The 72,089-nt window shown below is 34.0% G+C and overlaps 2 protein-coding genes across 3 annotated transcripts; both read right to left on the bottom strand.

The window, feature by feature from the left end:
• Nucleotides 1-25,999: 25,999 nt before the first annotated feature.
• LOC130823299 (protein FAR1-RELATED SEQUENCE 9-like) lies at nt 26,000-26,982 on the bottom strand. The gene is made up of 2 exons (XM_057687919.1): nt 26,724-26,982; nt 26,000-26,526 (listed from the first exon to the last, which is right to left on the bottom strand). Exons 1-2 carry the CDS (start codon nt 26,980-26,982, stop codon nt 26,000-26,002), a joined length of 786 nt encoding a protein of 261 aa, XP_057543902.1.
• A 9,434-nt stretch (nt 26,983-36,416) lies between these two features.
• On the bottom strand, nt 36,417-40,947 carry LOC130823605 (uncharacterized). 2 transcript variants are annotated; one of them, XM_057688283.1, is made up of 4 exons: nt 40,735-40,947; nt 40,573-40,661; nt 40,378-40,468; nt 36,417-36,736 (listed from the first exon to the last, which is right to left on the bottom strand). In XM_057688283.1, exons 1-4 carry the CDS (start codon nt 40,761-40,763, stop codon nt 36,706-36,708), a joined length of 240 nt encoding a protein of 79 aa, XP_057544266.1. In that variant the 5' UTR covers nt 40,764-40,947; the 3' UTR covers nt 36,417-36,705. The 2 variants fall into 2 exon arrangements, with proteins under 2 accessions (XP_057544266.1, XP_057544265.1); XM_057688282.1 differs by lacking the exon at nt 40,378-40,468.
• Nucleotides 40,948-72,089: the final 31,142 nt, after the last annotated feature.

The raw sequence follows: 72,089 nt of genomic DNA, 5'->3' as shown, positions 1-72,089 counted from the left end.
TGCGGGAGGATGAATAAAACATTGTTGGAGAGGGTTCGGTGTATGCTAAACCAAGCAAAATTGGGGAAGCAATTTTGGGCCGAAGCGATGGTACTGTATGTATTCCTTAAAATTATTCTAGTCTAACAATACCTTAAAATTATTGTTAGAGTCTTACTGCCTTAAAATTCAAATCACCTCAAGAAGTGTGGTACAACACTTCGGTAAATTATTCTAGTCTTAGAGTCTTTGGTTGTCTAGCTTATATTCATGTAAATGATGGTAAGTTAGAACCTAGGGCTAGAATATGTATTTTTGTGGGATATAGAGTTAGTGTAAAGGGGTATAGGGTGTGATGTAATGAGTCAAAAAGAATAATTACTTCTAGAGATGTTGTATTTGATGAAGATAGCATGTTATTAGTCTCTAGTGTAGAAAAGCTCATTGATAATGTTGTATGTATTCCTATGATGCACAAGCGGAGGTTCAACCTCCTGATATTGATTATGAAAGAATTGATGATAATGATGTTCAACAAAGGTCTCCTTCTTTGTCCACAACAAGGCAAAGAAGGAAGATCGTGGCTCCAAGGAGGTATATTGAAGAGTGTGATTATGTTGCATATGCTCTTAACATTGCTAGCGAAGTCGAAGGGTTGCATGAACTAAGTACGTACAAAGAGGCTATGGCCTCAAACGACTCAAGCAAATGGTTGATAGCCATGAAGCAAGAGATGGAATCTCTTGCAAGAATGAAACTTGGGATATTGTTGAAGCACCAAAGAAAAAGAAAATTGTAGGGTGCAAGTGGATATTCAAGAGGAAGGAGGGTCCTTCTAGTGGTGTTCCCCCCAACTACAAAGCAAGAGTAGTTGCAAAGGGATACTCTCAAATTGAGGGTGTTGATTTTCATGAAGTATTCTCACCGATGGTGAAACACTCTTTTATAAGGGCACTACTTGCTTTAGTGGCGATGGAGGATTTGGAGTTGCATCAATTGGATGTGAAAATGACGTTTCTTCGCGGTGAGCTTGAAGAGGAGATTTTTATGAAGCAACCGAAAGGTTTTCAGGTAGCCGGTAAGGAAAATCATGTGTGTAGATTGAAGAGGTCATTGTATGGGTTAAAGCAATCACCAAGGCAATGGTACAAAAGTTTTGATTCCTTTATGATTTCACATGATTTTATTAGAAGTTCTTATGATAGTTGTGTTTATCTTAAGAAATTTGAAGATGGTTCTTTATTGTATTTGCTCTTATATGTTGATGATATGCTAGTAGCTTGTAGTTCTTTGTTTGAGGTGGAGAACTTGAAAGAGTTGCTTTCAAGTGAATTTGATATGAAGATCTTGGTGAAGCCAAGTAGATTCTTGGAATGGAAATTGTGAGAGATCGAGCTAAGGGTGTCTTATACCTTAGCCGAAGGAAGTACATTGAAAAAGTTGTGCAACGTTTTTCTATGGATGATGCTAAAGGTGTGTCTACTCCTCTTCCTTCTCATTTAAAATTATCCAAGAGGTTGTGTCCACAAGCAAAGGTGGATGAAGAGAAAATGGTAAGAATCCCTTACACTAGTGCCGTTGGTAGTGTAACGTATGCCACGGTATGTTCTAGATCCGACATAGCTCATGTGGTGAGTTTAGTAAGTAAATATATGTCAAATTCGGGGAAGGGACATTGGGAAGCACTTAAGTGGTTATTGAGGTATTTGAAAAGTACTTCTAATGTTTGTCTTATGTATGGGAAGGATTCAAGCGAGCTAACCGGGTTTTGTTACTCGGACTATGGTGGTAATTTAGATAATAGAAAGTCCACAAGTGGGTTCGTGTTCACTTTGGGTGGTTCGCCGGTAAGTTGGCAATCATCATTACAAGATGTGGTTGCTCTTTCAACAACCGAAGCGGAGTACATAGCTGTTGCCGAGTTATTCAAGGAGGCAAAATGGCTTAAAGGTCTTGTTGGTGAAATGTGCAATAAGGTGTGTGAGGTAAGTGAGCAGTGTGATAGTCAAAGTGCAATTCACTTGGCTAGGAATCAAAATACATTTCATAAAAGGTCTAAAAACATTGATATTAAGTATAATTTCATTCGGGATGAAGTTAAGCACAAAAGGGTGATTTTCAAGAAGACTAATACTCAAGAAAATCCGGCCGACATGATGACAAAGTCATTGCCTACAACCAAGTTTGACTTGTGTGTTGACTTGGTTGGTTTAGCTCCTTGCTTGAAGTAATGCCTTTTGGGGCATTTGAGGTGTGTATGTTACTTTTGTTTATATTTTTGTAAGATGAAGTGGATTGATGAATGCTTTGACTTGGGCGAACTCAAGTCAAGGTGGAGATTGTTATGAATTATGTGACTTGAGTGCACATTTGATGAGTACATTCATGTATGACTCTTGGGTTTGGAATCCAATGGGTATGATAATGTGGGAGATTAAGTTGTTAACTTAATGATTGTAGTGTTTAAGTGTGATTTATTGTGGAAGAGTATTCATGGGAATTATTGGTGTTAATGATGATTAATGAAGAAGTGCAAAGGGCTTTGTTAGATGCTTGCTCGAACAGAATTCTGACAGAGGAAGCCCGATGGTCGCTCGACTGAGCGAGGTTTCTTGGTTGGTCGAGAGGTCAGACAGAATACATCCAGAAGGTGTCTATAGCTCGCTCGACCGAGCGAGCTCTCTGTTCCAGTAGAGCGGATCCTCTGATGTGCCTAGGATACTGTTTTTTCGACCTTTCAAGTTCTTGGAGCTGTTTCATATCATTCATTATTCAATAATTAATCATGTTTTCAGTGAGCAATTGACATTAATGTACTTAGTACTATATATTAAGCTCTCACACTCACTCAAAAAATATATAAAACACAACCCCTAAGCAAAACACATAGCCTTTTGTTTTTTATCTCTTAACAATTGTAATACTTCATTTGTAAGAGTATTTTATACACCATTGATATAATATAAACGGAAACTACACACGACGGAGGACGTAGCCATCATTGGGTGAACCTCCTTAAATCTTTGTGTCTCTTTGCTCAATTTTATATCATCAAACGTTGTCTTGTTCATTGTTGTTTGTATCGTTCATCTAAGTTCTTAGCGTCGTAACAATCTTGGCAAATATTTCAATCAATGATACGCCAAATACAGTTCATTCAATTTAAATCCCTTCAATCATTGACCGGAGAAAGAGGATTTGTATACACACTAATCAGAGTAAGAAATCAATCATACGTTACACAGGATCTCTTAGTTTTCAATCACAAACTAACACAGTTTCACATATGCCGAATCACGTGTCACAATTTGTAGTACCAAACTCATCTGCGAATTAATAGCACCCTAGTAAACACGGACACGCTCTTGGACCTGCGTGTCGCGTGTCGGACACGTGTCGGACATGGATATGCGAAAATCCGTGTCCGACACGCCAAATGAAGTGTCCAATATTTTAATATTTTTCCGAACACGTGGACACGGCAAGGACACACGACGGACACGTGCCCCACGGTTTTCGCCTTGGATTTTTCACGCTTCTGCAAAAACATCAAAAAAATACAAAAACAATAAGAAAACCGAATCGATCGCAAAAATCAAGTAGAAAATCGGAAAAAACGAGCATCAAGCGACGAAATCTAAGATGCGAGATGTACCTGGAGGCTAGGGTTAGGGTTAGAAGGAAGAGAGAGATACGCGGTTACTGAAGATATGCGATATTGAGAAAGAAAGAAAAATAGAGAGAGAAAATGAGAAGGGTTGGGTGGGAGCGGAGGGGGATAAAAAGGAAGAAAGGAGGGTTTTGTGGGAATTTAAATTGAAATTCTACTAAATATCTCATACATTTACATACCCAAGTGCGATTTTGAGCGGGATTTTAATTTTCCGTTTGCCACGTCATCGATCCGTGCTCTTCTTTCATTTTAATATTTATTATATTACTCTTTTCGTTTCCAATATTTTAATATTTATTATATTACCATTTTCGTGTCTAATATTTCAATATTTATTATATTACTATTTTGTGTCCCCGTGTCCGCCATTTTTAAGTTGGCATTTTCCCATACCCGTGTCGTGTCCGTGTCCGTGTCCGTTTTAGTGCAACTTAGATAGCACCTAAACTAAAGAGTTCTTTTACTCATTTGCATAATCCAACATGAAACTAGATAGGAGCACAAAGTCAAAGCCGAAAGATGCAAACCTAGAAAACCTAAATAGTAAAAGCATCCAATACCCCAAGCCACATCTAACCTAAATAGTAAAACATGTAATTGCAAAAAGAAGCAGCTGCTTCAAAATTCAATAGGTCGGTCATAGGTGCAAGACTGGATTCCTACTTGTGATTTCAGAGTCCAAGAAAAATTCTTCAAGGAAAACTATAGTTTTCAGCAACCACTAAATACCAACTTAATTTACATCCTTTTAAACCCAAATAAACAGACACTAAATTTCTTTCAATTAAGTGTAACATGCAAAATCAAACAAAATATGTAATTACACTGGCGACAAAGTGATGCGTAACCGGGGCTGATTAGGGCCTTGGTTATGCAAGGATGAATATTGCGCGGAAGCTTTAATGATTAATACAAACAATACTACGAAATGATCATGAAAAGAACACGAAACAACCACAAACAGCACCAAGAACTCCGTTCTTGATTTTCTGATGTTGATCACCTGTGACCCTCCTCTATGATCGACTCTAAACTGATATGTACAAAGCCTTCCAGACCTTGCACTCGAGGTTTCCTTAAAGTATCAAGGCTGCTCCGCAACTCTTAACGCTCTAAGGATCAAAGGACACTCCGTATACCTTTGATGAAGTTGCCTCCAACTTCGAAGAAGAAAACAGAAATCAATTTTCTGAAATACCTCTCTACTTTGATTAATCAAATGAAAACATACATGAATGTTGAACTTCCATTATTACATGAGAGCCTACGTATATATAGGCTTTGAATCTAAAACTAGCCGTTACAAATGACTTGCTTAATACACGTGGAATTAGCTAACAAAACAGAATGTAAAACAGCAGCCAACACTTAGCCAAAATTCTGATCTTCAAAACTATCGAGCAGCCTTCCTTTAGCTCATCTTTTAGGACTCCACGTGGATCTTTAGCATGGTCCTAGGCCGTTGATGGCTAGATCCAAGTACCGAGATTCCATTTCCACTTTAGTCCAGGTCATGGATGCATAGGTTTGGTCCCCACGTGTCGTGCAAGGTGGCCTGGTCGCTAGTTTGCTCTGCAGTTTGGGTTCTGCTGACTGTTCCCATTAGCTTGGGTTCTGCTGTCTGTTCCCATCTTCCTGTGCGTGATGCTGTTCCCTGTTGCTGCCTTGGCTTCCTTGTTCCCAAAACATGATCTTGGGTTTATACTTCAATCCTTGGAACACATCCTTGGCCAGCAACTTAACACTTGATGCATTTGCATCAATTCCTCCCTCTTGGAAAAAGAATTGTCCTCAATTCTTGACTTCCCATATATGCTTGCTTCAAGAAGAACATCCTCTGCTGCACCTGATGCACTTGCTACTGCTGTCTTAAAGAACTCGTTGCACATCCTTCAACCTGTTGTTTTATTGCTGTTCTATTACATGATTCTATTGCATAAAAGAACCTACTACACAACTACACTACTTTACACAACTACACTACTGCTGCTACTACATAAGTATTACAAATATTCATTTGTACAGAGCAAATGCCCACTGATCAACACGTATGCTGATGGACCTGCTGGACTGTACACATGCACACTGTCCTGTTCCCATTTGTTGTACTGTTCCTTGTACATACACATGTAAGCATGAATGCCCTTGTTCTCACTTGCATGATTAACCATACCCATATGTTAAACAAGCTTACCAAGAAGATTAGCTTGCTTGTATTGCCCATAACACCATGAACTTGTATCATTCTCCCCTTCTTAGAGAAAATTCGACCTCGAATTTTTGTAGGGTTGAATTCCACAAACGTACTAACATGAACATATTCAACAAAATCATCAACCCTTACATACTCATGCTTCTTTGCTTGCTTTATTTGTGAATCATCTTCAAAATTTGTATGAACATTGGACACATGAAATACCTCTTGTCTAGTACAACGCAAATCATCACAAGATGTCTCCACAACTTCTTCAAGATCATCGACCATCTCTACACAAGAAGTTTCAACAACCTCTTCAAGATCTCCAATGCTTTCAACAGTAGGTGTCTCAACCATGCTTTTAAGATCATGAACAACCTCTACACAAGGCGTTTCAACTACTTCTTCAAGTGCTTCAACAAGCTCTTCACAATCTGATTCTGAGTATTCATCATAAATGGGAACCACATTTGCATACAAGTCAAGTTCCTCTTGTTTAGGAGCAATATCACCCTTTGGTTCTTGAATATCATCATGAGAAAGAGTCAATGATGTTTGTTCTTCCACATGCTTGGGAATGATCTCAACTCTAACCCAAGGCGGCTTAACATAAGGATCATACTCATGAACAATCACCAATTTTGAGTCACCATACTCCTTTTGCAAGTTTTGTTGAAATGTTCTCTTTCCATAAGAACACCACATTTCCCTTTTTAATTCATATATTTTTCCCCAAACATTCCTCAATTGTTTCTGCAACTTGTCAATTTCCTCCCAATACCCAAGTTGTACAAAAATCGCCTTTAAATGTTCAAGATAGGCTTCCTCATCCTCCAATGATTGTAGCTTGATTTTATCCTCTAATGCATGATCTAGTTTATCGAATGGTATAAGCTCGTCCATGTTTAACTTTGATGATTCCATCTTTTAGACTTAATAAAGGGTGAAAAGAAAAAGAAAGAAAAGACACGAGGTTTGGAATTTTGGTGTGCACCAAAACAGAATGCAACAGAAACAAACAACCCAAATTCAGAATTTCTGTGCTCCACTTTCACTATTGTGAACCCAACCAAAACACATTTACTTTTAATGAAACTTGGTGAAAACACACCCCAAGATATCTACAAACACTCCAAATTGAAATTACTCAAAAATATTGTGTGGTTTGATCACAAATCAAATTTCACTACACACATACAAATCTGAATTGTTTCTGTGACCTTTGGTCAAAAACACTTACGCATCTTTTTTTTCACAACCCCCCTGACTACAAAGTAAGGCTTACCAAAAACTAGACTCAAAATGAATCAATTTGAAAAAAAAGAAAAAATGAAAAAGACTCAAAAATGAAAGAGAAATGAAGAAAATACAGAAGACACAAAAAAATGAACCCCCCCCTGTACTTTCTCAAAACAACACTGAAATGGGTCAATCAAGAAGCCTATGAAACGTAAGAAAAAATGCACACACGATGTGGTTTGATGAATATAGGATGTTAATTGATAATGTGATGGAAAATTAAGGCCAAAGGAAAGAATCTTGGTAGGTTTTCGAAGACAACTTACCACAATGCACAGAACTGATCAATTGTGCGCAGTCTGTGAAGAATAATGCATATCTCCTTCGTTACTCCACCAAATCCATTAATTCCAACGCCCAAAGTTCACCAAATCAATGAAGAATATGGTTCAAAAACAGTTTTGAAAAATAACATCAAACGGTCCTCCAAATCAATCACGTTTCAAACCCCAAAAACTGACAGAATCTGAAAAACGGTTCTTCTGTGCGTACCTTGTCCCCTTCGTGAACCGTGCTCTGATACCAATTTGATGCGTAACCGGGGCTGATTAGGGCCTTGGTTATGCAAGGATGAATGTTGCGCGGAAGCTTTAATGATTACTACAAACAATACTACGAAATGATCATGAAAAGAACACGAAACAACCACAAACAGCACCAAGAACTCCGTTCTTGATTTTCTGATGTTGATCACCTGTGACCCTCCTCTATGATCGACTCTAAACTGATATGTACAAAGCCTTCCAGACCTTGCACTCGAGGTTTCCTTAAAGTATCAAGGCTGCTCCGCAACTCTTAACGCTCTAAGGATCAAAGGACACTCCGTATACCTTTGATGAAGTTGCCTCCAACTTCGAAGAAGAAAACAGAAATCAATTTTCTGAAATACCTCTCTACTTTGATTAATCAAATGAAAACATACATGAATGTTGAACTTCCATTATTACATGAGAGCCTACGTATATATAGGCTTTGAATCTAAAACTAGCCGTTACAAATGACTTGCTTAATACACGTGGAATTAGCTAACAAAACAGAATGTAAAACAGCAGCCAACACTTAGCCAAAATTCTGATCTTCAAAACTATCGAGCAGCCTTCCTTTAGCTCATCTTTTAGGACTCCACGTGGATCTTTAGCATGGTCCTAGGCCGTTGATGGCTAGATCCAAGTACCGAGATTCCATTTCCACTTTAGTCCAGGTCATGGATGCATAGGTTTGGTCCCCACGTGTCGTGCAAGGTGGCCTGGTCGCTAGTTTGCTCTGCAGTTTGGGTTCTGCTGACTGTTCCCATTAGCTTGGGTTCTGCTGTCTGTTCCCATCTTCCTGTGCGTGATGCTGTTTCCTGTTGCTGCCTTGGCTTCCTTGTTCCCAAAACATGATCTTGGGTTTATACTTCAATCCTTGGAACACATCTTTGGCCAGCAACCTAACACTTGATGCATTTGCATCACAAAGTTAAGCAATTCATGAAAGAAAAGACTAACTAGATGATGGTCTAAGGGCCACAGTTTACATTTCAGAATGGGAGCTTTTCTTTTCGGTCTAATTAGCAACACTTTTCGGCCCCAAAATTCACACAGATACTTCATGGCAATCAATGGTTAGACCAATAAAATTTAAAAATGAAAAGTACAGGCAACATAGACAACAAGCAAATTTCAACAGCTACTCTGAATTTGCGAGAACTTAACGAGGAAGAGAAAAAAAAAAGCGTAATTTTCGCCTCTGTTTAGGTGTTGGACTTGTTCTGTTGGTTGGTTTGGCGGAATTTTGAAAAATGAAAGCTTTACGAAAAGAATGCCACACCCTTAATTTAAACAGCTCCTCTTTTTGTGGGGCATCGTTTCTCAAACAGTCTTTTTTTTAATTTATACTACCTCCTATTCAGCTGAATTGTCCCATTTTTTTTTGGCACTATTCACTTATCACTCTTAATTTGTATTTTACTCTTAATCTATAAGTTAAAACATAGTCATATGGGATCTTGTTTGATTCGTCTCAATACAAGGATTATTAATATCAACTTTTTATAATTTTTAATTAAGCATAATTTGAGATATTAAGAGTTAAAATGTTGCCTCGGCAAGTGTGAAAAGTCAAATGGGACAGTTCAGCTGAATAGGAGGGAGTATTAATTAGGCTATTTAGCTTATATATCTAATGCGTCTTTTGAAGAAACGGTCCATCACAAAAATTTATGTAATTTAAAAGGTTGAATCATTCAAGTGGTACTTCTTTTATTTTATTCCAAATTACTTGTAATATTTATATAGTAATACTAAGAGTAATTCGTAAATTACAGCCTTCAAATTTAGAGTTTTAGCGAACTAAGCCTCAAAGTTTGTTTACTGTGATTAATAACCACCAAAATATTAAAGTCTACACTATTCAAGTCAAGTGATCGTTAACCAGCCTAAATGGTCGTTGACTATTACTAATTACCTTTGACTTTTGTTGACCATCCCTAATCACCTTTGACTTTCTTAATTACCAATGGTATCCGTGCGTTTTAGCATTTTGACGTTGTTTTCACACATCATAACGATTTTTTTTCAAAAAACAGACGTCGCGATTATCCTCATGGGGTAACTCTTTCAAAAATCCAGTCGAAACAAGTACTTATTCGTTTATATATTGACACGTAGACCGAAAAAGATATTTAAGAACATTTTTACCCATCTTAACAATATTTTTTCGAAACGACGTTAAATATTTTTTTCGGTCTACGTGCCGAAAAATAGACAAATAAGTACTTATTTCGACTGGATTTTCAAAGTGTTACTCAATAAAGGTAATCGCGGCGTCCGTTTTTTGAAAAAATATCATTACGATGGGTAAAAACGACGTTAAATATCTTTTTCGGTCTACGTGCTGTAAAATAGGCGAATAAGTATTTGTTTCAACTGGATTTTCGAAAGAGTTACCCATAAGGATAGATGCGAAGTTCGTTTTTTGAAAAAATATCGTTACAATAGGAAAAAACGACGTTAAATATCTTTTTCGGTCTACGTGCTGAAAAATAGCCGAAATAGTACTTGTTTCGACGGGATTTTTTGAAAGAGTTACGCCATAAGAATAATTGCAATGTCCGTTTTTTGAAAAAATATAGTTATGATGGGTAAAATCAACGTTAAAGTGATAAAACACAAGGGTACTATTGGTAATTAGGAAAGTCAAAGATGATTAGTAATGGTCAATGGTCATTTAAGCTGGTCAACAATCACTTGGCTTGAATGTGTAGACTTTGATACTTTGGTGGCTATAATTCGCAAAAATTAAACTTTGACGCTATAATTCGCAAAAGCCCTAAACTTGAAGGTTGTAATTCGCAAATTACTCTAATACTAATTGTTGAAATACACAGAGATGGTCGAATGCAACAAGAGGGGGGGGGAGGGGTGAATTGTTGTGTATCAAGCTTTACTACGTTTTTCTTCTAATTTGTGGAATTTTAACAAACAAAATAAAGCTTAAACTTAAAAAGCAAAAGATAAAAAGGAGACAAAGATTTTACGTGGAAATCTTCTTGGCCTAATAAGAAGGAAAACCACGACCCCCCGGGATTTCAAAATTCTCACTATGTTTTAGGCAATCAATTACAATTACATAAAACAGTTTGCTTCACTTGAAGCTTCTCTACTCTAGGCCTAATTCTCTTTCTCTACTTTCTCCTTTTCTTTCTCTTCTTACGCTTTTCTTCTCTATTCCCTTAGACTTCTCATAAGTCTAATTACAACAAAACACTCAATAACCCTTACAAGGCCAATTCTCAAGAGGATAAAAATTAAATAATTGCTTTAAGAAAAATATAATAAATTAATTGGCATTTAAAAACAGAAAATATTTTTCTTAAATGATCTCCCTTAATGGACACTCTTGGATTTTCTCTGTTTGAGCAAAGTTCCTCCTATTTATAGTGGGAACAGTCAGTAGTTACCTTAGCCACACCTCCCACTATCCTCCACGTTCTCAAAAGAAAAAGATAGTGGAGTTGCCAAGAAATAAATGTCCGGCTGTTATTTGCTCAAAGAGAAAAACGGTTTCCTCAAGCTAAAAATAGCATAGGAATTAAAAACACAAGATCCTAAATAATAGGAGATCTCATCTAAAGAAAGAATAAGTCTTTAGACTATTTTTAGATAATCTAAAAATAGTTTAGCAAATTAACTTACTAATTAATTTAAGCAACTAATTTAAGTTTTAACCGTTTACATCAACTAAAAACAGAATAATAAAATAACTGCAATTTTCCAGTCGATGTTTTTCTCCAGACCTGCTACGTAGGAACAGCGTACTGTCTCCAGCTTCAACTTCTGTTAGATTGTTCATTTTGGGAACAGTAGACTGTACATCTACTTTCAACATTATAACACTTATCTAACTTCTTGGATCTTTTAAGACATGTACAACGTCCACGAATCAAGTCCTAGGCTTCATCAACGACTTCAACAAAATTGGATATATACCTACAAAACAATCTCTAAAATATGTTTGTTTACTTTAAAAGTGAAGTCATCATCAAAACCTTAAGAGCCAACAAATTCCCCCTTTTTGATGATGACAAACTTTATAAACAAACTTAAGTATACTAGAGTAAAACAAATTTCTTAGAGCATACTAGAGATTAAAGCAACTCTAAATAACTTAGTAAATCAACTTGTTACAACATAATTTACCAAGCATACATTAACCAATTTACTCTATAAAAACATAATATCAAATATGTTTTAAAAATTTCAAAAATAATTAAACTAAAACAAACTAAAATAAAATAGACTAAAACATAAATTATTAAGTATTTTCAAAAGAAAAAACGAAACAACTTTAAATCAATTAATCAAAATAATTAATCAAAATATCCATAAAAACTTAATATCAACACAGATTCAAAATATCCATAAAAACTTAATATCAACACAGATGATCAGATTCTAAGCTATCATAAACACAGCACATTAATCTTCCATAAAAAGCAATATAAATCAATCAAGATATGTACTGTGTATTCACAGCTCCTCTTAAGTTTGTGCATAATCTTCCCCCTTTTGTCATCAATCAAAAAGAATATGGGGTTATCAAACCTCAGCACAAACCATATAGATTTGTCAGTGATGAAAACAAGAAACAATAATGAAAGTAAGCACCATAAAAAGCAATCAAATCTGCATAATGTTAGTCATCACAGACTAGAAATAAAAACAAAAGAAAGAAATGTAGCAGTTGTTCAAATACAAACTTGTACCCCAGATGGTACAAAGAAAAGTGAAATTGTTTGATTAATGTTACAGCCAATAAATCATTAAAAACATGAGAAGAGGAATCAGGGAGCAGTCTCTTCTTCATCTATGTATTCGGTCTGCACTTCAACAGTATCCAACTTTGCACCAAGACGGTTCTCCATCAGGGTAAGTTGATCAACGATTGAAGCAAGTGACACTCGAATTTCATCTTGAAAAGCAGTGAATTGAGACTGTAGGTCAAGGAGCTTGGAGAGAATGAAGTTTGAAGAAGCTGCAGGAACAGAATCATGGTTAGCACAACCATTACCTGGTGAAGACTGAGATGGTGGTGGTGTAAAGTGAATAGGTGATTGAGGTGGTGATGGATTGTGATGTGGTGGTGATGAAGTGTGATGTGGTGGTGATGTGGTTGGCTTGGGAGAGGGAGGTTTATTGGATGTAGACTCAAGCATGGTCTCAAATGTGGTATCATCAACCAATGTAGCCTTACATTTCAAAGCTAACCTCCTAGTCTTCTCTGAATAGATTTAGCCTTTCTCCTCAATGCTATCACAGTCTTTTCATCACTTGAATCATTACAGAGATTGTGATAAGCATCTTCTCCGAAGACTCCCTCCTGTTCTGCTTCCCCCTTACTAGTTTCTCCATCCTGTTCCTCTTTTTCTTCTGTTTCAATATTGTCAGTGGGAACAGGTCCTTGCTCCTTTTCCTCTTTTTCTTCCTGTTCTTCCTCCCTTAATTTTTCCTCTTCTTTTTCAATCCCTTCTTCTTCAGAAACAACTTCAACTTCCTCCTCTAAATAATGTATTAACATCCCTTCATCATTTAATTTTAAGTGCAAATTTTGTAAACACTTTGCACCTATTTTCATGTTGAGTCCCATTGGGAACTCCAACCCTTCCAAAGGGACATCAAATTTTCTGAAAATCCAGGTCAACAACCCTCCATAACCAACAAAGTTTTTCTTCTCAATACAATCAGACAAATGAGATATCATCAAAGATGGAAAATTTATCTTTATGTGATTAGCCATGCAGTAAATCAATGTAGCATCACGTAAACTTACTTCACTCCTTTTGGAGTTTCTTGGCAAAATAAATCTACGTGCAATATTGTACAGTAATTTATGCACAGGATTCAAAATGAGATGGCTTATTTTCCCTTTTCTTTGCTCAATCCCTAAAAATTTTAAAACCGTTTTTTCATTTATCCCAGAAAATACTATTTTTGAACCAACGTAGTAAGTATCAAACCCAACATTAGGAACATTAAACCATTCCCCCAGCAATGCACTATTAAATTCTATTTTGATGTTCTTGACAGTACTAGAGCACATCCCACAATCATTTGAGAAATTTGAAATAAATTCTCGCATTAGATTTGGAAAAATGGAATTGCAACTAAAATTTGACATCAAAACTTGCCATTCTTGATGTTGCAAAATGTCATGCAGTTGAGGAAAATGGGTAGAGTCATACCAGTATTTGTCGAGTCCGAAACCAACAGACATTTCCTTTGAGATTTCTTCAGCACTATTAGGGTCACTATGCTTCGAACGTTTGACAACTTTGGAAGATGAACCACCTTTTGGTGATGAAATCTTGCGTTTGGTACTGGTAGGTTCAGTAGTGTGTTTGGGTGATTCTTTTGTTGTTTCTGTGGTTGTGGGTGGTGCAGCATCCAGTAATGGTGGAGGATGAACCACTCTTAGAGGTTGTGGCTGGGTATGTGTACGGGATTTAAGGGTTTTCTTGCTTGATTTTGAAGATCTTGGGGTTTTCATTTTGTACTTTTGAAAAGGTTGAGAGAAAAGAAGGAGAACGGTTCTTGAAGAAGAATTGAGAAAGCGTGAGTAGTGTGATGTAAGAGAAGGGTTTAATAAGGGGTTGAAATGACGGTTACCTTCAGTCCCATCTCATCAATGCCATCATCATTACTTGTGATTTGGAAGGATTATTTGAAGAAATGAAAACCGTTTCCCATATTTTTTTATTGATTTATGTTGACTATATAAAAAATGAAGAACAAAATTATGAAATATTAAATTATGAAAAGAATGAATTATGATATTATAAAATATTATATGAAGAGAATAACGAACAAACTGCTTTGGTCTGATCAACTTAACAACATACAAACGAGAAGACATTCATAGTACAAACTTTATTAAGTGTTTACCTGATCCATTCAATAATTGATTCTCAATCAAGATATTGAGGTTGATTCCTGACCTTTTTCATTCTCATGATGCTTCATTGGGAATTTTATGCAATCAACTTTACTGGAGCTTGATCATACCAAGTTTCAATCTCATCTTTTCATATTGTTCCCTTGGAAGTGGTTTGGTCAGAATATCTGCAACTTGTTCGTTGGTGTTAACATGCTTTAATACAATATTTTTGTTTTCTACATTATCCTTAAGAAAATGATGTCTAATATGTATGTGTTTAGCTCGTGAGTGATGCACTGGATCTTTAGATATACATATGGCACTGGTATTATCACAATAAATAGGAATGCATTCAATTTTAATACCAAAATCTCTTAGTTGCTGTTTTATCCAAAGCATTTGGGAACAGCAAGCTGCTGCTGCTACGTAGTCAGCTTCGGCTGTGGATAATGCAATCGTGTTTTGTTTCTTGGAACTCCATGAAACTAAACATGAGCCAAGAAATTGTACCATACCTGACGTGCTTTTTCTATTAACTAGATCACCTACATGATCTGCATCACTAAAGCCTTTTAAATCATAAACATCACTTTTAGGATAAAATAGGGACAAGTCGTCTGTTCCCTTCAAATATCTTAAAATCCGTTTTACTGCTGTGAGATGTGATTCTTTGGGGTTGGACTGAAATCTAGCACATAGACCAACACTAAATGAAATATCGGGTCTACTTGCAGTTAGATATAATAGGGAACCTATCATGCCTCGATACATTGTTTGATCTACGTTAGTTCCTTTTAGGTCTTCATCTAATCTAACATTTGTAGCCATGGGTGTATGGTTGGTTTTAGCGTTGTTTAGCCCATACTTCTTAAGAAGTTCTTTTATGTATTTTTGTTGATGAATAAAAATACCATTTTCAGTTTGTTTAATTTGCAAACCAAGGAAGAAATTTAATTCTCCCATCATGCTCATTTCAAATTCTGTGCCCATAAGTTTGGCAAATTCTTTACATAACAAATCATTGGTCGCACCGAAAATAATATCATCAACATAAATTTGAACAACTAAAATATCATAACCTTTATTCTTAAAGAATAAGGTTTTGTCAATTTTTCCTCTTACAAAGTTATTTTGAATCAAAAACTTTGATAGTCTTTCATACCATTGCCTAGGAGCTTGCTTCAAGCCATATAAAGCTTTATCAAGCTTGTAGACATGATCAGGACAAGAGGTATTCTCAAAACCTGAGAATTGTTCAACAAAAATTTCTTCATCAAGAAAACCATTTAAGAAAGCACATTTCACATCCATTTGATATAACTTAAAGTTCATAAATGCAGCAAAAGAAATTAAAATTCTAATAGCCTCTAACCTTGCTACCGGAGCAAATGTCTCAGTGTAATCAATACCTTCTTGTTGATTGTACCCTTTGACCACGAGTCTTGCTTTTTTTCTTACAATTATTCCATGCTCATCTAGCTTATTCCGAAATACCCATTTTAAACCAATTAGCTTTTTGCCTTTTGGTTTGGGTTCTAAGTGCCATACTTTGTTTCTTTCAAATTCATTTAATTATCTTGCATGGCTACTATCCATTCGGAATCCTTTAGATGTTCTTCGTGATTTTTGGGTTCAAGTGATGATAGGAACGCAAAATGTGCACAAAAGTTTCACAGTTGGGATCTGGTTTGTGTTCCCTTATTCATATCACTTATGATCAGATCAAGAGAATGATAACTTTGATATTTCCAAGGTTTGGGCACAAATTCTCTTGAGGGAACAGTAGAATGTTCTGATTCGACATCTTGATTGGCATTTTGTTCAGCTATTGGATCATTTTGCTCATCTGCGGGAACAGCTGGATTGGGAACAGTTTGCTGGTCCAGTTATGCTGGCAGTTCCTGGACTTGGTCAGTTTCTTCTTCGTCTTCTTGTATTGGCTGTTCACCTGCTGTTCCTTGATCTTGCACCTTTATTTTTTCATCATCTTCTAGATTTGCAAGACCTATTATGACATTGTTTATTTCCTTTTCACTTGTTGAAAAGTTAGTTTCATCAAAGATTATGTGAACGGATTCCTCCACACACATTGTTCTCTTATTATAAACTCTGTAAGCTTTGCTATGTGATGAATAACCGAGAAATATTGCTTCATCACTTCTTTCATCAAATTTACCTATATTTCGTTTTCCATTTACATGAACAAAACATTTGCATCCAAACACACGAAAATAGAAAATATTTGGTTTAACACCTTTAAGCAATTCATAGGGTGTTTTAGAAGTGATTGGTCTTATTAATACACGATTCAATGTATAGCATGCAGTATTGATGGCCTCGGCCCAAAAATTTCTACGTAGACCACTAGCAATCAACATAGTCCTAGCCATTTCTTCTAGGGTTCTATTTTTCCTTTCTATCACTCCATTTTGTTGTGGTGTTCTATGAGCGGAAAAATTGTGATTTATACCATGTTCATTACAATAATTCATAAAGTTTGAATTTTCAAATTCTTTGCCATGATCTGATCTTATGTGAACAATTAGATTATTGGTAGATTTTTGTATTTTGTTAGCAAAAGAAACAAACTCATCAAAAGCTTCATCTTTGCTTACTAAAAATAGGGTCCAAGTAAATCTACTATAGTCATCAACTATGACAAACACATATCTTTTGCCACTACGGCTTTGTGTTCTCATAGGTCCACATAGATCCATATGAATTAATTCTAATGGTCTAGAGGTAGTCACCATATACTTTGATTTAAAGGATGACCGCACTTGTTTTCCTTTAGCACAAGGATCACAAATTTCATTTTTGAGGAATTTTATTGCTGGTAATCCTCTTACTAGGTCTTTTGATCTTAAAGTGTTAATTAAAAAATAGCTAGCATGACCTAGACGCTTGTGCCAAAGCAGTGGGTCTTCTTCTATAACGCTTAAACACGTTAGACTGGTTTTGGGAACAGTGTCCAGGTCCACAACATAAGTGTTCCCATTTCTGATTCCCTCAAGCACAAGGTCTCCTGTGTTGTTCCTAGAAATTATGCATCGTTCAGAAGTAAACTTAACAGAGTTACCTTTGTCACAAAATTGAGAAATACTTAAAAGATTGTGTTTTAAATTCTCGACTAAAAATACATTGTCAATGGCATGGGAACTTGACCTTCCAACCTTTCCTTTGGCGATTATCTCACCCTTCATATTATCACCGAAGGTTACAGTTCCCCAATCATATGCTTCAAGTGAGAGAAATTTAGATTTGTCACCCGTCATGTGCTTGGAACACCCACTGTCGAGATACCATGAGTTGTTCACCCTCACTTGAACCTGCACAGCAAATTAAGAGTTAGGTTTAGGAACCCAGTTATCCTTGGGTTCCTTGTCGATTATACATGAATCATATTTCTTGATCCATAACTGTTCGACATGAATTTTATTTGCTATGTGGTGCTGTTCCCTTTTTATACAATGATATTTTAGGTGTCCAATTTTACCACAAAAGGAACAGATTTTACTACTAGGGAGATCAACATAGACCTTTTTCTTTTTATCATTTTTAACATAACCTAGACCTTCTTTACTCTTTGGTTTAGCATTTAGAATCCATTTGGGAACTTCATTGATTTTCCCTTTTCCTTTTAAATTGAGTTGATCTTTTAGTTGCTTATTTTCTATTTTACATGATTCTAATTTTAATTTCATTTCTTGAAATTCCGTGCTAAACACATGAGTGGATATATCATTTTAATGCCATTTTAAGCCTAGCAATTTGTTTTGATTCTTTTCAATGTTAAGAATGATGAATTCCTGCTTTATTTTCTCCAATTGCTCTTTTAAAATGATGTTCTTATCTAACAAATCAAAAAATCTACTTTGCACATCGATCCTAAAAGTCTTTAAGTATGAGATGTGATCTTTACTTAACTTAAGGTCTTTCTCAATTTGGAGACACTTAGTTGTTTTTTCTTCCAACTTCTCTTGTGTTTCCAAAAATAACTTAATTAATTTATCCTTACTTAAACTGAATAGATGTTTAGGAGAAGAACTAGAAGACATTACCTCTCTTTCCTTAGTCTCTTCATGAGATGCCATGAGACACGGATTTGCAGTTTCTTCCTCTACTGGAACTTCAGTTTCAACTTCGCTTTCAATGTCACCCCAAGCTGCGATCATTGCTTTACGAAAATCTGTTCTGAAGTTTCCCTTCTTTGGCATTCTTCCAGCTTCCCTTGTCTTCCCTTTACCCTTCTCATTCTTCCATAGAGGGCAATCCTTGATGAAGTGATCAGTACTTCCACATTTGTGACATTCAAAATTTGTCTTCATGTTTGCAGTTCCTCTTTCCTTATTATTTCTTTGTTTTCTATATCTGCTGTTCCTGGAGAATTTTTTGAATTTACGTGCCAACATAGCAGCTTCCTCTTCACCAGCTTCTGATTCTTCACTATCATCAGCTGCTAGAGCCAGTCCTTTGTTTCGGGAGCTGTCCGCTGTTCCCAAATGCAGTTCGTGTGTCATGAGTGAACAAGCCAGCTCCTCCAAATTGAACTTGGTGAAATCTTTGGACTCTTGGATGGCTGTGACCTTAGCTCTCCAGTGCTCATCTTGTGGAAGACTTCTCAGTATTTTCCTGACTTGTTCATCAACGGGAATGATCTTACCAAGAGAGACTAATTCGTTCGTGATATTTGTGAACCTGGTGAACATCTCTTGAATGTTTCCCTAGGTTCCATGACGAACCTTTCATATCTGGACATCAGTAGATCAATCTTGGAGCGCTTCACTTCACTGGTGCCTTCATGGGTAACTTCCAGCAGGTCCCAAATTTGCCTTGCCGTTTTAGAACCCATGATACGATTATGTTCATTTGGCCCGAGACCACAGTGAAGTAGCTTGATCACAAGAGCATTCATCTCCATCTTTTGAAAGTCTTCCTTTTCATACACAGTGATTGGTTTTGGAATTGATTCATTATTGGAGTTGATGGTCGTCACTTCAAAGTCTACTATTTCAATTACTCTCCATACTTGGTAATTTTCGGCCTTTATGAAAATTTTCATCCTATTTTTCCAGTAGGTATAGAATTTCCCATCGAACATGGGTGGCCTTTGCGTAGAGTACCCTTCTTCCATGCGTTCGTTCATCTTCAACATCTTGCCAGGGAACAGGATACTGCTCTCAGAGTTTCTTGATTAAATGAGGAACAGGGCTCTGATACCAATTGTTGAAATACACAGAGATGGTTGAATGCAACAAGAGGGGGGGGGGGGAGGGGTGAATTGTTGTGTATCAAGCTTTACTACGTTTTTCTTCTAATTTGCGAAATTTTAACAAACAAAATAAAGCTTAAACTTAAAAAGCAAAAGATAAAAAGGAGACAAAGATTTTACGTGGAAACCTTCTTGGCCTAATAAGAAGGCCACGACCCCCCGGGATTTCAAAATTCTCACAATGTTTTAGGCAATCAATTACAATTACATAAAACAGTTTGCTTCACTTGAAGTTTCTCTACTCTAGGCCTAATTCTCTTTCTCTACTTTCTCCTTTTCTTTCTCTTCTTACGCTTTTCTTCTATATTCCCTTAGACTTCTCATAAGTCTAATTACAACAAAACACTCAATAACCCTTACAAGGCCAATTCTCAAGAGGATAAAAATTAAATAATTGCTTTAAGAAAAATATAATAAATTAATTGGCATTTAAAAACAGAAAATATTTTTCTTAAATGACCTCCCTTAATGGACACTCTTGGATTTTCTCGATTTGAGCAAAGTTCCTTCTATTTATAGTGGGAACAGCCAGCAGTTACCTTAGCCACACCTCCCACTATCCTCCACGTTCTCAAAAGAAAAAGATAGTGGAATTGCCAAGAAATAAATGTTCGGCTGTTATTTGCTCAAAGAGGAAAACGGTTTCCTCAAGCTAAAAATAGCATAGGAATTAAAAACACAAGATCCTAAATAATAGGAGATCTCATCTAAAGAAAGAATAAGTCTTTAGGCTATTTTTAGATAATCTAAAAATAGTTTAGCCAATTAACTTACTAATTAATTTAAGCAACTAATTTATGTTTTAACCGTTTACATCAACTAAAAACAGAATAATAAAATAACTGCAATTTTCCAGTCGATGTTTTTCTCCAGACCTGCTACGTAGGAACAGCGTACTGTCTCCAGCTTCAACTTCTGTTAGATTGTTCATTTTGGGAACAGTAGGCTGTATATCTACTTTCAACATTATAACACTTATCTAACTTCTTGGATCTTTTAAGACATGTACAACGTCCACGAATCAAGTCCTAGGCTTCATCAACGATTTCAAAAAAATCGGATATATACCTACAAAGAAATCTCTAAAATATGTTTGTTTACTTTAAAAGTGAAGTCATCATTAAAACCTTAAGAGCCAACACTAATTATTAATAATTTTGGGGTGTTTGTTAATATAGCTGATTGAGCAAAAAATAGTGTATTCGACCTATTACTTGTTATTTGGGTTAAACATTCATAAAAAGTATTTGGCAAAACAACTTGTTGATGTAGCTTATTCACTACAACCAACCAAATTATAACCTGCTGAACTTCCTAATGTGTTTGCATAGAGGGTTGGGCTATTGAATTTTTGGGTCTTAGACCTAAATATTATTTAGGCATCATAATACAGTCAAATTAAGTTAATAACTTTGTCAAGTGCAAGTTAAAGATAGTCTATCAAATAGTCAAGCCTTATTTCCGATAGGATGTCAGTTTGTTTCAGCGTATATCAGTTTGTTTCAGCGTATATCAGTTTGATAAAAAAATCTAATCAATTTTATTATCGATACAAAGTCATCTACTAAAAATACTCATATAGACCCTAATGAAATAAGTTTTCTCCAACTTCTCACTAACTAATTCTATTTTCATATTTATATTCCACCTCCATCTGACTTAACTATCATAGAGGCTTTTTCGGGTGCTAGTCTCGGGCTACTTTGAAGATCTTTAACCACCTTCAACCATATTCAACTATATTCAACCTCAAGAAACTGGGTGGACCCTTTACTTCGACATGTGGATAATTTTACTTGGATAAATAAGAAACCTTACTCTTCCCTTACTTAATTTAATACAAATTTTAACTAAGTTTCACCAGATACAGTTTAACGCTGTACGTGAAAAGAAGTAACACCTCACTATGAACTTAAACTCAAAGTCATGCTTTTAATAGAAACACTCAAAACTTGTACCCATCAGTTGAGACCTCACTCATCTAAAGCATACAAATATAGCCTTGCCCATTACCCCAAACCTCAAGTTTTTGATCCTAACCCCAAGCAAGTCAATGTTGTCACTATCAAGTACAACCACCATCATATAATCCTATCCCTAATAAAGAAAGGGAGAGACATGAACCTAACTCTAACTAGGGAAGAGAAGAATGTCTTCAAGGCTTTAACCGGACAAAGGCATACTCTTTTGTGTATGATAGAGAAATAATTACTATCAAAAAGCTTCATGCTAGAGATATAGACGAATGTACCCTCATTAACTATTAGAGGAAAGAGAATTAATATACCTACCGAAAACCTCCACCCTGACAAGAAGAGTTATCCCACCAAAGCCCACTAAAGCCTGATCAAGACAAGTTTGAAGAAGGTGGGCCAACACACATTTCATTTGTCTTCAAAACCCCCATATTGTTCAGATCTTGGCTACTCCAAATCAAAGTAACTCAAGAGTCAAGAGTATGGTGGACCATTGTAAATAAGGCCACCAAGATCAGGACCACCTAGGACTAAATACAACCACTACATAAAATGGCCAAAAGAATTAAAAGATAGGGGCTACGATTAAAGGTTTTAAAAAATCAAAATTACTTTTTCTATGATTTTTGATTTGGAATACCTAACCTACCTTAGTTGAAAACTTTAATAAGTAGAAGAAACAAAGACTTGTGTTGTGAATATCAAAAGGAGCATGGGCATTCCCTTGCTTAATGTTGTTAACTTAAAAAGTTCCTTGACCGTTCTACTAAGGAAGAAAATTTAGGATATTTGCTGAACCAAAACTAACAATACCAAGTTTTCCCGCCAAGGCAAGGTCTATACTATAATCAAAGGTGATATAATAATTACAACCAAAAGAAAGAAAAACAGTCTAATGCCACTAAATGTTTCATCAATATCATATCCGATGGATAAATATGTCGACAACAAATCCATCAAGAATAATGTTCATACTTGTTGGCTCTCTTAGGTTTTGATGATGACTACACATTATATAAACAAATTTTTTTTAGAGATTGTATGCAAGTCGATATCCGGTCTTGAAAAGGATCGTTGATAGTACCTATGACTCAGTCTGTGAACGTTGTACATGTCAAAAGAATCCAAGGAAGTTAGATAAGGTATATCGCTTAGGATGTCAAATGTAGACAGGAGGTCTACTGTTCCCAAGTTTGATGATCTAACGTTACTGGAAAATGGAGACAGTGTATTGATCCCAGACTGGAGTCTGAAGAAGTTTCTTCTGCTAGAAAATTTCGATTAATATATTTTTTGAATTTTTAGTTGATGTATTGATTAAAATTAATTTGTTGCACTACTTTTTTTAATAAATTAATTGGAAAAATATTTTATAACCACCTTATAATAACCAACTTTTTTTTAGGAGTGGAAATAATCTGTCCTTATTTTCTCCTTGAAAATAGGCTTATATTTTAGATCTAATTAAGATAATAACAACCTTGGCTATTTTTAGAGGAAAAGGAGCCATGGCTTTTTTGCTTGTGCATTAAGCTTCCTCTTATCAAAAAAATAAGAAAATAATCGTGAGATTAATTGTTTAGATCTAAGATCCATCTAATTCTCCTTAATCTTAGGAATAAGGGAGTAATGGGTGGTTGTTCCCGTTTTTATAGTTGCTTGGGCGCCTATATATACAGTTTTCCTATTTAACCGAAAAGGGGAGAGTTGGGAATCTATACGAGAGATCAAATTAAACAAGAAATATTTTGTTCAATTGTCAATTAATTTATAATATTTTCTTGTGCAACTCTTTAATTTTTATCTTTAGGAATTTATCCTTTGTTTGGGTTTTTGAGAGAATCATTGTAACTAAACTTGGGTAAGTCTAGGGGGGATTAGAAAGCTTCGAGTGAAGCTAGAGAATTGGAGAAGCTTCGAGTGAAGCAAGAGAAAGAGAACGAGAAAGAGAAGTTGGCCTAGTTAGAGAAGCTTCGAGTGAAGCAAGTAGAGTTTGTTTTATGTAATCGTAACGAATTGCCTAAAACATATTGGAGAGTTTTGAAATCCCGAGGGGTCGTGGTTTTTCCTTCTATTTAGGCCTAGAAGGTTTCCGCGTAAAATTGTGTTGTCTCTTTTACTTTTTCACATTTAGTTTAAGTTTTAATTTTTCAATCTAATTCCGCAAAAACAGGGCTAAAATAATTAAACTTATTAAAACAACAATTCACCCCCCTCTTGTTGTCGTTCTCATCTCTAACACTTTCTATAATACTCTAATGAGAACCAACATCACCACAACAAAAACTTTCATTCCTCTATAGATGATCTTAAATAAGAAGATGGAAAGTCTCATCTATTATTCTCATGCTGAATCAATTGTCTTAAATCTAAAAGTAGGGCAAATGAATGTAAAAAGAGTACATGTTGACACTAGTAGTAATACATTCCTATCACCATAAACAGTATGAGAACTGAAATATGACACTCATCACTTAGAACCTTTGGAAATACCCTTAATGAGATTTAGAGGAAGTCAAGTTACCTCATGGGAACCATTGTCTTATCTATTTGATTAGGAGAGAAAGGACAAGGAAGATCCGTTTTGCTGAGATTCACTTTTGTTAACATTTAGTTCCCATAAAACTTTGTTATGGACATTCCTTTGATCAATAAATTTAAAGCTTTTATTTTCACTCATCTACTCCTCTTTCTATATAAGAGGGATAATGATACTATTGGGATCCTTTGAGGAGATCAAAAGTTTTCACAAGGATGTCAAGTTAACAATTTGAAGTTGGGAATAATTAAGTTTGAGACTATTGAAGTTAACACTTTAAAGTGGTAGTAAGTACTTTTTAATGTTTACAGATGATTATAGTTGCATGAGTTGGATGTATTTCTTGAAATCTATGTTTGAGACTTTTGACTATTTTAAGAAATTTAAGGTATAAATATAGAAGGAAAGTGGGTTTTTACATCAATGTGCTTAGTTCTGATGGTATCCAAGGGGAGTTAACAATACCTTATACGCCACAACAAAATGGAGTAGCAAAGCGGAAAAATTGCACGATGGTGGAAATGGCTAGGAGTATGATGGCTAGAAAAGGTCTTGAGAAACGATTTTGGGCAGTAGCCGTGGCTACTGCAGTGTATCTTCCAATATTTCCCCTACAAGAGCTGTTATGTACATGACTCCATATGAAGCATGGAAAGGGAGAAAACCTCAAGTAAGTCATTTACGCATTTTTGGTTGTATAACTTGTGCTTTGATCCCTAGTTATCATAAAAAAAACTAGATATAAATCTAAAAAGTACATTTTTACGGCATATAACTCCAAGTTCAAAGCATATAGGTTATATAATCCAATAAGTGGTAAAGTAATCACTAGTAGAGGTGTTAAATTTAATGAGACAGAGTCTTGGAATTGAACTAACAATTGTGTTGATAAAGTCTGTGTACAGCACCTTCCTTGTGAGGAAAATTTTGTTATTTCTCCATAAGAAACACCAAGACTTTCCATCACCTCTAAATACAACTCCAAATTCTAATTCCACTCCAAGTAGTCCTTCCCCACCAAATCTTCATTCTTCCCCATCAAATTCACTCTCTATGTACCAAGGAAGAAGACAAAGTAGTTTTTTGTGAAACATTACCATTTCATCAATATTGGAGTTAGAACAGTTTTATTTTGGTGTATGCTTCAAACATTATCAACATTAGTGTGTGGGTATTTTTTGGGCATTTTTGGAACGTTTTGAATCTGACTTTTTATCGCAGACGGTCAGATTTGGTGTTATATCAATATTTGATTGTTATTATGATACTCTGAAGTTAATATTATATATTAGTTTAGTTAACGTCATCTTTGTTCTTAAAATGAACAATTATATGTATTTATATCACGAATTGGAATTATAATAATATTTTTTTGGATATTTAAAGGATATAATAATTGGATATATAATGGTAGTAGTTTGTAGTATTCTAAATGAATTACGTCATATCTATTCAAGTTGTTTTATCATAGTATATTTGCCTGTATAATATATTAAATTTGGGATCATAATATCATGTAATCGGAATTATACTGACTAATGTTCACAATTATAATACAACTGCAACATTTACAACCATCAAATTTACTCTATATAATGTGTTTCTTTGGTGTTGCAGAACTAAACTCCCTATTTGTTGTGTTTTTTTTTTCTCAGTGACCCTTGATCCTCTTTTTACGTCCGTTAGTTACTGATTTATTCGGGTCTAGTACCATGATTTCTGTACCCGACACAATGGGTTGTGACGGTTGTTCTTGCATTGAATCTTCTAACAACTTTTGAACTTCTTCATATGCTTTGTTACATAAATACTCAACCACCCTCCGAGCGTCGTTGTTGTATTGTGCTTTCAAAACAAAATTGTACATTTTACGCCCCATGTTGTGCCTCCACTGTAACGCTAATAATCTTTGGTGTTTGTCGTTGTCTTTACCATAAGGGTCTTGGTTGTTGAACATCTTCTCCCACACATCTTTCTTAGCACTTTTTGTCCATCGGGGTAAGATGTATTTTTCAGGGATTGTTTCTATCGAGTGATTATGAAGTATGCGCATACAGTGACAACACAACCAACCACATTCCTCAAAGTTTTTGCATGTGCATTTAACATTAACGTTTCCTTGATAATTCATATAAACAACAGTTTGTGGACATTCTTTCGCTATCTTCCATCCACACCCTACATGATATAGAAATTTTAATACCAATTAGTATATATTATAATACCAGTTACGAGATATTATAATACTAATTATAATATCAATTATAAAATATTATAATATATCATAATATTATACTACCAATTATAACATATTATAATCCCAAATAGTATTATTATAACACCAATTATAAAAAAAAATAACAGTTTGCACTTACTTATATACATTCTACCCATTGTCTTGCATGATTTCAGCCACAAACACGATATAGCCATTTTGAACTCCTCTTCAAAATCTCTAAATAAAGTTGCAATGTATACCTCAGCTGCATGTTTGAACAAACCGACAATACGTAGACTAGATGCTGGTGTTGTTCTTGAACAGTAAAATTCTTTATCAATCTCTCTTTTCCTCCACCGTTCTACCTTTTCAATTGCTTTTGACATCGCAAAGTCTTGATCAGTGAAGATTGACATTGAGGATTTATTGTTCATAACCTTCTTAAATTGACCAAGAACCTATTCAAATGATTCCACTTTTTCGTCAGTGATAAATGCACACCCAAACATAATAGTTTTTCAATAATTATTAATCACCACTATTGGACCACATATGAGATTATAGCGATTGGTGCGGTAAGTTGTGTCAAATATGACCATATCTCCGTAAATTTTGTAGTCTGCCCTCATCATACTATCGCTCCAGAATAGAGCTATAAGTTTTCCTTATTCATTCAATTTTACACAATAGTAAAAATTGGGATCCTTTTTCGATTCTTCTATCAGCTTATCAATTTCCGTCTAAGCATCACCCCCTTCTATTGCTTTCATCCTCAACCTGAAAATATAATACCATATATGGTATATTATAAGGTCAAATACTATCATATATAATCTCATAAATATACTATTGTAACACTAGCTATGCAGTGGTATATAACCAAATATCGTATTTATAAGATTAAATGTTTATAATTACAATTCCAAATATACTATGATATGACTCCAAACATGTGTCATAAAATGGTATTTAATGGTATTACCTATTTACATAATTTATATGATCAGATAGTGTATGCCCAACATACTCATCGCCTCCTTCATCTTAAGACAAATATCTATAAGCAGTGGTTGGTCTGATGCTTGCCTCTTCAAATGATTTAATGGTATCAATTTTCTCTGCAATTGATACATGCCTTTCAAAACGAAGAAGGTGCAGCCATTGAGCCCTTGTAAGCTCATGTGTGTGCAAGATGATGTGATTCTTAATATAATATAGTCCACTTTCATTATCCATTTTTATTTGTATCCTTGCTTTATAGTCGTATATTGTTATTGGGATGAGTTTCATCTTTTTGGGCTTACTTGGATGTTCTAGTGCTTGACTTGAAAGATCTACATGGTGTGTTTTCCCTTTTCATGAACACACATAGTAACTCTCTACGACAATATATTTTCTTGTTCTTTTGGTGTATTTTTTAATGCTAAAACCCGTTACTCGTGCATGTGATATGTATAGCTGCTCAAGCTCTTCTATTGTTTGGACTGAAATGCTTCAAGTGAACCAAATAAGACTACTTTTTATAAGTCAATAGCACATTTCATTGCACTTGAGACATTTTCAATTGCACACGAAACCTTAGTATTTTCGTTTTGTTCAACTACATAACACCAAATATATCTTATTATAACACCCATATATTTCAATATAACACCAAATATATCTTATTATAACCCAAAATATATTATACTATAATCATAAACATGTTATATTATAGCTCCAGAATTGCAATGTTATATTTTAAAATATATTATACTAACTGTAATCCCATATATACTATATTGTGATATAAAATACATTTAATTATAATAGCAGACACATAATATTATAAAGTCAAATCTATTATTTAATAATACTAAAGACATGTTATTACAACTACAAAAATAATAATATATAACAACAAACACCAACGATATTAAATTTATTACCTATGTACATGAAAATGGCGTTGCTATGTCCTTCATATGCTTCCTTATCTTTCCTAACTGAAAACATCAACACATGGGCAAATGTTCATAGATGTAAATCCAAAATATCATGTTTATAAAAGCAATGTAAATCTCAGATGTGAACGGTTTTTCATTCCGTATTTTTTTTAAAATGCTCATGATATTGATAGCAATAGCACCTTGTTATATCCCCAATCTCAGATATCAATAACCATAAATATTTTAACCTGCCTATTCGATCATCAGCACTATTTCCTTTAGGAGGAATGTCATCTTCATTATTATATTCCACTATATCCGCCATTGATGAAGCTTAAATAAAGAAAAAAAAATTTGGATATGTACATAACTTTTATAGCATTAAAAAAATGTTTTTCTAAATTATATACCTTGAATAGTATTAATGTCGTCTTATATACTTTCGAATTCCATCATTAATTCGTCCATTTTTACAAGATTTTCGGTTTTAAGGAGAAGAATGTAGATCAATTTTGAAGATGGAAGTTGAAAATCTGATTCTTCATGTTTAAGAATCTATTTCTGATTTTGCATGGGGAATAGGCAGTTAATGATGGAACTTTTCATATATCAAGAAACCTCATACACGCGTGTTTAGAGACTGACAGTAATTATAGGCAGTTTTTTTTATAAAAAAAATAAAATTTGTGTTTCTAAATATAGTAAGTTGAGAATGTAGGTTAGGCTCTTTTGAGGGGCGTCTATACCAAGGTTGTTAAAATCGGGATTTTACTTTGAATCGAAAGCAGCTCTCAAAATTGAATCGTAAAGTCGAAATCGTAAATCCGACCGATTCTACAAATTTTGCAGGTTTAAGACGTAATAGTTGTTTGTATTTGTTGTTGTGATATTTTCAACGTAAAATACACTTAGATTTATTTTTATCAATTATTTTTGCATGATTCATAAAATATCTAATTCTTACTTGTAATTTTATATCATTTAACAAAAAAGAGTCTGATTAACTTAGGGTCTACGCAAACCTAGACAAATATAGTGCTTAGATTAATTTTCATCACTAAGAAATTCTTTTTCCACTACTTTAGATTTTAAATGCATTACAAAAATCACTTACAACTTACAAGTAGCATTGGGGATGAATGATTCAAAAGCTTGAGTAAATATGAAGAAGTAAAAAAATGATAAGAATCATTGTAGAAAATGACAAATAAATGTGAAAAGAAGATGTACAAAGATGTTTCTTCTAATTTAAATATATCAAATTGGTCAAGAATTGTCGCATGGGCTATAATATTTAAGAATTGTCGCATAAATGCTCATTTTGGTAAAATCGTTACGATTTTACGATTCTACGATTTTATCTATTTAAACCGATTTAACGATTTTACTAGCGATTTTACCCACAAATGATTTTAACCCCGATTCAACTCGATAGGTGCAATTGAAATCGTAAAATCATACGAATTTACGATCTGGATCGCGATTTTAACAAGCTTGCTCTATACTATAAACGGTCTCTCAAGAGAGGGCTTGAATTAGAATACATTTCAATTAACATTTGCAAAATAAAAGGAAAAAAACTACCAAGACAATTGCAACTATCTCATTTGAATTGGATACATTTCAATTATCTAAATGTAACGGTTATAAATTTCTTTGTTCAATTGTAGTAGTTAGTGAATTATTTGTATAATAGTTATTCTGTAATAAGTATAACTAAAACTTGTTTAGTAAAGAATTGGTACAATACTTTGCCTCATGTTAGAATTAAAATTTTTAATTTTGTTTATGAAAATTTTTCTTAAATGAATTTATTGTATATTTTCCACGCTTTAATGTATACTTATCATATCAATACTTTTGAAAATTTAAGGCTTAGGGTGTAACATTTTAAGTTTTAGAGTAGACATTTTAATTTTTCGAATAGGCATTTTTAAGACTTAAAATTGGCATTTAAAACTTTATAGTAGGATGTTCAACTTAATACTTTTGGAAAATTAAATTTAAGGCTTGAAAAAGTCATTTTAAGCCTTAGAATTGATATTTTATGCTCTAAAATAGGCATAAAAAACTTTAACTAGGATGTTATTTCAGTCTTTATAATAAAAGGAAGGTTAAGAATTTGAATAAGTGTTTTAATCATTAAAATAGAAATTTTAAGTCTTGAAATTGAAATTTAAAGCTTTAAAGTATGATGTTAAACTTAATCAATTTGGAAAAAGGAACGTTAAAGCTTAGAATAGAGATTTGAATCCTTAGAATGGATATTTAACCTTAAAATAGACATTTTAAGACTTGAAATAGACATTTTAATATTTTTAGTAAGATTTAAACTTCAACTTTTTCGAAAAGAAAGATAAGCCTTGAATTTGACATTTAAAGCCTTGAAATGGGCATTTTAGTAGTTAGAATGGGAATTTTAATCAATAGGATGAAAATCTTATGCTTTGAAATAGGCATTGAAAACTATTAAGTTGGGCTGAAATATTAGGCTGGTTGTATGGCTACAACAGCCACATAGGAGAATTTCACACCCAAAATGTGGCTGACTATGCAATAATTTTGACAACCAAATATTTAGAATTTACTAGTATAATTTAGGTAGAAATTTGAATTGTAAAAGTACTATTTTATTAATTTTCAATACTCAAAAGCAATATATAATGCCGATATTATCCAAAGTCCCAAGCAAATGATAGTCCACCACAAAATACCAAAGTCCTAAGCAAACCATAGTCTTAAACATAAGTCCAAACAAAACAGAGTTCACAATTCTCAATTACAAATGTCTTCAATAACATAACAATTACAAGAAAAGTCTTCATGTGTTTATTGTTCCGTCGGAACATCATTGGTCTCGTCATTGATAATGATTGGTTGCTCTAAAACCAAATCTTCTATACCTACAAAATAATATAAATAACAAAAAATGTAAGTATTAATAAACAAATGATTATTATTGATTATTGTAATTAATAGAGAAAAAAAAAATCTAACCTTCTTTAATACTTTCCAACTCTAAGCAACTTTCCTCTATACAAATTGGTCCATATGAAGTACGAATCCAATCTTTGCTAACCTTCGACCGATCAAGTAATGCCTCCATTTTTGGATTGCTAACACAATCGTCATAAGCTCCTTCTCATATATCGATTTTGCTTGTCCTCTAACTCCAAAACCTTTACTAAAAAAGGCAATGGGGTGCTTGTTTTGAGAGAGAACTGCTCCTAACCCCTTTCCCGACGCATCAGCCTCAACAACAAACGGTAAGGAGAAATTAGGGATAGCTAAAACCGGGGCACTCAACATGACCTGCTTTAAGGTGTTAAAGGCTGCAGTAGCAATTTCGTCCCAATGGAAATTATCCTTCTTCAGCTGGTTGGTTAATGGTTTTGCCAATTGCGCATAATGATAGATAAACATCTTGTAGTAACTGGTCAACCCCAAAAAACCACGTAATTCCTTCAAACTTACGGGTAGGGGCCATTCTTGCATAGCTTTAAATTTATCTGGATCCACCTCCACCCGTCCTCCTGACACGATGTGACCCAAGTATGCCACCCGAGTCTGCCCAATTTCGCATTTTTTAGCATTAGCATTAGCATATAATTGGTGGCGTGCCAAAATTCCCAATACTTCAGATAAGTGCTGAACATGCTCGCTCACAGAAGAGCTGTAAACTAGGATATCATCGAAGAATACCAACACAAACCGGCAAAGAAAAGATCTAAATATATCGTTCATCAGAGATTGGAACGTAGGGGGGCGTTAGTTAACCCGAAAGGCATGACCAAGAACTCGTAATGACTTTCGTGTGCGCGAAATACGGTTTTACGAACATATTCTGGTTTCATCCTTATTTGATGATATCCTGACTTCAGGTCTAACTTGGAAAACACCCTAGCACTATGTATCTCAGCCAACAACTCCTCAATGACTGGTACGGGATACTTATTCACAACAGTTTCTTTGTTCAAGGGTCGGTAATCGACACAAAATCTCCACAACCCATCTTTCTTCTTAGCAAGCAACACCGGGCTGGAAAATGGGCTAAGAGAGGGCTGTATGATTTCAGCTTGTAATATATCGAACACCAAACGCTCAATTTCGGCCTTCTGGATTTGTGGGTATCGGTAGGGTCAAACACTAATTGGGTTGGAACCATTTTTGAGGGTAATTTGGTGTTGTTTGGATCTTAAAGGGGGTAAGCCTGGGGGCATACTGAACACTGGTGCAAAGGATTTTATGACTTCCTGCAATGATTCTGGAATATTCAAGGGCATCTCAAGTTCTTTGGTACTATTATCCTGTTCATGCTAGCTAAATCAATCAAAACACCTCCTCCCACCTTCCGTATGTCTTTCATGATAGACTTGAGAGTGACTAAGGAACGCTCCAACGATGGGTCACTTCTCAACATCACCTTGCTTTTTTTCCAATTAAACTGCATCAGTTGGGTCCAATTACTGGAAATAGTTCCCAATTTGGCCAACCACTCTATTCCCAGGATAACATTCGAGTGCCCCAACTCTAATGGCAAAAATTTTCGATAATACATAGTGCCCCCAAGTCTATTTCCATTCCTTGACAACTACCACTTCCCATACGAGTCTCTCCTGTGCCCAAGGTCACCCCAAACTCCTCTGTGGCAGTTACTGGAATGGCGAGTCTTTCAACTACATTAGGGGATATAAAATTATTAGCACCAGAGTCAATCATAACCACTACTTTGTTTCCCCAATTTTTCCTTCAAGCTTCATAGTTTTAGGATTATCAATTCCTACAACTGAGAATTCAACGAAATCCTGACAGGTTTGCTCTCAGCATCTACAAACTCCTCTTCTACCTCCTCGAATTGGTCATCCTCCACCCCCCTATCTCCCACAACAAGAACACTTAACTCTTTTTTCTTGCAAACATGCCCTGATCTCCATTTTTCATCACCTAAAATAAAGCCCCTTGGTTTTTCAGTCTTGGAATTCCCGATAGGTCAAACGGCGGGTGTTATCATTGGTGGGTTGTTTGTGGAGGTGTTATGGTAGGGGTGGTAATTTCTTAGGCAGGTTGTGTTTGGTTGGGGAAGATGACGGGTTTTCAGGTTCTGTTTGGAAATGAATAGGGAAGGATAAGTTTTATAAGGGTACTGTGGTAAATTTCTCCCTGGCCCCCGATGCACGCCAAGTGTTCCCATGGCAGTCAATTTCTCCTCAATTTTCACCGCCCACTCAAAGGCTTCTTCAATATTTACAAGGTCTATTAATCTCTAGCCCTTAAATAAAATTAGCTAATAGAAATGACTCACTAACTTCTTCATCAATATTTAAACCAAATTGAATGAATACCTTTTCATAGTCTTCCACACAGCCTTCCTGTTGCTCACTCAGCCATTGCTCGATGATGGAACCTCCCTTCCAGCCTCTAAAGCGTTTCAACATCATCCTCCTCAGCATCCGCCAACTCATAACGGTACGCCTTTTGTTCTCCCATTGAAACAATTATAGGGCATCGCCTTCTAATCCCATGATAGCTGCTCCCAACTTTTCGGTACAGGTCAGGTGGTAAACCTCGAAGTACCTTTCAGCTTTGCTAATCTATCCGTCCGGATCTTCGTCGGAAACTATGGGAAAATCCAAACGACGAACTCTCGAATTGCTACTTTCGTTGTTCCAGCCTCCATAGTGTCTCCGTTCTCCAAAACCCTCACGATCTTCAGTATTTGTTGGTTGGATCTGTTCGATGACCGACTGCTCTCTATTTTCAGAGGTTTGACCCACTGGACTACCGATGTTGTCGCCCATAACCTCAGCACTGATATTTTTTACTTCCGTCATCAGTACGGTCATAGCTGCCTTGAGGTCATTTTATCCTCTAGCATGATCTTCCAACTTCTTGTTTTATTCATCACACAACCTCGATTGGGATCCTTCAAAGTACTGGATCATTTCGGTAAATCGGTCCTCCATAGTACTCTTTAACTCTGGAACTGCATTTTGTACGCTAACAAAAAGTTGTTATAACTGATTTCTATTTCGGCCTTGCGTAAGTGTATTTAATCATGGGCTTGGGCCTTCCTTTATCCATGACATAATCATTAGATGAAAATCACCACAATTTAATTAGCTCAAGGGATATAAACAGAGAATTACTCATCCTTAGCAGTAGGAAAGAGTTCAAACGAAAATCAATGATGAGTATGCTTTTTCTTTATTTAAGTGTCAGCCATTAGTTTGCTTTTTCTTTATTTCTTGTAAATGCAACAAGAATAGTAGTTGATGTTCCTTTAATCCTAATTGGAAGATGTGGATTGCATACGATGGGTGAGAGGCATACTCAATATCAATTTATGAAGGTTATCAATACAATAGTACAATAGCTAGCCAGCTGATGATGCTAGATTTTTCACTTGTTATTAATACTCTGCTGCTTTTTGTATATTATTGTGTTCAACTAATTATTTTGACACGTTTTAGAGTTTCTCTATTATAATGAACAAACAATGAAAAGGCAGTTACGTTCAAGCTCAAAAGTAAAGAGAGGTTACGTATCTTGGACTCCCCAAATAAATGCAATTCTCGCTTCAACATTAATTGACCAAATAAACGAGGGGAATAAAGGTCAAGCCTCAATTTTGTCAAGCTGTTGTTGATAAGTTAAGGAATGAGTTGGGCATATTTATTACAATGGATCATGTCAAAAATAGGATTAAGGTATGGAAGAAACGTCATGCAATCGTCACCAACATTAAAACTTACACTAAGTTTACGTGGAATAATGAGAAAAAAGATGCTTGAGATTGATATGAATGATTTTTCCTAATGGAACGAATATTGTAAGGTATGCTTTTCTGATTGTCAATCAAATATAATAATATTATATCCTTATGTTGAGCACTTTGTGCTCTTATTGTTAATGGATTGACCGTGAATTATTGTGATAATGTGTTATATGGATTGACTATTGATGATTAATGTTTGCATCTTTCTTTTCCAATGTTATGCAAGATAATCCAAATGCCTCGGCATATATTAACAAAAGATTGAGAATTGGTATGATATTTGTGCTTTGGTGTCAGTAGATAGAGCGATTGGTGATGGTACTGAGCAACACGAAGAGCCAGCTGCTGCTTTAGAGACTGAAAATCGAGGTGTCCATAACTCAAATGCAACTTCGGAAGTCTTCAAGAAAGAAATTAAAGAGGGATCGTTTTACTGGTGTTGTTACTAGCTTAGCTGAGACATTTAAGGAGTATATGATATCAAGAAACCAAAGCACGATTCTAAAGAGGCCTACAATGTTGCTTCAAGAGTTGTCGGACTTGATTTACAAGAAGTATTGAAGGCAGTGAAGCAATATTTGAACAATGCAGAAGAGTTTGAAATGCTTAAGACTTTACCTGAAAATGAGAAGTTGGATTGGGTAATATTATATCTTCATGCGTGGTAATTATGGGCAATCACTTAAGGTGATCAAATAGTCAAATCTTGAGTGCAATCAGTGTATTAGTATTATATTTTATCTTGTCATGTACTTCATATATTAGGTCATTTTGCAAGGATGATTGAGTTTTGTAATTGCAATTACATATTTTTACCAAACAAAGTTAAAATTCAAAATTAATGATTTGTAATCCAAACAACCTTTGAAATTTGAAATTTTAGATTTGAAAATTTTAATATTTCCCAAACACTAAATTTGATTTTGAAATTCATTTTTTGAATTTCCAACATTGAATTTCAAAATTTTAAATGAAATACTAATTCTTCAATATTACCTTATGTTGTGTTTGGGAATAAATATTACCTTTTAATAATGAAAAAGTTTGGGAAACCATTCACATATTCGCATTTTTAAGTACTTTAAAAACAATGGTTAAATCGATCTTAAAAATTTATTTGTCAAACAATAAATTTAAATCAATTTCAGATTTTCAAATAAAATCATCATTTCCAAACATACCATTATTTCATTCACAATTCATAATTCAAGCTTCTATCAGCTACACAACAAATGTCTCAATAACTAATTGGAAATGCTTTTGAAGAACTGTTAATCTGCTCACAAGAGATTATTTTTCTTCAACAAAATTACAACAAAATTGGCTGATGCCAAAAATGCCAGAAGCTGTATTTGAACAAGAAACAATAACCCTCATAATCTTCGAAAAGTTCAATCCAGTAAAAACGAAGCATCAAGATTGCCTTCATTTGCACACTACTTGCTCTCGACATCGTAAAGATCAGTTCTGTATATATTAGTCAAAGAAACACAAAAGAAATTGGTAATGCAAAGTGAATGAAGATGGGCAAGTTTAGTAATCTACCTCTATAAAATGCATTGCTCTAATCTATTTCTGGCTTCTGTAGACCATGGGAACTTGGCCATGCATGTATATACAACATTAGTATGGAAGAATATTGTGTATAAGCAATTCACAGAAAAATCAAATTCAAACCATCAATCTTTCTGGGACTAAATGGAGAGCACAACAAAGAAAGAAGCCAAGCCGGTTGTTTCAATTCACAGTGCGACAAGAGTCAACAAATGGCAGTGATCGAAAAGCGACTGTAATGTCTGGAACGTAATAGATTAATAAAAATACAGAAGAGACGTATCAGGAGATGACATATTATGGGGGTAATATTGATTTTCCTTGATAGAGATTAAAAATTGAAACGAAATGAAAGCAACATAACAAGAATGTGATTAACATGATCCTATTCCATCAGAATTTGACTTCTAAATTGATGTATTGTAAACTTTAAACCCCACTAGGCCATGAATTACAGACGTGTTTCAACCATAAATTGAATGAAGAAGGCGTGCGAAGCACAAAATTGCGGATTTCCCTCATTCATAAAACTCGGGGCTTTTGGAAAAAGAAAGCAATAATCACGAACAGTAAGATATCAACAACGCTGGCAGCCGGCTTAGTAAAATTTATGTGGAAAGATATGACTAATGACTCTTGAACAAAACAAGGGTATTTATTTCATTTGGAGTGCTTGAAAGTGCAAGCCAAGAACTTCATTCATCCCTCGAAAACTATCCGTAAAACCAGCTATTTAAAGTCACGATAAACTATCCGTAATACCATATACATATGAGCCATGTAACTCAACTACCTAGACTACTACGCAGAGAGAGGTACAAACCCAAATGTCCAAAAATACTTCCTTTGGTTTTTAATTCTTGTTACACTTCTATTTTTCACGTTATCTAATGCACGATTTTAATCTTTAATATCTTGAATTTCATATGATAAAAAATTCTAAAAAGTTAATATTATGAAAATACGCATTAAGACGAATCAAAAAAGATCCCACTTAATTATGTTTTATATTATACATGGAGAAATATAAACCAAATAAGATCAATTGATGAACAATAGTTGGTACAATAACTGTAGTAACTAATAAAATCCGGAGGAAGTAGAAAATTTTGCACACTTTGGCCAAAAATGAATAGTGCATTATGCATACTCATGTCTAAGTGTTAACTACTTCTATGAAGTATCCAACATGATTGATTGAGGAGAAACAACAGGTTCAAGTAAAGATAGATTATTGACAGTGTTTCCAGATTGGTTATATAAAATTGCCATCAAAGACAATGAAAGTAAAACCATGAAAACAATGTAAAGAAACTGCGATAAACATGAACTCGTATTTTCAAAATTTGACTACCAACTCAATGTATCATAATTTGTATAACTACACTAAGATAAGTGGATTACTGCGAACAGTAGGTTTATTTATGAAGAAGAGTAAAACACTGAATAGCGGACTTCCCTACTATCTAAGACTCCTCCCAAAAAGGAAGCTACAATCATATACAACAAACAAACCAACGATACATGTGAAGTACTGATTCCCTTACTCTGCTCGCCGCTTGTAGCCTAACTCCGTAAATATTTGGTTCATATAAGGTATACAGTAAGATATAAACTCATGATCAAGACAATATAAACATCAAGTAAGAATTAACTATAACACGCACATGGTTAATCAACTCTCAAAAGTAATGATACACAAATCTTTCACCATTTATAATTACATTGTTTCTGTTCCAAATATGACAATTTCGAGACTGACAAAAGGAAAGGATACCACTAACATTTAAATAGTCTTCAAAAGTGTTCGGGTTATTGGATCAGCATGAAGGCATTTATTTCATTTAAAGTGGACATATATGCAAACCAAAACCATTACATTTCCTCCACAAAGTTCCTATAAAAAGGCTATTTAGAGCAATTGTAAAATTAGCTGAGACATCAATGTGTCACAACCTATTATTGCTACAACTTTGCAAATAGCTTACAGCTTACTGGCCAATTGAAAGGGCACAAGTCCAAATGTCATTCTACACTGCTTTAAGAAAATTTTTTCTTCCGTCCAAAATGAACCATCAAACTAAGAAATTGTAGAAGTTTGAAATATCCCAAATGGGGAGATTGAAAAACAAATATCCCAAATTGATACTCAAGGCAAACCGTCATATGACCACATTGATCACATTTGAAAACAAAAATATGAAGCATCCCACAAGCGTATTTGAAGCAAACCATCAAATAATCACACTAATACTCAAATTAAAATTACCACTATTTTCGGATAGTAATTAGAAGAGAAAAGAAAGGAATGAAAAGGGAAAGGGAAGGGAAAGAGGAAGGAAGGGGAGGGGCAAGGAGGGATAGGGCACCTCATTTGTTTAGAAGGAAAAGGAAGAAAAAAGAAAGAAAATGAGTGTTTTCACTCCAAATCTTCCCACTTTGGGAGCGATGGTATTCTTAACAAAGTTTGTCCATTGTTTTCCTCTAAACCCCTCCATTCCATTTTTCTTATACTAACAAGGGATCCTCCATCCTTCCAAATTCCTCCCTTTCCTTTCCCTCCGTTTTACTCTATCCCTCCTTTTTTTTTTTCTGTCAAGACACAGTGTAAATGTATGAAGTATCCAACAAGGATACTTCAGATGAACAAACGGTTCAAGTAACATAACTCATGAGTTGAATGTAAGGCATCTAACGGTTGTTCTTTCAACATACTACCTACAGATAAATAAACCTCAACCATAAAATCCACACTCCCCAAACTCAAACGCAGCACAATCACTTTAACAACTTTGTAAAAACTATCATCATAGTGACTCATACAAGGCAGTAAATGCACATACTGTCAAATGTCAACTGTCAAACAATCCATAGTTCACAATAAACTCACTCAAAAGTCAAAACCATCCACATATCTAAATGTTTTACTTCAAACTCGTAATTAATTAAAAAAAACACAAACAAGATACTCTCCTATATTCTAAAACGAGCATACGTCAAAATTTCCTCTTATAGCCGAATAACTTTCATGACTCTAAAAGCCTGTTTGGTAAGTGGTGATAAACCGCGAAAATGGGAATGAAAACTAATCTAATTTTGGTTGAAAAATTTGTAGGTTACCTTGATGAACATTCTTGACAACCTTCAATCATCTTATTTTGTTCATAAAATTTATTCTGCATTATGATTGGAAAAGGTGGTATTAGGTGGTAATAGAAATTTGTAAAAAAAAAATAATCAAAGTTAAAAAATATTTTTTGTCAAAATTTCGTTACCATAGGAATGAGATGGAACTTTTGATGAAATTTTACACTATAAATCATTTCCATTACTATTATTTAGCATCACTAGGGCAGTAAATCCTTTTAAAAAAAATTTAATAGCATAAGTATCAAATAGATAGTATATTAGAGCAATCATAATCAATTTCATCATATACACAGGCAAAAACAAAAAAATATCAATCAAGAAATGAACTTTGAAAAGAGGACACAAATGGCCAGCCCGGTGTACAAAGCGTCCCCAACAAGACATGACCAATAAAAAAAGGATACACCAAATAAGTGCCATGGACAAAAGCTCCAGCAAGAACAGCAGTAAATAATCGATCTCTAAGAACAGGTTTATGCCTCAATGTTATTCTAACTGCCAAAGAAAATCAAAATTAAATATTTTTTTAAGTTACCCGTCAAACCAAATCAAAAATAAACAAAAACCCACAAAAGGCATTAAGGGAAAAAGAGAATTACTGAGAGGAAGAACAGGAGCGTAGATTAAAGGAAGCAATAGCAACAAATTTGGCCCTCTTTTCTTTTGTTGTTGTTGATTGATTGGCTCCCTTCATGTTACAAAAAAAAATTATAAACTTAATGTAAAAAGATATAGAAATTAATGAAGATCAGAAACTATACTGTTTAAAAGGATCGTAAGGGGAAGCCATGGATGAGCTTAGGAAGGTCCAAAACGACGGCGTAATTTAGATCGTTTGGAATTTGCGCGATGTAGGATTATGAAGAGTTTTCTTGTTTGTTTCGCTACTCTATTCTTTCTGTGGGCGGTTTTTGTGTATTTCTTTTGTTTTATTTGTACGGAAGAAATGAAATATAGAATTATACATTTATTTTTTTAGGTTTAGGGTCTAGGATGAAAGTTATTATGTTAAAGATTGCATATTAAACAACAAATTAGCCGGTCTTTTAATAGATTGTCTTTTTGAGAGATGTCTGTTAATGCCTATTTTTATTCTATATTTTTCTTTATAAGACAATAAAATTAAAGATGGTCTTTCAAAAAGACTGTCTCTCACAAGAATTTGTAATAAGAAATTTAGTTTTGATTTTTTATAAATTGGTTGATTTTGGATTGAAATTTTCAAAACTGAAATATTTTGGTTTGAATTAGGTTTAAGTATACTAAAAATCGAAAACTGAAATTCTAAATCGAATTAAATAGAAACTCACATCTTACTTTAAGTTAAACTATTTGTTGAGTGAAAATTGTGCAACTTGACGTGCAAATAGAAGATTTTGATTAGCGATACCAACAAAAACGATGTAAGCAATCTTATAACAACAGTAAACCTTAATTCAATGATTAAAAATTTATTTTGTCATTTCCAGTTTTGCAACTATGATTTTAAATATTTTTTATTTACAATTTGAGCAATTTAATTCGATTTGTAGTTTATATTTGTTTTTAGTTGAAAATTTGGTTCGAATTGGTCTGAAAAAGTCTAAACCGAATTAATTTGATTCGGTTCGATTTGGATTGCGGCTCAATTTGGTGAATTTGCATTGAAAAATCAAAAATCAAATTAAAATTTGTTTGATTTTGTTTTATGAAAAAACCAAATCGCAAACTAAACTTTCAACTCTATTTAGGATTAGGATTACTTTTTTTTTAATGGTTAATTAAGTCGACTTGCATGCATGAACTATAAATATGATTTTGATTATGTTAATGATTAATGAATATGAATTAAGCACGATGACATCAATTTAATAATAATAATAATAATAATAATAATAATAATAATAATAATAAATAATTTTACGCGTATGGTCTAGCATATCGATTTAGGGTAGATCTAGAGCTGTTCATGGGCGGGCTATCCGCTAGGCTCGACCCACCCGGCTCGAAAAACGAGCGGACTTGGACAACGTTTTTCAATAAAAATTTAAATTTGGACGGGTAATATACGTCCACCAAGATAAATGGGCAGGTAGCGATGCTAAAAAAATATCCGCGGGTATACCCGCCGCCCGCTAAGTTTAATATATTAATTATCAAGTAATTAATTCTATTGATTATGAAACTATTAGTCAACTATCTAATAAAACTAGTCTACTACATACTCAACTTTAGTAATTAATGTCCATACCCAGTTTAATAATTTTTTTAATTTATTATGAATGGAGAGATATATGTCTGGACTTCGTACTCCGTAACAAAATAAATCAATGATGCCATGCTTTTGTTGGATTATCCAACATAATGTTTATATTAATGTAATTTGAGTATTTTGAGATTTTTTTATGTATTTGGAGTAGAGCTGTTCATGGCGGGCTACCCGCTAGGCTCGATCCATCCAGCTCGAAAAACGGGTGGGCATGGATAACAATTTTCAAAAAACTTAAAGTTTGGATGGGTAATACCAGCCCGCGAAGATAAATGGGTGGGTAGCGACAGCAAAAAATACCCGCGGGCATACCCGCCCGCCCCCTTAGTTTAATATATTATTTATTAAATAATTAATTCTATTAATTATTAAACTAATACTACTACATGACCCATACCCAACTTTACTAATTAGTACCCATACTCAACTTTATTTTATTACTCTTGTACTAGCCCTAGGGTTTATATTCAATTTTATTACTCCACCAATATTTTTGACCCACAAAGCACTCAAGCAGTCGACTATCAAAGTTCAAACAAGTAGCCGACTCCACCGTTTATATTCAATATTCATGTAATTGGAGTATTTTGAGACTTTATATATATTTAAAGTATTTTAGACAATGTATTGTATTTTAATTGTTATTAAAACTTAACTTTATAATATGATTTATATTTTTAATTTTTATATAAGAAATACCTGCCTACCCGCGAGTCCCGCCCGCTTTAAAAATGGGCAGGTAGCGACAAAAAAATATGACTGCAAATGCGGCGGGCTTTTGAATATTTGAGCCCGCGGGTAAAATTTTAAGTACTACCTGGTCCCCTACCGGCCCAAGCCCTCCCATGAATAGCTTTGATTTGGAGTATTTTGGACGACGTATTATATATTAGTTATTAAAACTTAACTTTATAATTTGTATTATAATTTCATATAATAAATACTTGTCTACCTGCGGATCCTGCCTGCTTTAAATATGGGAGGGTAGCGACAAAAAAAAATATGCCCGAAAATGCGGGCGGACTTTTGAATATTTGAGCCCCTGGATAGATTTTTTAGGCACTAGCCTGTTCGCTACCTGCCCAAGTCCGCCTATGAACATGTAACACCCTTGAATTTCCGACCCCTTATACGTAACCAAAACCGCAAAGGACGGGAGGAAATTCGAGTGTTACATTATAAATAAACTAATAATAAACTTTAGGAATGTGAGTGGAAATTTCGTCAGCATTTCGACTAAAATCGATGGCATCATGGAAGATAAAACACAATAAAATAACTAAACTCATCCTTGGCATCATCGCCTTGAAAATCACATAGCACCACGGAATGATTCATCGTCGGTTCCTCAAATCATCATGACAAGCTTGGATTGTAATTCTAGTGTCGACGCTTGAATTTTAAACAAAATAATATAATACTTTAAAATCATACAAATTCATAACTGACGTAGCGGAAAATATAAATAATACAAATGAGCACACAAGGCGTCGCATCAAAAACATATACAGCCAAAGTTTGCAAAAGACATAAAAACAACAAAATCAAAAGACGCTTGCATAACACGAGTTATGCTTCGCATTCCACACTCCCCCAAAGCAATGCAAAAGATGTTCCAAATACCTAGTATGCCAGTCTATGATCTTGTTGCTGCTCAGCATCAAACCAAAGGTCCATGTATCATAGCGGAACAATCATAGAAAGTCGTAAAACAATCAAACATAAACGTAAACACGTACACGTTAGTAACTAACACTATCATAAGGCCAACATACTAGATACATTATGTTATACAACAATATAAATATGATTTCATAAGACACAAACACAACTAGTAACCATTTATCCTCCATTTATACTTGTTAATCTCATTTCTTCCTTTTCAACTAGAATAATGCGTTCCTATGTGGAATGCAAGTCTTAACACTCCTTTTTAAAAAAAACATATACTTCGATAAACACGCGTAGTGTCAACTCATTAAAGGGCATCAACAAACTACTTAACGTCTGACCTTAAAAAGCTTGTCTACCTTAAAGTAAGTATAATTATAGGATCCTTGGAATTCTTAACTCCCATTAGGTATCTTAACTTAGACATAATCTTTCCATGAAGGAAAACCCTTGGGATTCGTAACATCCATAAGGCACTTCTTACTAACATAAACTATTCTATTAATGAAGATCTTTGGGTTTGCAAGACCCACATCTAACTTAATTATAAATTCGACTCTCTATCAATGAAAACTTTGGGGTTTTGCAAGACACACCGGTAAGTCAAATATGCTCTTGCTATCAATGAGAACCATGGGTTTGCAAGGCCCACCAGTAACTCAAATATAACTTGCCATCAATGAGAACCTTGGGGTTTGCATGACCCAACGGTAACTCAATATACTCTTGTTATCAATAAGAACCATAGGGTTTGCAAGACCCACCGGTAAACTCAAATATAACTTGCCATCAATGAGAACCTTGGGGTTTGCAAGACCCACCGATAACTCAAATATGCTCTTGCTATCAATGAGAACCATGGGTTTGCAAGGCCCATCAGTAACTCAAATATAACTTGCCATCAATGAGAGCCTTGGGGTTTGCAAGACCCACCGGTAACTCAATATACTCTTGCTATCAATAAGAACCATGGGGTTTGCAAGACCCATCGGTAAACTCAAATATAACTTGCCATCAATGAGAACCTTGGGGTTTGCAAGACCCACTGATAACTCAAATATGCTCTTGCTATCAATGAGAACCATGGGTTTTCAAGGCCCACCAGTAACTCAAATATAACTTGCCATCAATAAGAACCTTGGGGTTTGCAAGACCCACCGGTAACTCAATATACTCTTGCTATCAATAAGAACCATGGGGTTTGCAAGACCCACCGGTAAACTCAAATATAACTTGCCATCAATGAGAACATTAGGGTTCGCAAGACCCTCCGGTAACTCAATATACTCTTGCTATTAATGAGAACCATGGGATTTGCAAGACCCATCGGTAAACTCAATATACTCTTTCTATCAATGAGAACCACAGGTTTGCAAGACCCACCGGTAACTCAAACATACTCTTAAATTCATATATAAAGGAATCATTCTGACTCTAAGTAAACACAATGTTACTCTATTGATAAGAGAATTGTTTTCAACTTCTACTCTTACCTTCGTTCTATGCATCTATTCCATTCTAAGTTTGAGAGATTCGCAAATCAAAAGCTATTTATGTATAAAATTCAGTTGCTAGTACTTCATACTTCTAACACAATGCATCTAATCACAATTATCGATAATATTTTAAGCAATAGCATATATTAGTTAGTTACTGCGTGTGCGTACCTGTAAGTGTCACTACACGATCAAAAAGTCACAAAAATCACCCAACTAAAGTTCTACTTTCCTTTTATGAATTGGGAACGTATACAAGTTAGGAATAAAATTTATAAGTCCCCTTAACTAGTTTGTCACACGGACTAATTGCCAAAGTAACCACTATCAGCATTCGAGACAAGTTTCCAATCGCCCTAACACGCGCACATCTCATTCAATACAAGTCATAATCATTAACTCAACACAATATAAGTCTTTTCATTTATTTAAAGATAAAACTATTATGTGAATAGTAATCACACCTAAGTCTTACAATTTTAATATAACACTAATATGAGTTATATAGATTCCCGTTACCTAAAAAAAATAGTAATCACACCTAAGTCTCACAATTTTAATATAACACTAATATAACGATAAGGCAATTCTTAGAGTTATCGAATCGCGACATCATTTGTTACATTCTCCAAGCCTAGAACGAACTATAATCAAACATCACGACAAGTAACTTTAGAACCTCTCAACAATAAGTTGACACTATGCTCATGGCTTGCTAGAATTATGTATTTGTAACTTCAATAACCTAAAGAGAGTATTTGTAATTAATAATAATCAAATAAAAACAATAAACAACTATTATTCCCAATTATCAACCAAAAAACCACTTTCATAGTCAACTACAATCATAACCATTACTAATTATCACAACAATAATCAACCAACCAAGTCTTAAAACAACTTGTAAGGTTATTCAATTAATCACCACACCACCAAAGTAGCATACAACAAACACACTATACTTAAAATCTTATCTCTAAATCAAACCCTAATCATTTCATGTTCAAAGAAAACACATTTACTATTACTCATAAGATTAAACAAAATAAATACACAATCAACACACAACCCATAATCTTGATAAATTTCAATTAGGAACAAGAATCAAAATAAAGGGGAGAAGAGATGGCTTACAAAGGTGAAACAAGAGAAAAGGCAAAGAGGAAAGTGGTTAGTGTGGTGGTGTTGACATGAGGCTGCATGTGATGGTGGACCTCTCTGGTTGTGCAGGCAGCCGCTGCTGTAGGTGGCGGTAAACGCAGCAGCAGTTGCTGCTGTTTTGGGGGAGTGTTGTGGCTCCTACAATCGGCTGAACCGTGATGAAGAAGACGAGGGAAGAAAGTGGAACCCGTGAGTTTTTTTGAGAGTGAGGGAAATAAGAGCTCTCACTTGAAACCCTAACTCATCTTATATTAGGGTAAATCTTTTGGCAAGACTCAACTAATAAAACCCAATTTGATGTGCCCACAATTTTAAATAAATTATTAATTAAATAAATTAATAATTTTAATTCGAACCTCTTTATTTTAGTAATCACAACTCTATTTTTAATATAACCATGTTGACATTTAAATTCGTATATGAAAGTAATCTATTAAAATTAACTTAAAATAATTTAATATAATTATAAAATCTCCAAAAATTATTATAATATTTAATAATTACGTCATTGAAATCTCGGGTGTTACAGATTACCTCAGGCCTAGATCTAATAAATGATTTCTTGTTTAATTAACTCTTGTTGAATTAAAGAGGGATGGACCTACGATGAATGCACTCTTACAAAAGCTCAAAAGATGTTTTGCATCATAAGTTAGGGTATACGTGCTAAGTCAAACAATAGTTCCTCACTCTTGCTATCTTATATGGCATCCACCATCCTCTAACAATTTAAAGTACGAACAAAAAAGGAAAAAGGGAATTCGATGACATGACATCATGGGTAACGACAACCTTATGGGTATTTACTACTATAAATACTTCCTCCGTTCCATAATATTTGCTACATTTTCTATTTTTGGCAATTTCATATTACTTGCTACATTTCCGTTTTTAGTAAATAAAACAATCATTTAAAGTTCTATCTACCCCTATTTTTATCCTACTCTATACTCTATACTCTATAATAAAATATATACTATACTCTATAAAGTAACCTAACAACCTATTTTTCCTTTTTCTTTTTCAATTAACAATAATAAAATACTATACTCTATAAAGTAAACAATCAGCTACAGTGTAGGTCAATCACTTTTCTTAATTCCCGTGCCCATGCAAATGTAGCAACAATTATGGAACGGAGGAAGTACAACAACTCTCCTCAATAGTCAGGTATGCAATAATACGCATTAATAACATATGCACAAAGATTCTCTTAATATTGTATCGCCATTCAATTCCTTTGGGCATTATTGTTCTTCAATTATTGCGGCTTCGCGCCATAATTAATCCTTAGTATAGTTCCTCCAAGCTAAAAATCATAGTGCACTTTGGGATGGGCTGCCTATCTACCTCCTCAGAGATCGATACTGACTGGGTCTGGATCTCTAATATATTTTTAGAATACTTTTATTTGTTATTATAGATGTTTAATTAATTTACATGTTTAATCGATGAAAATTCCTTATTATATATTACGAAAAATTTTCCTTAAGTTTATAAGTTTATATGGTCTTCTAAGGAACTTATATAGCCCCTAGAACCTTGTCTTTAATTGTGGAATTTTATTTATTGAGAATTTCTTAAAAATTGAATTAGCAAATATACTAACTTTTCCTAAAGAGAATGTTGACTTAGAGTTTGACTTGACTAGGGTTGACTTATAGCAATGTGAAATAAATAACATGTAGTTTTTTTTTTTAACTTATATTTACTTGGATGAATGAATCTGATAGTAAAGAAATGTCGAACCACAAACCGGCGTGTAATCCGGCGCCCGTGTTTCCCCACCCGTAGTAATGCAAGGTTATACAGGGGTTCGAGAGAGTCTCATCCTGTAGAAGCTCGAGTATAAAAATTGGAGGAGCGACGGCTCCAACAGATTTTGAGTTTGGAATATATTCCTCCTCTAGCCAGACCCTTACATATCTCAGAAAGTCACTATTTATGTGTGCTGTGCAAATGTGATTTTAAGTCTAATTAGATCCATTGGTTGAACCCTATAGTTACCAAGTGTAGGTGATAGTAGCAAATATATTATTTACATTCATGTGATGAATATGAAAAATTGTTAGAAGTATTAGAGAATTGAAAATGAGAAACAAAAACCGAGGAACATAAAATAAAGCCTTGAAATGTACTTTTGCATATCCTGTGAATATATTATGATTGTCATAGTATTATATTGTTGAAGAGTTGTACTTGGCATTAGGTGTTGATTCCGTTTCAACCAGTTGTCATCCGTATCATGGACGACACACTAGTGGAAAAAAACGTATTTGCTGCGGTTTTTGTATATACGCAGCAATTTATATAGGAAAAAGAAATTTAAAAAAAAAACCGTTAATTGCTGCGGTTTTACGCCTTGACCGCAACAAATAAGTCTTCCAATTGCTCCGGTTAATTGAGTGCCTGCAGCAAATACCCATTTCAAGCTTTAATTGCTGCGGTTTGTTACTTGCCCGCAGCAAATAAGTCTTTCAATTGCTCCGGTTAATTGAATGCCCGTAACAAATACCCATTTCAAGCTTTTCTATTTTGCAGGAAACGCACTAATTTCTGCGGTTAACATTGGCCCGCAGCAAATAACCGTTGGAATAATTAAAATAAACCCGCCATTTTAGAAACTCGACTACATACGTATACACAGAACACTTTGCTTTTAAACGTTAACCTCTCAAACCCATTGAAAAAACGCTTCATCTTCATCTTCATCTGCTTCGTTCCTCTTCTTCATCTTCACAAACGTAACGTACAACAGTTTCTTCAAAGTTGTTCTTCATCTTCATCTGCAAACTATCAAAAAACGCTGTGTGTTAACAGTTCTTCATCTTCTTGGTTCATAAACCCACGAAATTTAATACTTTGGTCTTGTTCATCTTCAAAACCCACAACATTAAGGTATTTTTTTGTCCTTTTAATTTGTTAAGCTTTTAAGTTTTGCAAGATATTCATGGAAAAATTCGAAAATTATGGCTGTGTTAACCGTTTGTATATATACTAATTTTGTTTATCATATATATCATGTTTTGTTATATTTTTAAGTAATTTCTTCATTTTATTTATGTGTATGTAGTTGTGGTTTTTAAGTTTTAAATTTATCATAATTTTTTTTATAGTTTGTAAATTAGGTTGGTTTGTTTATGGTTAAATGAATGAGTTGTTGATATGAATGTTAATTTGTTGTCCAAGTTTATGAATGTGATTTTATTTTGATTGTTTTATATGTTGTTAATATATATGAATTTATCATAATATATATTGAAGGCAAACAAATAAAACATAAGAAGTTGAGTAAATACAAAGCTATATGAATCTTAGAGTTGATACTTACATAACATTAGTGGGTGAGCCTTACACCTTCTTTGAATGGTCAACAACATTTTGTATCATTCAAATGACTATACTAGATTTGCTTACTTATTTCTTATTCATGAGATGTCCTAAGTACTGGAAATGTTCAAGGTGTATAAAGTTAAAGTTGAAATCAACTTAACAAACGAATTAAGAATGTCATATCCAATTGTATTGGTGATTATGATGGTCGAAATGATGGTAAAGGCGAACAATGCCCGTAACCATTTGCAAAATTCCTAGAACAATATGGGATTGTCTCTTACTACACCATGCTAGTGTCACATAGCATGAGTGGTGTAGCTAAATTACGAAACAAAGTCCTTAAGGACATGGTAAGACGTATGATTTGCCATTCAATCTTACTCTAGAGTAAGGCATTAAAGACTACAACTTACATTCTAAATCAAATGGCAACTAACCAATTGCTAATACTCCATATGATCCTATTACTGACGTTATTTTTATGAGAATTGATATGTTCAATAAGAGTGTTGAGTTAGGGAGAGATAAAGTTATACTAATTTTATAAGATAAAGTTATAAGCATTGGTTAAATATTTTTGTTATAAACAAGTATATATGTTCTAATATATTTCTATTCATACTCTTTCACGTACTGATATACAATGCATCTATTCAGAGACGAAATTGTCCCCGAGATTGGGACCTCGGATAATGAGCATCATAGTTATGACAGCGAAGAGGACCAAATTGTGAGATACGAGCGTATGGCTGAAGATGCTCCACCGATTGACAATGATTTTGAGACTGAAGACGCCCCACCAATGGATGCTCCCACTACCAGTAAGAAAAGAAAAGGGCGAGGTCCTACGAAAAACCTCAAAGTCACTGAACCCATGCATTTGGAATACAATGCATTGGGTCAACCCTGCGGAAAATGGCGTAGGCAATATGGAAAACAAGTCGGTCTATGTATCTGCAAGCTTTCCATATTGCACGCATGGAACGAGGTTCCAGAGGGTTTGAAGAACTCTCTATGGAATGATACTGTGGTAAGCAACTTTACTATTTTTACTCATTTAGTTTCATTTAAAAATTAATTTGATTGACAGTAATAAATGTAATTTTTTTTTGTAGAATCTTTTCCACATCGAGAGCGATGAGGACAAGAAGAATGTGTTTCTTTCAGCTGTTGCTGAAAGATTCAGAGATTTCAAATCCAAGCTAGTAACTGGCTGGATTACGAAGAGGCGTGCCCGTACGACCAAAAAGGTCAAAACGGGAAACGAAGGTGGAGAGCAATCACCTTTGAAGATGCCCTACGAAATATGGGGTCACATATCAAAGAGGGATTGGGAGGCCTTTGTTGCCAAAAGAACAACTCCCATAGAAGTTGTAAGTATTTCATATTATATTATAGTTTACCAATTTGAATTTACTTCTTTTGATTCAGTCATTAAACTAATACATGACATTCGATTTCTATTGATTAATTAGGAAAAGCGTGGTAAAGCTTCTGATTCTGCAAGCAAAAGGAAGTTTTACCATCGCTTGGGCCAGAAAACGTACGATGAGGTCTGAAAAGGGTGGGTGGATGCGGGTTTATACCCCAATCAAAGTTCATCCACGCCCTCATCTACGACTACCTCCGCATCCGTGAATACTCCTTCTGGAGATCGAGTGCGTGATTGGTATTGCGGGCTTCATTCCCGAGATGCAAGTGGTAAATTTACCATTAATGATCCGGGAACGAAAAAGGTTGCTGATGCTGTGGTGAGTTTTGAAATTATTAAGTATATTCTTGATTTTTTTGTATTCTTTGGCTTTGATGTACTTATACTAATTGCTATATATGTCACTTTTTATTTGAACAGATGGGCTGGAAGGAAAAAAAGCTACGGGGGAGTTGACCCTAAGAGGCAATGTTGACGCATTGCATATGGTCTTAGGGAAAGACCACAGTGGGCGAGTAGTCGGAAAAGGAGGCGTCCGGGTGGGGTTACAGAAGGCATTCGGCAAAGAGTGTGTTGCTACTCAATCCCGAACGGCGCTGCGGGATGAAGTAGCAACCCTCCGAGCGGAGATTACGAAGGTCGTTCTTGCCAAGCTGGCCGCCGTGTTGCAGAAGATGGGAGCACCCATTGTTGACTTGGCAAACCTGATTGTCGAGGATTAGGAAAGTCAACATGGGGATCCTAACGCTTCGGTCGAGCCAACACCCGAGCCCATTACCCCCGTAGCACCCCAGCTTATTACTAATACCCCTGAAGGAGAAAACCCCACGCCAGAGAACATAAACTCCGTTGCTCAAAATCCAGAGCCAGTGCTACAGGTACATAGTTTTTAAATATATAAGCACTTATTAATTTAAACTGCAACGCGATTTAATATTTTATTATGATGCTTATTATACTAAACGACACAATTTTCAGGAGGCGACTCCTTGTTCTCTTTTGCTGCCTTAGATAGGTGTTGCTAGTGATGGCGACTTAACTGTGGTTGCATATGGTGTGGCCCAGCCAAACAAAGAGGGCCAAACAGTGCATTCAATGCCTGTTACAAGTGGCCACATCAGTGTGGCCGTGGAAACTATTGTAAAGGGGTTTGAAGATTTCTCACTCCCGGTTCCAATGCCAGCATGGAGCTTTGAGAAACCCTCACACGCTCTAGGTAGTTTCATCACATGGCCATATGCTTGGGTTCGATTCACTAATATGGTAAGAATCATTTGTACCTTTTTTTTTTATTTTTTTAATTGCATGCTTACACTAATTGGATGGTTTTGTCTTGAGTCGATTTCGGGTAGTAAATGTGTAAATGATCCAGATGACGTCAGAGCATACATTCAAACTGCTTTGACTAATTACCTTGCATCTAAACACACGTTCATTCTGGCTCCATATATGGAAGAGTAAGTTTTATTTTTGAAATTGAACTTATCTTTTGATTTTTAAAGTCACCTAATCTCTAATTTGTTGATTTTAAGTTTGCGTTTGTTGTTGGCCTCTTAGGTTTTGATGATGACTTCACTTTTAAATAAACAAACATGTTTTAGAGATTGTTTTGTAGGTGAATATCCGATTTTGTTGAAATCGTTGATGAAGCCTATGACTTGGTTCGTGGAAGTTGTACGTGTCTTAGAATATCCAAGAAGTTAGATAAATGCTTAGGACGTTAAAAGTAGACAGACGGTCTACTGTTCCTAAAGTTGACAATCTGACAGAAGTTGTAGATGGAGACAGTTACTGTTCCCACGTCGCAGGTCTGGAGAAAAACATCGGCTGGAAAATTGCGAATTAATTATTTTTCATTTTTAAGTTGACGTAACGGTTAAAAATTAAATTAATTGCTTAATTTTTTTATAAATTGGTTGGCAAAACTATTTTTAGGTTATCTAAAAATAGCCTAAGACTTATTCTTTTTAAGATTGAGATCTCCTATTATTTAGGATCTTGTGTTTTAATTCCTATGCTATTTTTAACTTGAGGAAACCGTTTTTCTCTTTGAGCAAATGACAGCCGGACGTTTATTTTTTTGCAAGACCACTATCTTTTTCTTTTAAGAACGTGAAGGATAGTGGTAGGTGTGTCTAAGGTAACTGCTGGCTGTTCCCACTATAAATAGGAGGGACTATGCTCAAACTAAAATTAATCCGAGAGTGTCCATTAAGGGAGATCAATTAAGAAAAATATTTTCAGTTTTTAAATGCCAATTAATTTATTATATTTTTCTTAAAGAAATTATTTAATTTTTATCCTCTTGAGAATTTGTCCTTGTAAGGGTATTTGTGTGTTTTGTTGTAACTAGACTTAAGGGAAGTCTAGGGGAATAAAGAAGCTTCAATACAAATGTGAGAAGAGAAAGAGAAAGAGAAAGAGAAGAGAAAGAGAAGAGAAAGAGAAGTAGGCCTAGAATAGAGAAGCTTCAAGTGAAGCAAATTGTTTTATGTGATTGTAATTGATTGCCTAAAACGTAGAGAGAATTTTGAAATCCCGGGGGGTCGTGGTTTTTCCTTCTTATTAGGCCGAGAAGGTTTCCACGTAAAATCGTTGTCTCCTTTTATCTTTTTCATTTTAAGTTTAAGTTTTTATTTTATTATAATTCCGCAAAAATTAGAGGCAAAAATCTTAAACATAATACACAACAATTCACCCCCCCTTGTCGCATTCGATCATCTATTTGCATTTCTACAATTGGTATCAGACCAGTGTTCCTCATTTAATTAAGAAACCCTGAGAGCAGTATCCTGTTCCCTGGCAAGATGTTGAAGATGAACAAACGCATGGAAGAAGGGTACTCTACGTAAAGGCCACCATGTTCGATGGGAAATTCTATACCTACTGGAAAAATAGGATGGAAATTTTCATAAAGGCAGAAAATTACCAAGTATGGAGAGTAATTGAAATAGGAGATTTTGAGGTGACGACCATCAACTCCAATAATGAATCAATTCCAAAACCGATCACTGAATATGAAAAGGAAGACTTTCAAAAGATGGAGATGAACGCTCTTGCTATCAAGCTACTTCACTATGGTCTCGGGCCAAATGAACATAATCGCACCATGGGTTGTAAAACGGCAAAGCAGATTTGGGACCTGCTGGAAGTTACCCATGAAGGCACCAGTGAAGTGAAGCGCTCCAAGATTGATCTACTAATGTCCAGATATGAAAGGTTCGTCATGGAACCTAGGGAGAACATTCAAGAGATGTTCACCAGGTTCACAAATATCACGAACGAATTAGTCTCTCTTGGTAAGATCATTCCCGTTGATGAACAAGTCAGGAAAGTACTTAGAAGTCTCCCTCAAGACGAATGCTGGAGAGCTAAGGTCACAGCCATCCAGGAATCAAAAGATTTCACCAAGTTCAATTTGGAAGAGCTGGCTGGTTCCTTCATGACTCACGAGTTGCATTTGGGAACAACTGACAGTATCCGAAATAAAGGCTTGGCTCTAGCGGCAAATGATCATGAAGAATCAGAAACTGATGAGGAGGAGACTGCTATGTTAGCAAGAAAATTCAAAAAATTCTTCAGAAATAGCAGATATGGTAATCAAAGACATAACAAAGAAAGAGGAACTGCTAACACGAAGACAAATTTTGAATGCCAAAAATGTGGAAACACTGACCACTTCATCAAGGATTGCCCTCAATGGAAGAATGACAAGGGCAAGGGAAAGGCAAGAGAAGCTGGAAGACAACCTAAGAAAGGAAATTTCAAAACAAAGTTTCGTAAAGCGATGATCACAGCCTGGGGTGATACCGAAAGTGAGGCTGAAACAGAAGCTCCAGTAGAAGAAGAAACAACAAATCTGTGTCTCATGGCATCTCATCACAGCAAAGATGAAGAGTCCAAGGAAAAAGAGGTAATGTCTTCTAGCTCATTTCCTAAACACCTGGTTAAATTCAGTAAGAATAAGTTAATTAAGTTGCTCTTGGAGACACAAGAGAAATTAGATAAACAAAATACTAAGTGTCTCCAAATTAAGAAAGACCTCAACTCAAGTAAAGATCATGTTTCATACTTAAATTCATTTAGGATCGATGTGCAAAGCAGATTTTTTAAATTGCTGGATCAGAATGTTATTTTGAAAGAAACAATTGAAAAAATAAAGCAGGAATTTATTATTCTTAATGTTGAAATAAATCAATATAAATTACTAGGATTAAGAAGAGACGTAAATGATGCATCCACTCATATGTTTAGCACTGAATTTCAAAAGTTGAAATTAAAATTAGAATCCTGTGAAAAAGAAAATGAAAATCTGAAAAAAAAATTGAACTTAAAAGGAGAAGGGAAAATCAATAAAGTTCCCAAAAGGTTTCTGAATGCTAAAACAAAGAGTAAAGAAGGCCTAGGTTACGTTAAGGATAATAGGAAGAAAAAATTCTACGTAGATCTCCCTAGTAGTAAAGTCTGTTCCTTTTGTGGCAAAACTGGACACCTGAAAAATCAATGTGTAAAAAGGGAACAGCATACAAAAGCAAATAAAAATTATGTCGAACGCATATGGATTAAGAAATGTGATTCAAGTATTATCGACAGGGAACCCAAGGATGACTGGGTTCCTGAACCTAACCATTAATTTGCTTTGCAGGTTCAAGTGAAGGGGAACAACTCATGGTACCTCGACAGTGGGTGTTCCAAGCACATGACGGGTGACAAATCTAAATTTCTCTCACTTGAAGCCTATGATGGGGGAACAGTAACCTTCGGTGACAATATGAAGGGTGAGATAATCGCCAAAGGAAAGGTTGGAAGGTCATGTTCCCATGCCATTGACAATGTATTTTTAGTCGAGAATTTAAAACGCAATCTGCTAAGTATTTCCCAATTTTGTGATAAAGGTAACTCTGTTAAGTTTACTTCTGAACGATGCATAATTTCTAGGAACGACACAGGAGATACTGTGCTCGAGGGAATCAGGAATGGGAACACTTATGCAGTGGACCTGGACACTGTTCCCAAAACCAGTCTAACATGTTTAAATGTCATAGAAGAAGACCCACTACTTTGGCATAAGCGTCTAAGTCATGCTAGTTTTACATTGATCAATACAATTAAGATCAAAAAACCTAGTTAGAGGACTACCAGCTATAAAATTCCTTAAGGAAGAAATTTGCGATCCTTGTGCCAAAGGAAAACAAGTGAGGTCATTTTTTAAATCAAAGAATATGGTAACTACCGCTAGACCACTAGAATTAATTCATATGGATTTATGTGGACCAATGAGAATACAGAGCCGTAGTGGCAAAAAATATGTATTTGTCATTGTTGATGATTATAGTAGATTCACTTGGACTTTGTTTTTAGTAAGCAAAGATGAAGCTTTTGATGAGTTTGTTTTCTTCGCAAACAAAATACAAAAATCTACCAATAATCAAATAATCCACATAAGGTCTGATCATGGAAAAGAATTTGAAAATTCAAATTTTACTATGTATTGCAATGAACATGGAATTAATCACAATTTTTCCGCACCTAGAACACCACAAAAAAATGGTGTGGTAGAAAGGAAAAATAGAACTTTAGAAGAAATGGCCAGAACCATGTTGATTGCTAGCGGTTTACCTAGAAATTTTTGGGCAGAGGCCGTTAATACTGCTTGTTATATTATGAATCGTGTGTTAATAAGACCAATCTCTTCAAAAACACCCTATGAATTACTCAAAGGTGTTAAACCAAACATCTCCTATTTTCGTATATTTGGATGCGAATGTTTTGTACATGTTAATGAAAAACGAAGTATAGGCAAGTTTAATGAAAGAAGCGATGAAGCAGTATTTCTTGGTTACTCATCACACAGTAAAGCTTACAGGGTATATAATAAAAGAACAATGAGTGTGGAAGAGTCAGTTGATGTCATTTTTGATGAAACTGACTTCTCAACAAGTGGACAGGAAAACAACCATGTGAAAATAGGTCTTGCTCATCTAGAAGACGATGATGAAGAAACGAAAATGCTAGATGAAGGAACAACAGTTGAACAGTTGATACCAGAAGAGGCAGAAAGGAACAATAATAATCAGGAACAGACAGTATTTCAGGAACAGCAGACTGTCTCCAATCCAGCTGTTCCCACAGATGAGCAAGCAGATCCAGAAGCAGAACAGAACAATAATCAAGCAGATGAAACAGAACAAGCTTCTGTTCCCACAAGAGAATTTGTGCCTAAGCCTTGGAAATATCAAAGTTACCACCCTCTTGATTTGATTATTAGTGATATAAATAAGGGAACGTAAACCTGGTCCCAAATCAGAAACTTTTGTGCACACTTTGCGTTCCTATCATCACTTGAACCTAAAAACCACGAGGAAGCTCTAAAAGATTCCGAATGGATAGTTGCCATGCAAGATGAGTTGAATGAATTCGAAAGAAACAAAGTATGGCACTTGGAACCCAAACCAAAACACAAAAAGGTAATTGGTTTAAAATGGGTATTTCGGAATAAATTAGATGAGCACGGAATAATTGTAAGAAACAAAGCAAGGCTCGTGGTCAAAGGGTACAACCAACAAGAAGGTATTGATTACACCAAAACTTTTGCTCCGGTAGCAAGGTTAGAGGCTATTAGAATTTTAATCTCTTTTGCTGCATTTATGAACTTTAAATTATATCAAATGGATGTGAAATGTGCTTTTTTAAATGGCTTTCTTGATGAAGAAGTTTTTGTTGAACAACCCCCAGGTTTTGAAAATACCTCTTTTCATGATCATGTCTACAAGCTTGATAAAGCTTTATATGGCTTGAAGCAAGCCCCTGGGCAATGGTATGAAAGACTGTCAAAGTTTTTGATTCAAAATAACTTTATTAGAGGAAAAATTGACAAAACTTTATTCTTTAAGAATAAAGGTTATGATATTTTGGTTGTTCAAATTTATGTTGATGATATTATTTTTGGTGCTACTAATGACTTGTTATGTAAAGAATTCGCCAACCTTATGGGCACAGAATTTGAAATGAGCATGATGGGAGAACTAAATTTCTTCCTTGGTTTACAAATTAAACAAACTGAAAATGGTATTTTTATCCATCAACAAAAATACATAAAAGAACTTCTTAAGAAGTATGGACTAGACAACCCTAACACAAACCACACACCCATGGCTACAAATGTTAGATTAGATGAAGACCTAAATGGGATTAATGTAGATCAAACAATGTATCGAGGCATGATTGGTTCTTTATTATATCTAACAGCTAGTAGACCTGATATTTCTTTTAGTGTTGGTTTATGTGCTAGATTTCAATCCAACCCCAAAGAATCACATTTTACAGCAGTAAAAAGAATTCTGAGATACTTGAAGGGAACAAATGACTTGTCCCTATATTATCCTAAAAGTGATGTCTATGATTTGAAAGGTTTTAGTGATGCAGATTATGCAGGTGATCTCGTAAATAGAAAAAGTACATCAGGTATGGTACAATTTCTTGGCTCATGTTTAGTTTCGTGGAGTTCCAAGAAACAAAACACTGTTGCATTATCTACTGCAGAAGCTGAATACGTAGCAGCAGCAGCTTGCTGTTCCCTAATGCTTTGGATAAAACAGCAACTAAGAGATTTTGGTATTAAATTTGAATGTGTTCCTATTTATTGTGATAATACCAGTGCCATATGTATATCTAAAGATCCAGTGCATCATTCACGAGTAAAACACATCCACATTAGGCATCATTTTCTTAAAGATAATGTTGAAAATAAAAATATTGTTGTAAAGCATGTTAACACTAATGAACAAGTTGCAGATATCTTGACTAAACCGCTTCCGAGGGAACAATATGAAAAGATGAGATTGGAACTTGGTATGATCAAGCTCCACTAAAGTTGAAAGCAAGAATTCTCCATGAAGCATCATGAAATTGAAAAGGTGAAATCAACCACAAAATCTTTATTGAAAATCAATTATTGAAGGGATCAGGTATACAGTTAATAAAGTACGTACTATGAATGTTTTCTTGATTGCATGTTTTAATTTGATCAGACCAAAGCAGTGTATGTTCATTATTTTTCTTAATATAATATAATATAATAACAACATTCATTTTTTTCATATTTTCTTTCTAATATATGGTCAACCTAAATCAAAAATAATGGGAATTGGTTTATTTGGATATGTCCCAACTCTTCATCAATCCTTGATTTCAAATGTAATGATTAAAGCATTTAAAGGATTGGACCTTTAGGTAATCGTCACTTCAACCCTTTATAAACCCTTCTCTTACATCAAAACACTCACGCTTTCTCATCCTCCTCAAGCAACCGTCATCTTCCTTTCTTCTCAAAGCATTTTAAAATCAAAATGAAAACCCCAAGATCTTCAAAAACCCCAAAATCCGGTAAAATTTCTCAACCACAACCTCTCAGTGTGGTTCATCCTCCACCTTTACTTGATGCTGCACCATCCTCAACTGCTGAAACTACAAAAGAAACACCTAAACCCTCCACTGAGCATGCCGGTACCAAACGCCAAATCCCCACTCCAAAAGGTGGTTCATCTTCTAGGATAGCCAAGCGTTCGAAGCATGCGGATCCTAACAGTGCTGAAGAAGTATCAAAAGAGATGTCAGTTGGGTTCGGGCTAGATAAGTACTTGTATGATTCTACTCATTTTCCTCAACTGCATGACATTTTACAAAATCAAGAATGGGAGGTATTGATGTCCAATTTTAGTTGCAACTCAATTTTTCCAAACCTTATGCGAGAATTTATTTTAAATTTCTCTAATGATTGTGGGATGTGTTCTAGTACTGTTAAGAACGTGAAAATAGAATTTAATAGTGCTATATTGGGGGAATATTTAAATGTTCCTAATGTTGGATTTGATACTTACTATGTTGGGTCGAAGATAGCATTCTCTGGCATTAATGAACGAACAATTCTGAAATTTTTAGGGGTAGATCAAAAGAAGGGAAAGATTAGTCACAACGTTTTGTCTCCTCTGCATAAATTATTGTATAACATTGCACGCAGATTCATCTTACCAAGAAATTCCAAACGTAGTGAAGTGAGTTTGCGTGATGCCACCTTAATTTACTGCATGGCAAATCATATTAAGATAAATTTTCCATCATTGATGATCTCTCATTTATCTGATTTCATTGAAAAGAAAAGTTTTGTTGGTTATGGAGGACTATTAACTTGGTTTCTTAGAAAATTTGATGTATCTTTGGAAGGTTTGGAGTTCCCAATGGGTCCTAACATAAAAATAGGTGCTAAATGTTTACAAAATTTGCACCTAAAACTAAATGATGAGGGGATGTTATTGCATGATTTAGAGGAGGTTGTTGAAATCGAATCAGAAGAGGAAGGGGTTGAGGAGGAAAAAGAGGAGGAAAAGGAGAAATCAAGGAAGGAGGAAAAAGAAAAGAAGGAGCAAGAACCTGTTCCCACTGACAACGTTGAAAAAAGAAAAAAAGGGGAACAGGGTGGAGAAGCAAGTAAGGGGGAACCAGGAGAACAAGAGGACGCCTTGGAAGATAATGTTCATCACAATCTCTACAGTGATTCAAGTGATGAAGAGATTGTGATAGGAATGAGGAAAAAGGCTAAGTTAATTCAGAGGAAGAGTAGGAGGTTAGCTTCGAAACGCAAGGCTACTATGGTTGATGAAACCACATCTGACACCATACCTGAGTCTACATCTAATAAACCTCCTTCTCCCAAGCCAACCACTCCACCACCACATCAAATTCCATTACCACCTCAATCACCTATTCACTTTACACCACCACCATTTCAGTCTTCACCAGGTACTGGTTGTGCTAATCCTAATTTTGTTCCTACAGCTTCTTCAAACTTCATACTCTCTAAGATCCATGACCTACAGTCTCAATTTACTGCTTTTCAAGATGAAATTCGAGTCTTACTTGCCTCAATCGTTGATCAACTTACCCTGATGGAGAACCGTCTTGGTGCAAAGTTGGATACTGTTGAAGTGCAGACCGAATACATAGATGAAGAAGAGACTGCTCCTTGATTCCTCTTCTCATGTTTTTACTGATTTGTTGGCTCTAACATTTATCAAACAATTTCACTTTTGGTTTTGTATCATATGGGGTACAAAATTGTATTTTTTTTGTTGAACAACTGCTACAATTTCTTTCTTGTTTTTATTTCTGGTCTGTGATGATTAACTATATGCATATTTGGACTGCTATTTATGGTGCATGCTTTCGTTTACTGTTTCTTGTTTTCCTCAATGACAAATCTATATGGTTTGTGGTGTGGTTTGATATTCCTAATTCTTTTTGATTGATGACAAAAGGGGGAAGAAATGCACAAACTTAAGAGAAGCTGTGAATACACAGTTTCCATATCTTTATTGATTTATATTGCTACAATAATGGAAGTTAATGTGCATAAGTGTGATGATTGTGATTATGAATGATTAGTGATGATTGTGATTATGAATGATTATGAAACCAGCTTAAAAATCATCTGTGTTGTTAAGTTTATGAATACTTTGATTAAGTGTTGTTCTGAATTTGTTTTCTTCAAAGCTGTTACTTTTTATAATACTTATGGATTTGTGTGTTAATTTGGATTTCTGTTAATTTAATTTAACTGTTTTTGGAAAATTATTTGAAAACATATTTGATATTATGTTTTTAATATAGAGTAAATTGTTTTATGCATGCTTGGCAAATTATATTGTAACGAGTTGATTTGCTAAGTTATTTAGAGTTGCTTTAATCTCTAGTATGCTCTAAAAATTTTGTTTTACTCTATTTTACTTAAGTTTGTTTATAAGTTTGTCTTCATCAAAAAGGGGGAATTTGTTGGCCTCTTAGGTTTTGATGATGACTTCACTTTTAAATAAACAAACATGTTTTAGAGATTGTTTTGTAGGTGAATATCCGATTTTGTTGAAATCGTTGATGAAGCCTATGACTTGGTTCGTGGAAGTTGTACGTGTCTTAGAATATCCAAGAAGTTAGATAAATGCTTAGGACGTTAAAAGTAGACAGACGGTCTACTGTTCCTAAAGTTGACAATCTGACAGAAGTTGTAGATGGAGACAGTACACTGTTCCCACGTCGCAGGTCTGGAGAAAAACATCGGCTGGAAAATTGCGAATTAATTATTTTTCATTTTTAAGTTGACGTAACGGTTAAAAATTAAATTAATTGCTTAATTTTTTTATAAATTGGTTGGCAAAACTATTTTTAGGTTATCTAAAAATAGCCTAAGACTTATTCTTTTTAAGATTGAGATCTCCTATTATTTAGGATCTTGTGTTTTAATTCCTATGCTATTTTTAACTTGAGGAAACCGTTTTTCTCTTTGAGCAAATGACAGCCGGACGTTTATTTTTTGGCAAGACCACTATCTTTTTCTTTTAAGAACGTGAAGGATAGTGGTAGGTGTGTCTAAGGTAACTGCTGGCTGTTCCCACTATAAATAGGAGGGACTATGCTCAAACTAAAAATAATCCGAGAGTGTCCATTAAGGGAGATCAATTAAGAAAAATATTTTCAATTTTTAAATGCCAATTAATTTATTATATTTTTCTTAAAGAAATTATTTAATTTTTATCCTTTTGAGAATTTGTCCTTGTAAGGGTATTTGTGTGTTTTGTTGTAACTAGACTTAAGGGAAGTCTAGGGAAATAGAGAAGCTTCAATAGAAGCGTGAGAAGAGAAAGAGAAAGAGAAAGAGAAGAGAAAGAGAAGAGAAAAAGAGAAGTAGGCCTAGAATAGAGAAGCTTCAAGTGAAGCAAATTGTTTAATGTGATTGTAATTGATTGCCTAAAACATAGTGAGAATTTTGAAATCCCGGGGGGTCGTGGTTTTTACTTCTTATTAGGCCGAGAAGGTTTCCACGTAAAATCATTGTCTCCTTTTATCTTTTTCATTTTAATTTTAAGTTTTATTTTATTATAATTCCGGAAAAATTAGAGGCAAAAATCTTAAACATAATACACAACAATTCACCCCCCCTCTTGTTGCATTCGATCATCTATTTGCATTTCTACATTTGTAGTTTGCATTGGATACTTTTGGTCATATGTCCTTTAACGAACACTGTGCACGTCTTCGACTCATTACAAAAACCTCAAAGCCCGCCTCATAACACAAAATTCAAAGCGTTGTTGAATGCGTACATAATATTAATTATTTTACCAAGTTGATTTTATTAAGTGTTATATAGATATATAAATAGTATTACTTTTCCCATGCGTTTCAGCATAATGAAAAAAGTGCGTGGACAAATGGGATCTACATCCAGAGCCACATTTCGACAGCAATAAAGGTACACAAATTCGATTTTATGCGTTTTTAACCGTTTTTGGCACTTTCGCGCGTAAAGTAGCTCAAACTTGGTTTGTTTTGCACGAAACTTGGCACACAACACTATTTGGTAGATATTATTGTGTTGAAGTTGTTAGAATTGAAAATCATAGTCATATGCTAGAAATTACGTGTTAAGTTGCGATTTTATGCGTTTTTAAACGTTTTTGTCAATTTCGCGCGTAAAGTAGCTCAAACTTGGTTTGTTATGCACGAAACTTGGCACACAACACTATTTGGTATATATTATTGTGTTGAAGTGGTTAGAATTCAAAATCATAGTCATATGCTAGAAATTACATGTTAAGTTGCGATTTTATGCGTTTTTAACCGTTTTTGACACTTTCGCGCGTAAAGTAGCTCAAACTTGGTTTGTTTTGCACAAAACTTGGCACACAACACTATTTGGTATATATTATTGTGTTGAAGTTTTTAGAATTGAAAATCGTAGTCATATGCTAGAAATTACGTGTTAAGTTGCCATTTTATGCGTTTTTAACTGTTTTTAACACTTTTGCGCATAAAGTAGCTGAAACTTGGTTTTGATGCGAAACCGGGGCTGATTAAGGCCTTCGTTATGCAAGGATTAATTTTGTGCGGAAGCTTTGATTAATGACACAGACAAAAACTACAAATGATCATGAAAAGAACACGAAACAACCACAAACACTTAGACAATCCTGATCTAGCAAACTGTCGAGCAGCCCTCCTTTAGCTCAGCTTCTAGGAGACCACGGGGATTGTTAGAATGGTTTAAGGACCTTGATAGCTAGATCCAAGTACTGAGATTCCATTTCCACTTTAGCCTAGGTCCTGGATGCATAGGTTTAGTCTCCACGTGTCGTGCAAGGTGGTCTGGTCACTAGTTTGCTGCTGTGTCGTAAGGTCTGTATGCAGCCTTGTGTGCAGCCCTCCTTCAGCTCAGCTTCTAGGAGTCCACGGGGATTGTTAGAATGGTTTAAGGACCTTGATAGCTAGATCCAAGTACCAAGATTCCATTTCCACTTTAGCCTAGGTCTTGGATGCATAGGTTTAGTCTCCACGTGTCGTGCAAGGTGGTCTGGTCACTAGTTTGCTGCTGTGTCATGAGGTCTGTATGCAGCCTTGTGTGGGCTCCTTTGGTATCTTCATTTCATACAACCACATTTGTATCAGATTTGCTATAAATTATTGGTATATATTATTTTGTGGAAGTGGATAGAATTTAAAATCATAGTCATATGCTAGAAATTACTGTTAAGTTGCGATTTTACACGTTTTTAAGCGTTTTTGTCAATTTCGCGCGTAAAATAGCTCAAACTTGGTTTGTTATGCACGAAACTTGGGGCACAACACTATTTGGTATATATTATTGTGTTGAAGTGGTTAGAATTGAAATTCATAGTCATATGCTAGAAATTACGTGTTAAGTTGAGATTTTATGCGTTTTAAAGCATTTTTGGCACTTTTGCGCGTAAAGTAGGTCAAACTTGGTTTGTTATGCACGAAACTTGGCACACAACACTATTTGGTATATATTATTGTGTTGAAGTGGTTAGAATTTAAAATCATAGTCATATGCTAGAAATTACGTGTTAAGTTGCGATTTTATGCGTTTTTAACCGTTTTTGACACTTTCGCGCGTAAAGTTGCTCAAACTTGGTTTGTTTTGCAAGAAACTTGGCAAAAAACACTATTTGGTGTATATTAATGTGTTGAAGTGGTTAGAATTGAAAATCGTAGTCATATGCTAGAAATTACGTGTTAAGTTGCCATTTTATGCGTTTTTAACCGTTTTTGGCACTAACATCTATTTTCTCTTAGTGCTTTCAACAACCTTCTTCTTCTGTTGAATGCGGCTACTACGCGCTGAAGTATAAGGACGATATTATAAAATCCGTGAAGGAGTTTGGAGTCGAAAATATAGATGCCGTAAGTATTTGTTACGTTCTTAATTAAATAATTATTGGTAAAATCTAATGTTTATATATTAATCTTTTATTTTTATATTATATTATAGGTTTTAAACGACATTCCGACGGAAACACGCCCTTTGAGAAGTGGAGAGATGCGCGAATTAAAAGACAAGATTGCCGCATATCTTGCTAATATTTGTCCTTGATAAATTGTAATTAGTATAGATTATTTTTTATACTTTAATGTATATTATATATATATATATATATATATATATATATATATATATATATATATATATATATATATTTATATATATATATATATATATATATATATATATATATATATATATATATATATATATATACATATATATATATATATACATATATATATATATATACATATATATATATATACATATATATATATATATACATATATATATATATATATATATATATATATATATATATATATATATATATATATATAAATATATATATATATATATATATATATATATATATATATATATATATATATATATATATATATATATATATGTATATATATATATATATATGTATATATATATATATATGTGTGTGTGTATATATATATATATATATATATATATATATATATATATATATATATATATATATATATATATATATATATATGTATATATATATATATATATATATATATATATATATATATATATATATATATATATATATGTATATATATATATATACATATATATATATATATATATGTATATATATATATATATATATATATATATATATATATATATATATATATATATATATATATATATGTATATATATATATATATGTATATATATATATATATGTATATATATATATATATATATATATATATATATATATATATATATATATGTATATATATATATATATATATATATATATATATATGTATATATATATATATATATGTATATATATATATGTATATATATATATATATGTATATATATATATATATATATATATATATATATATATATATATATATATATATATATATATACATATATATATATATATATATATGTACGTACATAATATTATATTATATATACGAGCGAGAGTTTATTATTACGAAGAGATTATTGTTGATTATATGTGATTATCTATGGATTAATCACTGTTATTACATTGTATTATTATTGGATTATTATAAGGATAAAACGGAAAAAGAAAAAAAAAATAGAAGTTTTTGCTGCGGTCAGGGGCAAAACCGCAGCAAATATTGCCCCACTTATTTGCTGTGGTTTTGCCTCTGACCGCAGCAAATACCTCTCTTTATTTGCTGCGGTTTTGTGTTGACCGCAGCAAATAATGCCCTTATTTGCTGCGGTTTCTAACCGCAACATTTAAAGTAGGACATTTGTTGCTATCACTATTGCTGGGGGCCAAAACCGCAGTAAAAAATGGCCAAAAAAACCGCAGCAAACAAGGTTTTTTCCACTAGTGACAGTAATTTGTAGAAGGTTTAGCTTCAGTTTTCGATCCAAGCCGCAACATTTTCTATTTATTGAGAACTTAGCTGTATCTTATTTTACTTAATGACTTTCATGATTATGGTATATTTATGCTTTTATTATGTTTTGAGAAAATATTATGTGTTATTCTCTCATTTATAATATTTTAAACTTATGTTTTTTTAATATTTTTAAATTTTAATGCAATGTTAGTAGTTTGGAATTTTAGACTTTCGCATTATTTATTGTAAACATTATTATTAGTGTGAATTATACATCGAGACTGCTGCACCTGTTACATTAATAGTCTTAAGGTACACACATTATTCTTAATCTTATTGAAAATAAATATTTAATTATCATGTACAACTGGATGAATATTTGAACTGTAATCTTGTGGTTGATTTATATTTTAAGCGATATGCTTTGGTGTCTGATAAAGTTTTTTGAGGTTTTAAAGTACTGAATTAAGTTGATATTGCAAGTCAAAGTGTTGGTTAAAGATTTGAACTCACGTACTTTTTTTTAAATTGATTTTATGTAATGAAGTGTTATCATGATAAAATTCAGATCTAATCAAAGAGTTTATTCATATGGTATTAGTGTTTGAAGAGAAGTTATATATTAAAAATCTTTACGTAAATCTGATCCTTACTTCTTATGGAAAAATGCTTCATTAAACTACTTACGTGTAGTTTGTTAAATGACTCTCTTGGTTGATTATTTTAAATGAAATGTTGAATGATTTAAGTTTTTTTCTTTCTTTAATGGCAAGGGTTTTGTATCAAAGGGATATTGATTCATAAGAATATCATGTGTACAAGTATTAAGTTAATGATATAAGTATTACTTTGAAACGTTTTAAATGATTTAGTATGAAATTCGAACAATAACTTGCATATATGGAATACCCATGAAGGAAAACTAGTAGTTGTATGAAAACTTTCCTTTGTCATGAAGTAAAATTGATTTTTACATAAAGACCTTCCTATTTCATGAAGTAAAACTTACCCATATATGCCAAACTTCCTATGTGATGAGGTAATGTAACACTCTTGAATTTTCGACTCTCTAAACGGAACCAAAACCGCAAGGGAACGGAGGAAATTCGGGTGTTACATTTAATATAAATAGAAATAAAAATAAAGAAAAGGAAAAGAAAAAATGGTTAAGTTTGATTGATTTAATCAAAGGGATTATAGAAAAACTTCCAAAAAAAATCATGCGGAAAATTTGGCAGCATCTGCCTTGAAATTGGACGCACCAAAAGAAAATAAACGCGCACTAAAACATAATCAAGAAGAGGCAACATCGGCCTTGTAACAAAATATCACAGCGGAACGTTCATCACCTAATCCTCTGTCGACATGCTAAACATGGATCGTGGTTCCAAAGTAAACACTTGAGTTTGAAGAAAGAAAAAGAACGATAGCTATTTAAATCATACAAACCACAAAAACAACGCAGCATAAATAACTTATACAAAAAAGGAGGACATGTGCTTCAAACTAAAAACATAAACAACCTGAATGAACTACAGGTAAAGTCAAAACAATAAGATTATTGCACACTTCAAGACTCTTACTCATTCCCCCATAAGCAATGCATAGAAGCTCCATCACCTGTAATGTCTATCTATGATGTCCCCGCTGCTCAACGTAAGATCATAGACCAACGCGTCATAGCAGGGCCATCAAAGACGAGCTATCAACAACGAAAACAAACAGTTCACGTCAGTAACTAACAACATGTTATATATATGACCCAGAATCAATCCACATAACAAGATAAAGGAGACATTCCACTATGTAAGTATCAACTCCAACTATTTCTCATTTCGATGTACTTCTCAATGCCTTCATCATTTTCCTTCTCTTCTTTGATTTCATATATTCTCTTATGTGACAAGAGGCCACCATATTGGGGTTTACAAGACCCACATGGCAACACCTCAGCCAAGGACGGTGACGGCCATGCCGGCACCCAATGGAAAAGTATGATCATACTCCCGTACAACAACTAAAAAACACTTGATCCATGCCTCCGGGAACTAAACCAACTGGGATACCAATCCAGTGGAGTCATAATAAACAATGAACTTAATATCTAATTAATAAGGGACTCATTCCATTCATAAAACATAATTCAAAACTTATCAATAAGGAATCATTCCTATTCCATCTCATATAATCTAACATTCCACTCTCGTGACATCAAAATCCATTCTCTACCATCTAACTAGACGTTGATTATCTCAACTAGGACTCCTAGATAGTATACTTACATAATGACATACATTTTTTTACATAATAAAAAAGTTATAATTATTCTATGTGGGTTTGATATTCTAGGATAGGTCATTTCGATATCAATTACTCGTGTACCAAACTAATATATAGTAACATTATCAACTTAATTTTTTAACAAGTGTAAACTAAGTTTATATCAGATCAATTAAGCTAATTAAATACCTCATTACTAATAATAATAAACTATAATATTTCTTTTTATTTTACTAAACTTGTTACATTAACGTTTCTTGTTTTTTCATATGTCACCTATGCACACCTTGAATGAGACCGTCTCACCATGAGATATTTCCATATAATTAGCCCAAATTATAAAGTATATAAAAAATATTAATTAATTAGATTACACTTAACCAACAATGTAACAATATAATATACTTAGTTTTAGGAATTATAACCGTTTAATTAATGTATCAGCTGATTAATAAGAGGTCTCCCAATGAGAGCATCTCAATCAAGAATCACAAATTTTTGTATGAGACGGTCTCACCGTGAGACATGCCTCATAGTTAGGTTAAATAGTCCAATTATGAAAACTTTTAGGTTATGAGCTTCTTATTGAGGTTGTCTCATTATTACACGATCTCATACAAGACAAGCTGATCAAGAATTGGGGTAAATTTTTACTACTTTCATATTACATAAGCGGCCCATATTTCAAATTAAAAGTTGATAATTTTATCTGAACAACTAAATAGATTACTTTATAAATGAAATTGCTACATAATATCTGATTGTTATTTGTGATGTAGTAATTTTAACGAGAAAGAAAAATATTTTAAACTTATGAAGAATAAAAACATCGAACTATGAGATATGACGCGGTATGTTGTAATTGGCAATTCCAAAAGTCATATCTCAAATAGAGAAAAAGCAAAAATAAAAATTTTAAAATGAGATGATTAGTATTGGACCAGTGCAGTGTATATTTACAATTTTAAAGTGATCATTTATAACTATAAAGTGATCTCTTATAATTTTAAAGTAATTAACTATTGTCTTAAAGTTATTACTTATATTTTTAAAGTGATTATTTTATTTTAACATTTCAAATTGATACTTATATTTAAAATCTTGAATTGACCAATTATATTTTTAAACTAATTACTTATAATTTTAAAATAATTAACCTCAAAAGTAATCAATAATTAGAAAATAAATTGACTATATTACCTCATCTTATGGTAAGATGGTCCTATACAAAGCTTATCGAAAGGAAAATCAATTTGACTTATTGACAGTGGAACTAATTTGAGCCCAAATGATATAAGAATGATCCCTTACAGTGTAAAATAAACTCAATAATCAGTATCCCTATCCAATTTGGGCCCCCCAATACCGTTCCAATATCGCCCAATTGCCACCTACACATGATTTGAAATTTTAAAGAAAATGAGGATTTTTATCAAAAAAAAAAATTTCCAACATAAATCTTGATAAATTTCAATTCCCAAAATAAACGTCTTTATTTCAAATCTGAGATATGGTATTTGTTCGCTATTAGTAACAAACAACAAATGTACAAGTTCAAAAAGTTAAACAAATATTGTAATATAAGTTTTAAATATGGGATGAATGGACAATTGTTAGACTATCCCATTGAGAATGAGGAGTAGGGGTGAAAGTTATTCGGATAAAACCGCAAACTAAACCAATCCAAAATCGAATAAGAAATATGGTTTAGACTTTTTTATAAATTGTTTTGGAATTTTCAAAACCGAAATATTTGAGTTTGGATTAGATTTAAGCATACTAAAAACCGAAAACCGAAATTTTAAACTGAATTAAAATAGAAGCTCACTTTTTACATTTAGCTAAACTACTTGTTGAGTCAATCTTGTGCAACTTGATGAACAAATAGAATATTTTAATTTGCCATACTAACAAAAACGACATAAGCAATCTTATAACAATAATAAACCTTAATTCAATAATTAAAATTTTATTTTGTCATTTCCAATATTTTTGTAACTATGATTTTAAATATGTTGCTTTATATTTTGAGTAATTTAATTCGATTTGTAGTTTAGATTTGTTTTTAGTTGAAAATTTGGATTGGTTTGATTTGGTTTGGTATGAAAAAGTCTAAACCAAACTAATTTGGTTTAGTTCGATTTGGTTTGCGGCCCAATTTGGTTTGATTTGGATTGAAAAAAGTAAAATCAAAATAAATTTTGATTGATTTGAGTTTAGGAAAAATCAAACCACAAACCGAACTTTCACCCCTAATATGGAGGCATTAAAGCCTATATAGGAGCATTCAAAGTCTATCCCCATTTCCTCTTTGGAGTTGTATGTAGAAGAGGTACACTTTCAGCCCATTTGGTTGATGGTAATAAAGTAATGAGAATGAAATGTTGTAATGGCAATAGTAATGAAGGAATAGATATGAGAATTGGTGATGAAGATTCTTTTGTTTGGTGTGCATGACTAAAGAATGGTAATGGAAGATAATATTCCATTGATTGCATTTGGTTGTTAGTAATAAAAAATGGTAATGACTTTTAGTTACATTATTGTATATTTGTATCTAAAAGCATTATTGTATCTAAATTATTGTATCTAATCATTTTTTTTAATAATAATATTTTTGTGGATAATTACAAACATTACCCTTTTTTTCTTCATTATCTTTTTTGGACAATTGCATCGACTTGCAATTACAAATAATAATATTTTCTTCA

This window comes from Amaranthus tricolor, chromosome 9 (assembly GCF_026212465.1).
Source record: "Amaranthus tricolor cultivar Red isolate AtriRed21 chromosome 9, ASM2621246v1, whole genome shotgun sequence".
NCBI lineage: Eukaryota > Viridiplantae > Streptophyta > Magnoliopsida > Caryophyllales > Amaranthaceae > Amaranthus > Amaranthus tricolor.
Note: the sequence above shows the minus strand (reverse complement) of the source record. Positions and strands in the feature narration are given on the sequence as shown.

Coding starts and splice junctions, on each gene's coding strand:
- LOC130823605 (XM_057688282.1), bottom strand. CDS start 40,763: ATGGCTTCCCCTTACGATCCTTTTAAACA. Junction 40,662..40,734: donor CCTTACGATCCTTTTAAACA/GTATAGTTTCTG, acceptor TGTAACATGAAG/GGAGCCAATCAATCAACAAC. Junction 36,737..40,572: donor CGCTCCTGTTCTTCCTCTCA/GTAATTCTCTTT, acceptor TAATATATACAG/AACTGATCTTTACGATGTCG.
- LOC130823299 (XM_057687919.1), bottom strand. CDS start 26,982: ATGTCAATCTTCACTGATCAAGACTTTGCGATGTCAAAAGCAATTGAA. Junction 26,527..26,723: donor AATGGGTAGAATGTATATAA/GTAAGTGCAAAC, acceptor TATATCATGTAG/GGTGTGGATGGAAGATAGCG.